This window comes from Branchiostoma belcheri, unplaced genomic scaffold (genome assembly GCF_001625305.1).
Source record: "Branchiostoma belcheri isolate BF01 breed outbred unplaced genomic scaffold, Haploidv18h27 scaffold13, whole genome shotgun sequence".
Lineage (NCBI taxonomy): Eukaryota > Metazoa > Chordata > Leptocardii > Amphioxiformes > Branchiostomatidae > Branchiostoma > Branchiostoma belcheri.
The window spans coordinates 4,031,181-4,103,269 of NW_017802713.1; the positions used below are offsets into that span (position 1 = coordinate 4,031,181).

The following is a 72,089-nucleotide window of genomic DNA, read 5'->3' on the forward strand; positions in this document are numbered from 1 at the left end:
CACCCAGTGAAGCGTGAAGGTACTGCAGCCACCAGCTGTACACAATCACTGACCTTGACATGACCGTACTAAAGGCTTCAACGTGAAAAAGCATTCTGATTGAATTTTTGTACATTAAATATATATAAGTGATAAAGAATACATGTCACTATGATTAAAAGTTTATTGAAAATTCATGCCCGAGGGCAACAACATGATAACAAAACAAACAGTAAAGTGATAATACGTAAATGTTAATGCTACTTTGGATATAGTTATTATTGGATTTGATTTTTTTTCCGTGTGCAGTGGAGTATGAAATGGCCGACATTTTGTGAGATGCATGGGAAGTGTTAAACAGAAATCCAGTTTTTGTAGGCTGGGAAGGTGAGTAAAGCTGGGGAACATTTTGGTGACCATTTCAAATAACTTTTTAATAACTATGATGTTCCACATATGACATGGAAGACCACGGTCTGTCCCTAGACAGACTTGTTCATTACTCACCTTTAGGTGTGCAGGACAGAAGTGACATTATAAAAGTTAGGCCACACTTAATTTTATGGATGACATCCTCTGAAGAAGCCCAAACTAGTGCGCGCGGGTGAATAAAAAAATCCGGCCAAAAATACAAAAATGCTACTAAACCACGGGAATACAAAGCTAGTATTGTGAATTTGTGGCAGTACATACTATTAGCGACCTATACGACAAGCCGGCACATGCTGGATTTTTGCGGAATTTATGAATCGGCACTGTACGTATGTACTGAGTTCTTGAGTCGTGGAGCTTCGGCAGCCTGGGTGCCGTCCTCCAGAGTTACCGCCGGCTCCGTGTTGTCACAAAAATCAATGCGCGCGCGGACGTCATCCATACAATTAAGGAGGTGTGGCCTTAATCATGAAAAAAAAAAACGCTTCAGGGACTATCCAATGACATGCCTTCGTCGGGTTACTGTAATACAACTGCAGGGAATTTCCCAAGGTTTTCGTAACCCCTAGGCCTGCTTCTCCTATATACCGAGTCAGTTAGTCAAACTAGCTTTTATTAAGACTAATTAAAGCTTAATGTTTCTGACTTAGGGAGAAGAGATGCTGCTGCAGTGTGTGTTAGTTCACTAGTACTGCTCAAATGGGGAAGCGGTTCATGGTATTGCACTGAGCGAGCCGCGTTAAAAACAACCTAATCCCAACACCTTGCATATATTGCAATAGACTTTCTTTGTATAAGGTATAAACATCTTGACTCCCGGTTCCCCTTGTATAATTTAATACCCCGAACCTGTGTCAGTTTTACGTGACACAATGTTAAATGGTTTCAACTCATACTAGTATTAAACAGTAGACAGAAAAGACTACGCCCCAGACAGTCATTCAGGCCTAGAAGTAAACGAGTACTGTTTTTAACCAGACGTGTTTTGCACCAGGTAGGCGAACAAACAACACGCCATTGTGTCAGGTTGACCCCAAGGTCACCCCCAGGTGTGTCGTTACGGACTCAGAATAAAGGTCAGGCGCCGCTAACTGCGCAACAGGTGTGTGCGCACACAGGGAGGAACCAACTTCGCCATACGGGAGAAGGGGATTTCATCATTTGTGATACAGGATTTAAATGGTAAGACCAAATCGGTTCCTTTCTTATTGCAGTACCAGTGCTGATGTGACTAGATATAAGTGATTTATAATTCTTTACATGAATATACGGATTATTCTACAGCGTGTTACCAACCTTCGGCCCCCTTCGCGGCAATGAACTTGTCCCCTTCCCACTTCCTCGTCAACAGGTTCGAATTCGCAACGAACCCAACTCTTGTAGGAGAAAGTATGGACAATATAATCAGCGTAGAAACCGAAGGCTAGGAAGACCAGGTAAGACATTCTAAAAGAATTCTTCACTAACTTTTTCATTTGTATGCCGAGAGCGTAACGACAGATAATGCCACATACTGCTAGTATACAGTAGTGGGACTATGTATCGTATAACGAGGTGACGAAAAACATAACAACAGCATTTCTATTGACTGCTCGTGAGCTTTGGCACTCTTTTAAAAAAGACAGGCTCTGAATGACCTAGATATACAGATAGAAATAAATAAAGAAATATACAGAGATATGTTTATATAGATATAAAGTAAGGTATATGTCACACACAAACACACTCTAATTCTCACTTTCTCTCGCTCTCTTTCTCCCTCTCCCCTCTCTCTCCCTATATCGCTCCTCCTCTCTCTCCCTCTCCCTAACGCGCTCTCTCTCTTCTTTCTTTCTCCCTCTCGCTCCCCCTTTGCCCCTCTATGTTAATTTCATTAGCATATACTACATCGTGATATCATGATGTGATTGAACACTATGTCATTGGACAGAACATCCCATCTTTACCGTTCTTGTTTAGAACACCGCAGTCTGGGATGTCTTGTGTCCGCCTCATCGATCCTACCAGAAGTCTGACTTTCCTGCTCTGATGTCACAACTATAAATCACTATGGAAACAGGTGAGCTACATTGCTTACTTTTACTTCAAAGTTATGACTCGAGGCATATAATGGATTGCGGCTGGGCCTGCGCTGGAAGTCCTACTTTCTGGTATTGGAGTTGACAACCGCCGATCTTCAAAATATTATAATATATGGTACCGCACCATGGGTCAGTCTGTAACCTTAGGGTTTTTACAGCATCTGTTGTAGTGTATTGTGCAGAATATTTTATCTTCATTACACAACGAAACGACACAAACAAGAATACAACGTACTGTTCACATCTGTATCTTGTGACCCTTTCCAATACATTTACAAGTAAATGTGACATGTTCGTACGGTTGATAAACATATTTATTTTGAACTTGTTGTTTCCTAGTTCCGCATGTTGTCATCCTGCACGCAGCAGAGGATGAGGAGTTCGTCAGGGGGCTGGTGGAGGGGCTGATGGATCTGCACCTGGGTTATAATCTACTCCAGACAGACATATTCTGTCTGCAGGTCACAGATGCTCCTGGTGCCGTCAGCCGCCCACAGCTCACGTCCACACTGACCCTCGGCAGCGTGAAACTTGTCGTGCCCGTGATCAGCAGACACCTGCTTGCTGACCAGTCCTCGCTCACGGTCGGACTGGAAACTTCCGTCAGGAACAAGAAGCCTCGATACGTCATTTGGCTGGACCAGAACCATGATGACTTCCGTGAGTTCGGTACGTTAGTCAGCCGGCAGTACCCAACCCTGGAGGCGCCGGCCAGGCGGGTCCCGCGGGACAGGGTGGGGGAGACGATACCCGGCGGTGTTATCAGTTGGATTTTTCACGCCTGGGATGTACGTGACGCGCTCTGCAGACAAACAGGTGAGGGTGGACATATCATGGCTGAGACATAACGCGAACAAGGATGGTTCTTTTTTTGGCGCCATCACGTCCAAGTTAAGTCTGTTCAAATGTGTATATACAAAGTAATAAAAACCTTTACCTGGTAGAAACCTCAAACTAAGATCCAAGTACTTCAAGGCAAATACCTACTTTCTGCATTAAGGTACTGTATTTAGTGGCCTTTACATACAACTGTGCAATCAATTTTTTGTGCACATAATAGGAGCACAACCTTGACAAACATTTCACATGGTATACGTAGAAGCACTACACGTAAAAACGTGTTTTCTTCCATACTTGAATATGTTTACAGATTGTACGAATAAGCTTAGCGCAAACTGCGAATTGACCCTCTGGCACAAAAATGATAAATTAGTGCTATCGTGTACGTATCAATTGCAGCATTTTTACAGATACTCAGATATTTAGTGTGCTGTCTCACAAAACGAGTCGACGTCAGGCTAAGTTGTTGTGTGCCGATTGTCTGCTCTTCTTCACAGGTGAACTGAGGCTCCCGTGCTGGGGCGCCTTGCACTACACTCATGATTTCCTGTCTGACAACATGAACCTCCCAGCTGTTCTCACACGGCTGGAACAGGAGAACCAGCTGAGTCCGGCTGACGTCCTGTCTATCCAGGTAAGTTACATGGTGGGACCGGTACTTGTCAGAGTCTTCATAACAACATGACCGTGCCAGATGCGCTTGACATTGATATCATATTTCATATTAGGTGTTGAATAAACCTACCTGTAATCTACATTTAACATAATACGGATGCATGTATATACATAGTAGCAAGCACGTTTATTATACTAAAACTCTGAATACCTTTTTATAGATTTTCACCACTCAACGTTATAAAGCCTCTAGTAGACTCCTTCGGGCTGTACCAAACGGTGCAGAAAATTTACTGCATTTCCCATAAGTCTTCAATATCAGGTCAGAGGTTAGATAGCTAGAGATTAGTTTAACATTTGGTGTTGTCTGTGGAAGTTAAGGCAGGGGGCCGTCAAGATTTCCAACAAAAACGTGGTTTGAAGAGTTATGTTGAGTACGTACAACGTACTCTACTGGGCCATGGGACTTACGAATCTTTGACTCTATCTATAGTCTATCATACCTATTTGTATTTCCTGCTCCTTTTACGTATTTATCACTCGAGCCGAAGGGTTTATTATTAATAGTACTTTACATGTATATTTTCTGTACCGTTCATCTGTGCTGGTGGTTAACATTAAAAAAGGCTGACTAATGGTAGCCTTTTTCATAATCTCTCTTTGATACCTGCCAGGCTATTTGGTCCCCTCCCCGATCTAGCTCTATTCTAGTACAACTTCGGTTGTTAATGTACATGTAAGGCCAACCAACCCCTGCCAATGTTCCCTCCCCCAGACGGAGCCGACACCTGTAAGCAGGGCCGGCCGGTTGTTAGATATGCTGCGGGACAGGAGGTGGCAGGAGCCGTACGACTGGTTAGTGCGGGTCCTGCGGAAGGAAGGACAGGACTTCCTGGCGGAGGAGATGGAGGACCGGGAGCGGGACTGGGAGCGGGTCTACGGCATCGGGAAACAGCAGACGGCACAAGCTGGTCACCATGCTGCACAGCCGGAACATGGGGAACATTCATCAGACAAAAGTCAAGGTAGGCATGATATATAACAACGTCTTATTTAGAATGCCATAACGCCCCTATCTATTACATATATAATTGAAATGTTTATAATGCTTTTCATCATTTGAAACTCAATTCCTTAATGGAAATATTGTTCATTTTTCACTGATACTGATACTGTTTATTCACATTGATTGGCAGCCATATGCATTGTTGGCACAAGTGATTACATATTAAAAAAACTTGAAAGAGATACACATTAAAAGTACGACATTGACGATTAAAATTAAGTAGATTTAAAAGATTTAAGGAGATTTGTAGGTCGGTCCATTAAAACAGAGGCGGACTATTATTTACAAATCTTGGTTACTGAGGCTTATTGCCTGAAACAGAAAAGATTTTCTCAATCTTTCAGTTCTGAACTTCGGTATGGAGATGTGGTTTCCATTTCTCAGGGACCGCAACAATTCAACAGTTTTTCAACAGTTGTTTATAACCATTATTCAATAAAATGTTTGTCAATTAAGAAAATAAATTTTGATATACTGTTTTGTTTTACTTATTAATTCGTAACCCAATTATATCAATTAGTTCTCCACAGGTAATCCCCTAAACAAAATTTGAATATATAGTCCATAACACAGAACAGCTAGCTACGAGCAGTAATATACAGACAACGTGCTGATTTATACTGAAAGTTTCTCGCATTATCAGTTTCCATTTATATCAGTTTGTTACATAAGGCCACACCGACTTAATTTTATGGATGACATCCGCGCCGCGCGCACATTGATTTTCGCCTGTTTTAAAAAAAAAAGATCTCGTCATCCGAGGCTCTGGCCTGGCTCTCGGCCTGGGTAGTCCATGATAGTTAGCGACAATACGTAGCCGGGCACCCAGGGTACCGAAGCTCCACGACTCAAGAACTCAGTACATACGTACAGTGCTGGTTCATAAATTCCGCAAAAAGCCATTATTTGCCGGCTTATAGTATACGTCGCTATGTACTGCCGCAAATTCACAATACCAGCTTTGTATTCCTGTGGTTTAGTAGCATTTTTATTTTAGCCGGATTTTTATTTTATTCGCCCACGCGCACTAGTTTGGGGGTCTTCAGAGGATGTCATCCATAAAATTAAGTCGGTGTGGCCTAATGAGAAAATGAGAACTTTTCACAAGAAGAAGTGGTCTCAATTGGTGTCCTTGTATTGCTCCTAACACAGTAGAACTAGCAACAAAATGAAACCTTAACAGCAGGGTTTATTTTGAAGTGTTTACTGTGTTCTGTAGATTACAGCAGATAAGATATGGTTACGTTTGTGCTATCTGGTAATTACAAGAATGTTTATGAAATATTAATGCATGTCTCCTGTATAGCATTCATACAAACGGAGATGCACCGCTCCGAGGCGAATATGAGCGATACTAAAACACCTTTGGAAGTCAAGTGTGTGTTTCTGGGACAGACGGAGGCAGGGAAGACCAGTCTGATCAACTCTATGATGATGGGTCAAGGTCACGTGGAGTCTGAAACTGACAGAACCATCGGTGTTGACGTCATCAGTTTCCACGACACCGAGAATAACGTCAAGTACGCGATGTACGACTTCGGAGGTCACCAGATCTACCACTACACGCACCGGTTCTTCCTGACACGCCAGGCCCTGCACATCCTCAATGTAGACCTGCCAGCATACGAGTCAGAAGAGTTCCAGGAACGAGTGGGAACGTGGCTAACATCCGTGACTTCCCACGTCTTCAACCCGGCTATCCTTGTTGTAGGAACCAAAGTTGACATGTTTCAGCCAGACAAGGCCGAGGAGATAATAGCAGCAGCTTGTTCCTCCATCCAGAGAGACATCCAGGTCGCTGAGAGTAGAATACAAACCAAGCTGAAAGAAGAGATTCAGCTCTGTCAGAAGGCATTGGATTCAGTGGACAGCGTATCAGACATGCCCGAGCCATTCTATGGTCTTACTATGGACGACATCTTGGCCAAGAAAGAATCACTGGAGAAGTTATTAGACGGACGACCCAAAGGTCTGTTGAACGTACAGGTTATCCCGGTCAGCAGCAAGACGTTCCAGGGTATTGAGGAACTGTGTAACAAGATGGCAGAAATGGTGAAGGACGAGCGATTGTTCCCTGCTGCTCGCAGAGAGCTACCGACTTCGTGGACAAAACTGTCAGACAACATCAAGACTTCGGAACGGACGAGCCTTAAAGTCAAGGATTGTCGGGACATAGGGGCAGCTGCAGGGATGAAGGAGTCAGACGTCCTGAACGCGCTCAGCTATCTGCACGTGACCGGACAGATCCTGTTCTACAATCACATCAGGGGGATGGAAGATCTGGTCTTCCCGGACCCAGCCATCATCCTCACACTCTTCAAGCAGACTTTCAGGCATGACCTACCGGGATATCTGGACAGCATAGCTGAGTCTCTCGCCGAGCATACCAGAGCGCAGTTTGCCAAAGACAGGGCGTCCTTTTTGAAGACGGGCAGAGCCAGCGACAGTTTTATGAAGAACCTACTTGGAGACAATATTGACACCTTTAACAGTCTGTTTCCTCTGATGAAGCACTTCGGCCTGTTTTACTCAGGGTCGGTGATCTTTCCAACAGAGCTTCCTGCCGCCCAGCCTGACGAGGTGGCGCACTGTTGGCCAGAGTTTGTGCCATCAGGCGGAGAGGAGGTCTCTGTTACTATAGAGTACAGCCAAGAGCCTCCTCTGGGTCTACCGGAAACCATGGTCTCCCGTCTCCTTTCCATGGAGCAGACCACACGCCGTCTCCTCACCAAGGACACAGTTGTCGTTCATGTTGGAGAGAACTCAGAAGACATCATGTACCGCCATTTCGCTAAAAGCGAAAAATTCTGGATCCGGGGAGAGCCGGAGAAGGCGTGGCGCCTGACTCAGACGGTAGTGAGGGAGAAAGAGGCCTGTTGGGACGAGTTTCCTGCCTTGTACTCTAGTAACAGTGTTGGAATCGGGGAAGCTGCAAAGTCCCTCACTATAGAGGCTGTGAGGCGTCACGTGCCGGATGACTTGTTAAGACTGTCCAGGGGAATCTGGGAAGGACCACTTCCTGTCACCAGAATACCGACAGACGTCATTGGCAAGTATTTCATTGGTAAGTATTTCATGCATCCACAAAGTAATGAAGGAACCTGATATAGTTTGGTAATTACAAGTCAGTAATGTAGATCCTAGATAGAAGCTAGATACCTAAAGACGAAGAGATAACTTAATCGACTTAATGATTTCTATATTTTAGTCTTAAAACCATTTTTTCCATATGCCTATGTTCCAACGCCTTATTATATTAACACCATATGTGCAGAGAACCGGCTGTACCAGGTCAGCAAGGCTGTTGGTGAGGAGAGGCAGCTATGGACCCGACTGGGACAGGAGCTGGGACTGAACAGGTCCGTGTTGGACAACATTAACGGATCCATGGACATCCAGAAGACGTTCCAGATGCTAAAGGCCTGGCGCACCAAGACCCCCCACGGACCGCTCCACTACCTACCGCAGCTGGAGGAAACACTACAGAACATCGGAAAACCGGACCTGGCTAAAGATGTACAGGGGATTTACAAGGTGAGTCAAGAAACCCTAGTCTCTTCCCAAGTCTACCTGACGAATACTCTGTCATGGAAAATTACAGTTGAGGAGAATTTATGATTACTGGACTACATCTTGAATTTATGACTGTATTGTACGACCGACCAGGTTATAAAGCATTCCCTTATTTTCGTTATTAAGTAATGTTAATGTCAAGGACTGAAAGTTTGACGTCACGGTCAGGAGAGAAAAACGTCAGACATTTTCATTGGTGGCTTTCGAGATAGAGTTTAATCTTGTAAAGAAAAAAAAATTAGCCTAAACTTTGGTTAGTACACTGGTTACTCACATACATGTTCATGTACGATATGCTTTTAAATTACCAATATAATATCCCATGTATCCAGGAATACCGTGATGCCTTGCCGACACAAGAGGTCTGTCCTGAGATGGCCGGGGACACAGAGTGGTAAGAAGGCATTCTAATATGAACTCCATATGATTTTGCAAGTCCAGCAACAACAAAGACGTTAGTAATGATAAGTAATAGAATGCAATACTACACTATACACTAATTTCAAAGGAACTTATTGCAGCGGTAAACGAAATCCACGTGGACGTTTTTAAAGCAGACACATGTGGTCATGGGCTTCTTCATGGATTTTGTTCGATCTTCAAATTACTGTCTAGAAAATCCTAGACTGTCACAACTGTAGTATTGAACACTTGAATACAATACCTGTGTCCATCTCTTCAGGTCCCTCCGCCTGCCAGGTGAAGGGAAGTACCTGTGCAGACGGACCGGCCTGGGCGTGGTGACGCCCTACCCGCTGCACGTGACCTACAGGAGTGCGAACTGGTCCGACAACTGGCAAGAGGATCAGGGATGGATGCCGGTGGGTCCGCTCTTCTCCATCCAGTGTGAGGACGTGGAGGGGCCGGTGGACATCCAACTGCCGCACGTGCTTCACCTGGATCAAAACACAGGTATACCTGCAATTATAGTCTTTGCTTTTGTGAAACATTTTCGTATAATTAGGCAACTCCAAGTAATTTGTATGGATGACGTCCTTAATCTAATGCGAGAGCGCAAAAAAGGCAAAAAAAATATTACTAAATTTCAAATATACTAAAGGACAATAAATGTTAAAGTTCACAAAGTGAATGCGAGAACACAGTGCAACAACTAACACGTATTTTATTCGTAATGAAAACAGCAATAAATCAGTGGAACAGCAGTTATCGTCATGTCCTTTTCTTTCCATACATCACATCTTCCCTTATCAAACTAATTTTGCAGGCCTTACGTTAATTATACGATTTGTGGCACTGCCGTGACTATTTCGAAATAGTTACTGGAAGCGGAATTTCTTGTTTTTTTTGTATTTGTGTGTGGGGGGCGTGGGCGAGGGACAGGTCAAAATCAATGCGCGAGGACGTATATGGATTTCTACTTTAAATAGGTTTTTTTCCGTTTAGTTGATCACAGACAACAGAACACGCTAGTTATCAAAAAAAGTTGTTAACTGAACAGAACGTAATTTCCTCATAAACACTTTTTATTTAGTATTGAATCCAGACGATATCGCGATCGTACACGTTGTGGGAGAGACAGAAGAACTCCTGACGGTGTCTGACATCAGCCCGACCCACCTCACCACCAGATTCCGGAAGGGAAGCAAGTTCGGTCCTGTGGTGAGAAAAGTCCTGGGGATGGACCTGAGCAGGAACGGCCTGTGTGTGGTGTTCGCACCGCCAAACTTTCACTCGGTCTTCCAGCTTCACGTCTACATTATCTCCAATGTGGTGCCGATGGTAGAGGTAAGGTGCCTTTTGGTTCCCGTCAAATTTTATTGAAGAAAAAGTAACGTTTATCACCAGTATTGCCTCCCAAAATTTCCTTTTTTCTACTTTTTTCTAAATGTATCAATAACGTATGGTGAAATGCATACGTAGGGTGGTATTATTATGAGGAAACAATATTGTCATAAAAAGCTCATGAGCAAATATATGACAAAATATCTTTGCTATGCTTTTTCCTCTCTACCTAGTGTGTAGATCAATAGAAAAGAAGTGGATATGCATATATGTCGAAGTAACCAAGGCATAAAACATGTCAGCAGAAACCCTAACCAAACTGCTCATAATTTACTGTAGATGTATTGGAAATAACAGCAATAAAATTATTATATTATTATTCTTTGTTGATTGCATGGGTTAAGCATCTCCAGAAGCTGGAGGGTAAGGTCGGCTACTCCAGCTGGGACCCTGAACAGCGTGTACTAAAGCTGGGGAGGAGTATCGCCTGGAGGTGACGGCCAAAAACGGAGCAGACATTGACGTGGAGACACGGCCGGAGGAGGTTAGGAAAAGATTCCTAATTTTAATATCGCTTTGCAAATAAGCCAGTACTGCTTCGAATTCCAATTTGATTATTTAATTGGCCTTGCATCTCCTCCAAAAGTCCTCTGAGTATCAGTTTTATAGAGTTTCAGCTTATTGAGATACCAAGAAGTCAAGTCTGCTCCTCGTACCTTGTAATGGGATGTAATGTTAATGAATATGAAATCCAGCCTTCTTCACGACTGTTCCTGCCCAGTCCGTAATTTGGAACCTGTAACTTCCAATCTCAGTCATCGAGATGGGTTTCGCTGGTAGCAAGGATCTTTGTTACTGAGAAGGCATTCTAAGACGTCATTATTTCTCATGCTTACAGAAATTATGTGGACTAAATGTTAGCTCTTTTTGTTCTTCATAAGACTAGACAAGACGGGGTTTTGTTTCTAAGAGGTCGTGTTTTCATCAGAAAATGGATGAAACGCCAACACACCGTTGACGTGGGAGGGGCTTTACCCAACACGTATCCAATTGCAATATTGCCGGATTGTCACTCTAAAAGCAACCAGGCCAGTCTTTCTGATCAGGTCTCTAGGTCACGTCCTACCTGATCTGAAGTATCGACCTACAAGAGTGAAGGCCTGTTGGGGCTATCCTGGTCGACGATTGTGGCGATATGTTATATAAATCATGAATCATAAAAAGAACATCTATCACTACGGCAGGGTCTGGAGTTTGACGACACGTTTGAGACAGGGCAGTACTACAAGAAGTTCCGTGTGGAGGTGGACGCCAGGAAGTACAGCAGAGCGCAGAGATCCAAACTTCGGTTCGACCTGCACCTCAAGAACGCTGACCAGACTGTCTGCAGATTCATCCCAACCAAAGGTTAGAAGAAATCATTTGTAGCATTTTCTGGCTCACTAAATATTATCTTTGAAGACCTGCCTTACCCCCTCACCAGCGAACTGTCTTTGATCTAACTTGTAACGGGGTATTCAGCGCTCCTTGTACAATATGATTATGAACAACTGTGTCTAAACTGCAGATGCACAAGATTTTGAAGGCGCTGACGCGTCTTATGACAGCGACAGTGGTGTTTCGGAGGCAGTCGCTGATGCAAAGGCAGTCACAGACTTAGGTAAAGAAGCACTCCATATACACATACTATTAGTTACCCATGCTTTGGTAGGCGCATCCACTGCATTTGATAGCGATGCCCTATCTAATTTTTATTTGTAAGGAGGGAATTACAAAAAGTGTTTTCTTTCTATTACCAGTAAACTCCATTTACTATTCATAATTTGTATCGTTTACTGTATTAGATGTTTATAAATACATCGTACGTACTGTTATCATTTCAATGTCAATTCAACAGTCCATGTGATCTTTTGGAACAACAAATCTAACTCCTCGTCATACAAACAATAGAGATAGCTTGCATATCTCCATTTTGTAAATTTGTTTTAATAGTTTAATTCTCCTTGGTGCTATAGAACCACCAATGGAAGACATTGTCGTAATGTATAATGTTTAAATTAAGCTATCTCATTTCAAAAATCAGAGCGAATGTCTCCTGAGGCCGGATCCAGTGGTACAAGACATCGTGAAGAGATGAAAGGCGAAGGCGAAGGTAATGCTTGAAGATTGTGACGTGTCAAGAGAGTTGTAATTTGTTAACAGCAAAGTTATGTTTTTATATTTTGCTGGCACGGTTATATCGTTACCTAAGTATGAAAACTATGTCGCCCATCTCTTGTACCTAGCTGGACTCGAAACTTGTAATCCTCGAATGCAGGGTAAGCGTAACAAAAATTGTCATTTTCCTAGGTCGAACTAGATCGCGGAAGATGTCTGCTGGGCCAAGCCCAAAAAGACCACGAAGGGGACGATCACGAAGGGGAAAGCAAGGTGGGTATCGAAAATCGCTCTGAAATGGTGTAAACCCTAATTAATATCACCAGGACAAGGCTGTAACATACATGTGTATGCCATACATGTTTCCTGGTTAATAAATATATATTTTTGGTAACCACAATCTATATCAACCAACTTTCATTACAATAATCAAACTTTTTGAGTAAAAAGATAATCACATTTATTGGTCACATTATAATTTCAAACACAGCAAGTTGTACATATTTGACCGTGAAATTTTTTACAATTTTCTTTTTTTTTTTCAGTAGATGTTGAAGAAGCTTCTGCTGATGATCTGTACCTACGGATCTCTCAGAATCTCAAAAACAACGAAGTTAGGGATCTTCGCAACTACTTGGATAGTAAAGGGCTTTTGCCAGCAAGAGATCTCCAAGATATGGACCCACATCAGATGTGTATGAAGCTAGATCAAAGGGGGAAGTTGTGGGAGGGAGATCCTACACTCTTGGAGCGCCTCATGAGAAAGATTGGCAGAGATGACTTTGCAAACGAGGCGACTAGCATTGCTGCAAAGAAGACGGAAGGTGAACACATGTTTTGCTTCAATTGAATAGGTGAAAGAATGCCATAGTTGAATGTCTGACACGAGGAATGTCAAACAGTAGCTTTGGAAATTTTCTTACATGTATTTTTGATTGGTTATATTTAGATATCATTTTGTTAAAATTTAGTTAATTTAGAAAAAATATTTTTGAATATCAATTTTTGTCTATGGAGGTTCATGTTAAGGGGTCTCTGGAAAATTACAAGGAATTTGCTTCCTTACTGATTTTTTCGAGAAACATGTGTTTAGCTCACTGTTGCTTATGTTGATGCCCTCACTAGTCCCTTATCTCAGAAGATTTTTGTTCCAAGAAATGAAAATTGTTCTGATTTGTATTGTTGTCCGACTGCAATGGATGTGCTACCACTTTTTCGTCAAAGCACGTTTTAAAAGAAATTGTCAGATCTATACGTTATTGCATTTTTCAGGTCCTTTGAGTAATCAATTCTTTTTCGTTTTTCTATTTTAGGTTTATCAGACTCGCAGGAATCTTCAGATGACTAGTGCTCCGTGGCCTTGGGCTGCAACTCAAGTAAACAAAGGGCTAAAAGAGACGATTGAGGTTCTACAAAGTTGAACCATTTTGATTGACACAATTGATTTCTTTTGATGTAGGTCGTTTGAAGATGTGTGTCATGTATTGTACCTTCTATCACAAATTTGCCATGTTTTAAAAGAAAAACTAACAGCGTGTGTTTTTACGAGTGCCTGATGTTATGACAAGACGTTATTTGTACTTTTTTAAAATTTTTGTATATCTACTGTTACGAAAGATTTTGACGAGTACTTCATTTAAGCTTTCTTCAATTTGTAAGAAAGACAATAGATATTTTTGTCAAAATTCTGAGACTGAATAACGAGATGATTCAATTTATTGGTATAAGTAAGAACCAACTTGTAGCAACCCGTTTATAGTGAGCTTAAGACAAATATAATCTGTATATATAAACGACTATATTGGAATTTTAAGTTTAACTTGTGTTTAAAGTCGCAGAAATGACCACTAAGCAATGATATTTCATTACTGTACCACCAACACTTGTGTGCTACAAATGTCAAATATTCCCGTTCAAATATCAAATTTGCCATGTTATTCAAATGTCCATGGCTAGCATATAGTGAGTTGCTATTTTTTACGAACATTATCAGTATACATGTACATCTTCCAGAAATTAAAGATTAAAGACCAACTTCAAAGGCATCCATGACAGGGGGCTATATATTTCCAATAAACCACACTACACACACCGTACCATTTACAGTTTGTTTTGTTTCCGCATCCTTCTCCACATGCCGACATTAATGGTCCGTCCCTGTCCTTGAACGCTTTGTACACACCTTACCGTTAGGGAGGTTTCAAGAACACTAGAGGGGCATGACGGAGTCCATCGGCAGAAACAGCTTCAGCTTTTAGTTACAATCTGATGACGTGCTTTAAAGGCTGAAAACTTCAATCCTGATCATTTGATGTACCACGGGAAGTACACCTGTTACCCAGTTTTCTAACTATATATGTCTGTCGTGTTACAATGTAGACTCGCCATGCTCTTTCCGATTGGCTGTCAACACATGCTTTTCTACTATAGTGAAATAGTAGAAAGGTAAACCTTAATGTACCTGAATACAGTGACAAGATCTGTCTTAAACGACTGCATTTAGCAACGATCCCGCCTGCCTAATGAATAATGAATGAATGACAACCTTTATTGCACATTTTTGCCACACTGGGCGAAGCACAGGTCGAAACAAGATATGATAAAAGATATATACAAAATAAAACTAGCTATCATGACATAAATTCAACTTCTCGCTTTTCAGTTATAGTAGAGATAAAGGAACAGATATGTTTTTCGATGCAAGGCTTGTCAAGTCGCATTAGAAATATGAATTTTTCTACAGTGCTCAAGTGTAGGAAGTAAGGAAATAGGTTTTGTACAAGCCTCTACAGATCATTTCTCTCTTTACTATCTAATCTACATTCTATAACAAACTGACATTCATCCTCTATTCTATTCGAATTACAACATGTACATAACCTTTGTTCCAGAAGGGTATATAATGTATAGATAAGCCATTGTGACAGGTTGACCCCGATTGAGGTCACCACCAGGTGTGTCTTCACGGCAGGCTGGTTTGGAACAATGGTTAGAGTGTTGGTGACGTTTACCGGTGACGTAGACAGGAAGAGCCAAATACGCCAGGTGGGTGTATTTTGTGCAACAGCTAAAATGTCACGTTGTTTGCTATACTTTGTTACAACCTACAACCCCTTTACTTCAGTAAGCTTGTCCTTCTGCCACATTTAGTCTCGAATTGACTCACAAAGAAACATAATTTGGGATGATTATAAAGAAATATGACCCTATGAAGACAAGGTAAGTTAGAGTTAAAGTCTTTAAGCCTTTAGTCCATCTTAGTGAAAGTGTATCTATGTGTAATTAAACATAAAAAGCCAAAAAATTGTAATGTTAAAACCAAATTTCTAAAATTTTCCAAATCTGCCGGAAACCCGTTGCCATGGTAACGCAAACATCTATTAACTTATCCCATTATTATGAAATTGTTACCAGAAATATTTTAGGAAAAGTCACGAAATTTGATGGTTCTAGCGCATTGCATTCAGGTGCTATATATCCGATATGAAAGTTGGCGCGGACCTCAAAAGCCCCCCCCCCCGTCTAAATACGGTTATACGGAGACACTCCACAGCTGCCCCACCAGGCTCAAACTGAAAACATACCTTTCTTGACGAAAGCAATGATATTAACTTTTAAATAGCTTACACTTCTCACAAGTATAGAATTCCTTAAATTTGCCATTGAGGAATCCTAGAATTTTCACATTCATTATGCAAATTAGGTAATTATTTCCATAATTGGTATCTGCAGTTTGATGTCTCACCTGCCAGATTACATACATTACATGTATAAAAGTTTTATTATGTAAATACTGTAATTACAGAATTTCTTCCTCGCTTATGCAAATCAAGTCACACACACACACACAAACACACACACAGAGACACACACACACAGACACACAGACACACACACACACACACACACACACAGACAGGCCAAAATAATGCCCCGATTTTTCATGGAGGTAGTGATGTACAGAAACTGCCAGCCTTTACTTCAACTTAACACCTAAACCATGAACTTATGTTGCAGCGCGGGATACGATTGAGTGACATAGAAGAAACTTCAGTTCAAACTTTCGCCTGTTTAACGTAGAACACCTATACCTCGAATATATTACTGGTTGCAATAAAATTTTCTTTGTATAATGTAAACAAGCTAAAGGTACCGGTCGGGTAATCTAGTACTCCGAAGCTACACGTGTCATTTTTACCTGTAAGTCGAGACACATTGTAATGGTTTTAACACAAATTAGAATAGTAGATACTACAACCCAGACAGCCATACAGGTTTACGAATTAAACTCTAACGAGTAGTGTTTTTAACCAGACGTGTTTTGCACCAGGTAGGTGAGCAAACAACACGTCATTGTGTCAGGTTGACCCCGAGGTCACCACCAGGTGTGTCGTCACTGACTCGGAACAAAGGTGGGGCCGCTAACTGCGCAACAGGTTTTTGCGCACACAGGGAGGAACCAACTTCACCATACGGGGGAGGACTAGTGTGAGATACAGAGTTTACACTGTGTTAAAGACCAAATCGGTACCTCCCGAATTGCAGAAAGAGTACTGATGTGACTAGATATAAGTGATTTATAATTCTTTACATGAATATACGGATTATTCTACAGCGTGTTACCAACCCTCGGCCCCCTTCGTGGCAATGAACTTGTCCCCTTCCCACTTCCTCGTCAACAGGTTCGCAACGAATCCAACTCTTGTAGAAGGAAATATGAACAGTCAGCGTAGAAACCGAAGGCTAGGAAGACCAGGTAAGATAGTCTAAAAGAATTCTTCACTAACTTTTTCATTTGTATGCCGAGAGCGTAACGACAGATAATGCTAGTATACAGTAGTGGGACTATGTATTGTATAACGAGGTGACGAAAAACATAACAACAGCATTTCTATTGGCTGCTCGTGAGCTTTGACACTCTTTTAAAAAGGACAGACTCTGAAAGACCTAGATATACGGATAGAAGTAACTAAAGAATTCTACAGAGTTATGTTTATATAGATATAAAGTAAGATATATATCACACACAAACGTTAACACACAAACACTCTAACTCTCACTCTTTCTCTCGCTCTCTTTCTCCCTCCCTCTCCCCTCTCTCTCCCTATATCACTCCCCCTATCTCCCTCTCCCTAACGCGCTCTCTGTCTTCTTTCTTTCTCCCTCTCGCTCCCCCTTTTCCCCTCTACGTTAATTTCATTAGCATATACTACATCGTGATATCATGATGTGACTGAACACATGTCATTGGACAGAACATCCCATCGTTACCGTTCCTGTTTAACTAGTTCCCGCATAGGAACACCGCAGTCTGGGATGTCTTGTGTCCGCACCATCCTACCGGAAGTCTGACTTTCCTGCTCTGATGTCACAACTATAAATCACTATGGAAACAGGTGAGCTACATTGCTTACTTTTACTTCAAAGTTATAACTCGAGGCATATAATGGATTGCGGCTGGGCCTGCGCTGCAAGTCCTACTTTCTTGTACATGGAGTTGGCAACCGCCGATCTTTAAAATAATGGTACCGCACCATGGGTCCGTCTGTACCCTTAGGGTTTTTATGTTGTAGTGTATTGTGTAGAATATTATATCTTCATTACACACCGAAACGACACAAACAGGAATACAATCTACTGTTCACAACTATATCTTGTGACCCGTTCCAATACATTTACAAGTAAATTTGACATGTTGTTACGCTTGATAAAACATTTATTTTGAACTTGTTGTTTCCTATTAGTTCCGCTTGTTGTCATCCTGCACGCAGCAGAGGATGAGGAGTTCGTCGGGAGGCTGGTGGAGGGGCTGATGGGTCTGCCCCCGGGTTACAATCTACTCCAGACAGACATATTCTGTCTGCAGGTCACAGGTGCTCCTGGTGCTGTCAGCCGCCCACAGCTCACGTCCACACTGACCCTCGGCAGCGTGAAACTTGTCGTGCCTGTGATCAGCAGACACCTGCTTGCTGACCAGTCCTCGCTCACGGTCGGACTGGAAACTGCCGTCAGGAACAACAAGCCTCGATACGTCATTTGGCTGGACCAGAACCAGGATGACTTCCATGAGTTCGGGACGTTAGTCAGCCGGCAGTACCCAACCCTGGAGGCGCCGGCCTGGCGGGTACAGCGGGACAGGGTGGGGGAGACGATACCCGGCAGTCGTGTCACTTGGATGTACGGCATCGCCTTTGATGTGCGTGGCTCGCTCTGCAGACAAACAGGTGAGGGTGGACATAGCATGGCTGATACATAACGCGAACAAGGATGGTTCTTTTTTTGGTTCCATAACGTCCAAGTTAAGGGTGTTCAAACGTGTACATACAAAGTAAGAAAAACTTTTACCTGGTAGAAAACTAAAACTCAGATCCAAGTACTTCAAGGCTACTTTCTGCATTAAGGTATTTAGTGGCCTTTACATACAACTGTGCAATCAATTTTTTGTGCACATAATAGGAGCACAACCTTGACAAACATTTCACATGGTATACGTAGAAGCACTGCACTTAAAAAAAGTGTTTTCTTCCATACTTGAGTATATTTTTACTGATTGTACGAATAAGTGCAAACTGCAAAGTGACCCTCTGGCATAATAATAATATAAATCAGTGCTATCGTGTACGTATCAATTGCAGTATTTTGAATTATATAGATACCCATATATTTAGTGTGCTCTCTCACAAACGAGTCGACGTCAGGCTAAGGATTGTTGTGTGCCGTTTGTCTGTTCGTCTTCACAGGTGAACTGAGGCTCCCGTGCTTGCTGGTCTTGGGCAACACTCGTGATTTCCTGTCTGACAACATGAACCTCCCAGCTGTTCTCACACGGCTGGAACAGGAGAACCAGCTGAGTCCGGCTGACGTCAGGTTTATACAGGTACATACTAAGTAACATGGTGGAACCGGCCCTACAGTCAGAGCCTTCATAACAACATGACCGTACGTGCCACATGCGCTAGACATTGATATTACATTCTATATAAGGTTTTGGATAAACCTTCCTGTAATCTACATTTTACATAATACGGATGCATGTATATACATAGTAGCCGAAGCACTTCTAGCATACTGAAACTCTGAATACCCTTTCATAGATTTTCACCACTCAATGTTATAAAGCCTTTAATAGGTTCCTACTTGATGTACCAAACGGTTAAAAAAATTTACTGCAATTCCCAGTTTAAAACTGTATATTTGATGCTGTTTGTGGAAGTTAAGGCAGGGAGCTGTCAAGATATCCAACAAAAATGTGGTTTTACAACGTACTCTACTGGGAGTTACGAATCTTTGACTCTATAGTCTATCATACCTATTTGTATTTCCTGCTCCTTTTACATATTTATCACTCGAGCCGAAGGGTTTATTATTAATAGTACTTTACATCTATATTTTCTGTACCGTTCATCTGTGCTGGTGGTTAACATTAAAAAAAGGCTGACTAGTGGTAGCCTTTTTCATAATCTCTCCTTGATACCTGCCAGGCTATTTGATCCCCTCCCCGATCTAGCTCTATTCTAGTGTAACTTCGGTTGTTAATGTAAGGCCACCCAATTGCAAACCCTCCTGATCCCGATGTTCCCTCCCCCAGGCGGAGTCGACCTCAGGGAGCAGGGCTGGCCTGTTGTTACACATGCTGCGGGACAGGAGGCGGCAGGAGCCGTACGACTGGTTAGTGCGGGTCCTGCGGGAGGAAGGACAGGACTTCCTGGTGGAGGAGATGGAGGACTGGGAGCGGAACTGTGAGGGGTACTTTGGCATCGGGAAACAGCAGACGGCACAACCTGGTCACCATACAGCACAGACGGAACATTTGGAACATTCATCAGACAAAAGTCAAGGTAGGCAGGATATATGGCGTCTTATATAGAATGCCATAACGTCCATATATCCCTAAACAGTACACCTGGGGTCCGCGCGGACCCCAGCGCACTATATATTCTGTAATATCTTTTTTGTTTCTAAAGATTTTTTTCTGAAATTTTAGGTAATTGTCACCCACAAAGTTGCCTCTCAATACAGTGCAAAAAACTCCGTTTCTACCATTTATAAAAAAAAAATATCTGATTTTCTTTTGGGGTCCGCGCGGACCCCAGCCGGCTTTCGATCATAATGGATACACTGGCGTTCTTATACATTACCTTATTTCCGTTTTTATATGTTTTTATGCACTCATCGTATGTCTACCAAGTTTTCAGAGAATGGTGTAGTAATAGAATTAAATTTTAATAACTTTGGTGTAATTATGACGTCTATGACGTCAGAGCTAATAATATAGTCCGCCATATTGGATTTTGACCAATGACGTCATCAAATTAGCATATTCTATGCATATTAAATGATTTAACTTATATTTAATTATGTAGGATGTTATAAATGTTGGAAAAGAAGTGTAATTTAATATAAAACTCAAAAAACTTTTATGTTTAAACCAAAAATACTTCTATTTTCAAAAAAACTGCCTGCTAGAAACCCGTTGCCATGGCAACACAAAAAACATCAACCTACTAGTATTAAACTAATATGAACTTTTTTCCAGAGACATTTTAGGAAAGGTCTCCAAATTTGATACTTCTAGCGCAAGCCGTTTAGCCGCTATCTGAGATCAAAGTTGGGCCTCAAAAGCCCCTTCAGTCTGAAATGGGTTTAAAAATCGGGTATTTCTTTTTGTCTTATTTTCTTCACCAAAAAATAGAAAAAGTTCAAAATGTATGATGTTTGTATGTGATGTGGACACAGAGGTTCCCACATCAGTTTGCAAAACAATTGAGCTGGTAGCATGTTGATAATTTCTAAAAATTAGAAAAACAGGTTCTGGGGTCCGCGCGGACCCCAGGTGTACAGATTAATCAGTCCGGGAAGGTGTACTGTTGAGGGATATACATAATAAAGTGTATATGTAGTCACCACGTTTCAAATACTTTTGTTCGTGTGGAACTCTACTCATCAAAATATTGTTGATTCAACTGTTTAATAAATAAGATGTTTGACAAGAAAGACATGTTTAATAAATTCGTGTGGAACTATACTCATCAAAATATTGTTGATTCAACTGTTTAATAAATAAGATGTTTGACAAGAAAGACATGTTTAATAAATTCTTCTAAGTACTATAATTTACATTTACAGAACCATTTTCACAAATAAGTTCTGCAGTAGTACTATAATATACATATAGTCCATAGCACAGTGCACGCCTAGCTACAAACAGCAATATACAGCGAAAGTCCTGATTAATGCTCTATTAATCATTCTCCATTTACATTGTTTTCTTGGAGGTTTTTTTTCAGGAAGTGACACTGTATTGCCCCATAACACAATAGAACTAAGAACAAAATTAAACCAAAGTAACAGGGTTTATTTTTCATTGTGTTGTGCTGTTTTCTGTAATTCTCTCAACAGCAGATTAAGCCACAATCATATTTGTGCTATCTAAAAATAACAAACATGTATATGTGAAGTATTTGTGTATGTATCCTGTGTAGCACCCATTCAGATACAGCTACACCATCCCGATACCTATAAGGGCGATGCTAAAACACCTTTGGAAGTCAAGAGTGTGATTCTGGGACAGACGGAGGCAGGGAAGACCAGTCTGCTCAACTGTATGATGAAGGGTCAAGGTCACGTGGAGACTGAAACTGACAGAACCATCGGTGTTGACGTCATCAGTTTCCATGACACCAAGAATAACATCAAGTACGCGATGTACGACTTCGGAGGTCACCAGATCTACCACTACACGCACCGGTTCTTCCTGACACGTCAGGCCCTGCACATCCTCAATGTAGACCTGCCAGCATACGAGTCAGAAGAGTTCCAGGAACGAGTGGGAACGTGGCTAACATCCGTGACTTCCCACGTCTTCAACCCGGCTATCATTGTTGTAGGAACCAAAGTTGACATGTTTCCGCCAGACAAAGTCGAGGAGATGATAGCAGAAGCTTGTTCCTCCGTTCAGAGAGACGTCCAGGAAGCTGAGAGTAAAATACAAACCAAGCTGAAAGAAGAGATTCAGCTTTGTCAGAAGGCATTGGATTCAGTGGACCGAGGATCAGAAATGCCGGAGCCATTCTACGGTCTTACAATGGACGACATCTTGGCCAAGAAAGAGTCACTGGAGAAGCTACTGGACGGACGACCCAAATGTTTGTTGAACGTACAGGTCATCCCGGTCAGCAGCAAGACGTTCCAGGGTATCGAAGCTCTGTGCAACAAGATGGCAGAAATGGTGAAGGACGAGCGATTGTTCCCCGCTGCCCGCCAAGAGATGCCGACTTCGTGGACAAAACTGTCAGATAACATCAAGGCGGCAGGACGGACCCACCTGCAAGTCAGGGATTGTCAGGAGGCCGGAGCAGCTGCAGGGATGAAGGAGTCAGACGTCCTGAACGCGCTCAGCTATCTGCACGTGACCGGACAGATCCTGTTCTACAACCACATCAGGGGGATGGAAGATCTGGTCTTCCCGGACCCAACCATCATCCTCACACTCTTCAAGCAGATCTTCAGGCATGACCTACCGGGATATCTGGACAGCATAGCTGAGTCTCTCGCCGAGCATACCAGAGCGCAGTTTGCTGAAGATATGGCGTCCTTCTCGAAGACCGGCAGAGCCAGCGACAGTTTCATGAAGAACCTCCTTGGAGACAACATTGTCACCTTCAACAGTCTCCTTCCCCTGATGAAACACTTCGGCCTGTGTTACTCAGGGTCGGTGATCTTTCCAACTGAGCTTCCTGCCGTCCAGCCTGACGAGGTGGCGCACTGCTGGCCAGAGGTTGTGCCATCAGGCGGAGAGGAGGTCTCTGTTACTATAGAGTACAGCCAAGAGCCTCCTCTGGGTCTACCGGAAACCATGGTCTCCTGTCTCCTGTCCATGAAGCAGACCACACGCCGTCTCCTCACCAAGGACACAGTTGTCGTTCATGTTGGAGAGAACTCAGCAGACATCATGCTCCGCCATTCCGCTACGAGGGAAGAAATCCGGATCCGGGGAGAGGCGGAGAAGGCGTGGCGCCGGGTTCAGACGGTAGTGAGGGAGATAGAGGCCTGTTGGGACGAGTTTCTTTCTTTGCACTCCAGTAACAGTGTTAGAAGCCAGGAAACAGCAAAGTCACTTACTATAGAGGCTGTGAAGCGTCACGTGCCGGGAGACTTGTTAAGACTGTCCAGGGGAACCTGGGAAGGGCCAGTTCCTAATACCAGAACACCGACAGACGTCATCGGCAAGTACTTCATTGGTAAGTACGACATGCGTCTATATATGTACTAGTAATATGTAATGAAGGAACCTCATATAGTTTTTTTTGGTAGTCAGAAGTAAAAATGTAATTTTACTAGATAGAGAGTAGATACTTTAAAGATAAAAATATAACTCAATATGACCTGACCCCTTAGTTTTATTCTTAAAACCACATCCACATGTTGCTGGGCTCAATCATATTTACAACATATGTGCAGACAACCGGCTGTACCAGGTCAGCAAGGCTGTTTGTGAAGAGAGGCAGCTGTGGACCCGACTGGGACAGGAGCTGGGACTGAACAGGTCCGCGTTGGACAACATTAGTGGGGACGGGGACACCCAGGAGACGTTTCAGATGCTGAAGGCCTGGCGTACCAAGACCCCCCACGGACCGCTCCACTACCTGCCGCAGCTGGAGGAAACACTGCAGAACATCGGAAAACCGGACCTGGCTAAAGATATACAGGGTATTTACATGGTGAGTCAAGAAATCCTAGTCTTATCCCAACTCTACTTGACGAATACTCTGTCATGGAAAATTACAGTTGATGAGAATTTCTGATTGCTGGTCAACATCTTGAATTTATGACTGTATTGTACGACCAAGTTATAAAACCTTATTTTCGTTATTAAGTAATGTTAATGTCAGGGAAAAATTTGACGTCACGGTCAGGAGAGAAAAATGTCACAGACATTTTCATTGGTGGCTCTCGAGATAGAGTTTTAAATTGTAAAGAAAAAAAAATAGCCAAACCTTTTGTTTGTACACTGGCTACTAATTACCATACATGTTCATGTACTATATGCTTTACCAATATCCCATGTATCCAGGAATACCGTGATGCCTTGCCAACACAAGAGGTCAGTCCTGAGATGACCGGGGACACAGATTGGTAAGAAGGCATTCTAACATGAACTCCGTATGATTTTGCAAGTCAAGCAACAACAAAGACGGTAGTAATGATAAGTAATGGAATGCAGTACTACACTATACACTAATTTAAAGGAACTTATTGCAGCGGTAATAAAAACGAAATCCACGTGGTTGTTCTGAACGCAGACACATGTGGTCCTGGACTTCTTCATGGCTTGTTTTGTTCAATCTTCAAATTACTGTCGAGAAAATCCTAGACTGTCACAACTGTAGGATTGAACACCTGAATACAATACTTGTGTTTGTCTCCTCAGGTCTCTCCGCCTGCCAGGTGAAGGGAAGTACCTGTGCAGACGGACCGGCCTGGGCGTGGTGACGCCCTACCCGCTGCACGTGACCTACAGGAGTGCGAACTGGTCCGACAACTGGCAAGAGGATCAGGGATGGATGGCGGTGGGTCCGCTCTTCTCCATCCAGTCTGAGGACGTGCAGGGGCCGGTGGACATCCAACTGCCGCACGTGCTACATTTGGATCAAAACACAGGTATACCTACAAGAGAATTCGCTTTTTCGACACTTATTCCTAAAATTATAAAACTTTCTGCTTAAAAATGTTTCTTTCATTTCCGGTTAGTTGATGTCTAACAATAGGACATGCCAGTTGTCAAGGAGGTGTAAACTGCACAGAACAAAAAAATTATCATATACATTTTTTATTCAGCACTGGATCCAGACGACATCGCGATCGTACACGTTGTGGGAGAGACTGAAGAACTCCTGACGGTGTCTGACATCAGCCCCACCCACCTCACCACCAGGTTCCGGAAGGGAAGCAAGTTTGGTCCTGTGGTGAGAAAAGTCCTGGGAATGGACCTGCGCAGGAACGGCCTGTGTGTGGTGTTCGCGCCGCCAAACTTTCCCTCGGTCTTCCAGCTTCACGTCTACATCATCTCCAATGTTGTGCTGATAGTGAAGGTGAAGAGTATTTCTCACGAAACTGACTGCTTGGCTTTCTTTGAGTATCTTTTGTAGGTATTAATTTATATATGTAAAAGATAATACCATCACTAACAGAAAATCTCATGGCACTTTTGACCTCATGTACCTGCGGGTTCATGTTTCCTATTTTAAGCGACGGGTCATCCGAACGTGATGAAGGCTACATCCGCATATCTGGAGATAATCTGGAGATAATCTGGAGATAATTGTTTGCAATTGTTGTATTGTAACGTAATTTAACATTTAAGATTTGTTATCGATCAACATGTATGTTATTTTATGTTAACGTTGTTCTTTATTAATTGTATGGCTAAAGTATCTCAAGGAACTGGAGAGGGACTACGGCTACTCCAGCTGGGACCCTGAACAGTGTGTGCTGAAGCTGGGGGAGGAGTATCACCTGGAGGTGACGGCGAAAAACGGAGCAGACGTCGACGTTGAGACACGGCCGGAGGAGGTACAGAAAAGATTCCTAATTTTAGCATCGCTTTGCAAATAAGCCAGTACTGCTTCCAATTTGATTATTTAATTGACCTTGTATCTCGTCCAAAAGTCCTCTGAATATCAGTTATATAGAGTTTCAGCTTATTGAGATGCCCATTCTAAATCAAGTCTGCTCCTCGTACCTTGTAATAGGATGTAATTTTAATGAATAATAAATCCAGCCTTCTTCACGACTGTTCCTGCCCAGTCCGTAATTTGGAATCTGTAACTTCCAATCTCAGGCATCGAGATGGGTTTCGCTGGTAGCAAGGATCTTTTGTTACTGAGAAGGCATTCTAAGACGTCACTATTTCTCATGCTTACAGGAATTATGTGGGCTAAATCAATGTTAGCTCTTTCTGTTCTTCATATAAGACTAGGCGAGGTCGTGTTACTAAAAGGATCAAAAAATGGATGAAACGCCAACACATCGTTGAGGTGGGAGGGGCTTTACCCAACACGTCTCCGGTGTTGCCGGACTGTCACTCTAGAAGCAATCAGGCCAGTCTTTCTGATCAGGTCTCTAGGTCACGTCCTATCTGATCTGAAGTATCGACATGAGTGCAGGCCTAGTGGGGCTATCCTGGCCGATGATTGTGATCGATTCTATCCTCAATATTTATTAATGCAGGGAACTCCACAGGGCACATGTACAGTCCACCATTTCGAGCTCCCATTAAAGTATATGTTAAACATCTAAGAAATGAAAAGGTGACCTTTGCCCTACAGGCCTAGAAAGGTAGCCATCTTCTTTGGTGATCTCTGACATAGCATGTTTCATATCATGTTTTACAGTCAAATACAATATGATTTGCTAGAGAAGTATTTGAAAACTTTAACCTAGTAGGAGTATGTGAAAATACGGACTTACGTACTATAATGTGGCAACATGTTATATAAACCTGAGAACATCTATCACTATGGCAGGGTCTGGAGTTTGACGACACGTTTGAGACAGGGCAGTACTACAAGAAGTTCCGTGTGGAGGTGGACGCCAGGAAGTACAGCAGAGCGCAGAGATCCAAACTTCGGTTCGACCTGCACCTCAAGAACGCTGACAAGACAGTCTGCAGATTCATCCCAACCAAAGGTTACGGAAAATCATTTGTAGCATTTTCTGGCTCACTAAATATTACCTTTGAAGACCTGCCTTACCACCTCACCAGCCAACTGTCTTTGATCGAACTTGTAACGGGTATTCAGCGATCTTTGTACAATATGATTATGAACAACTGTGTCTATACTGCAGATTCACAAGATTTTGAAGGCGCTGACGCGTCTTATGACAGCGACAGCGGTGTTTCGGAGGCAGTCGCTGATGCAAAGGCAGTCACAGACTTAGGTAAAGAACCACTCCATATACACATACTATTAGGTACCCATGCTTTGGGAGGCGCATCCACTGCATTTGATAGCGATGCCCTACCTAATTTTATTTCTAAGGAGGAAATTCTTTCTATTACCAGTAAACTCCATTTATTATTCATAATTTGCATCGTTTACTGTATTAGATGTTTATGAATACATCGTACTGTTATCATTTCAATGTCAATTCAACAGTCAATGTGATCTTTTGGAACAAACAAATCTAACTCCTCGTCATACAAACAATAGAGATAGCTTGCCTATCTCTATTTTGTAAATTTGTGTTAATAGTTTAATTCTCCTTGGTGCTATAGAACCACCAATGGAAGATAAGGTCGTAATGTGTAATGTTTAAATTAAGCTATCTCATGTCAAAAATCAGAGCGAATGTCTCCTGAGGCCGGATCCAGTGGTACAAGACATCGTAAAGAGATGAAAGGCGAAAGCAAAGGTAATGCTTGAAGATTGTGACGTGTCAAGAGAGTTGTAATTTGTTAACAGCAAAGTTATATTTTTATATTTTACTGGCACGGTTATATCGTTACCTAAGTATGAAAACTATGTCACCCATCTCTTGTACATGTACCTAGCTGGACTTGAAACTTGTAATCCTCGAATGCAGGGTCATCTTTCAAGTGTAACAAATATTGTCATTTTCCTAGGTCGAACTGTATCACGGAAGATGTCTGCTGGGCCAAGCCCAAAAAGACCACGAAGGGGACGATCACGAAGGGGAAAGCAAGGTGGGTATCGAAAATCGCTCTGAAATAGTGCAAACCCTAATTAATATCATCAGGACAAGGCTGTAACAAACATGTTTCCTGGTTAATAAATATATATTTTTGGGAACCACAATCTATATCAACCAACTTTCATTACAATAATCAAACTTTTTGAGTAAAAAGATAATCACATTTTCTGTTGCTTCATGGCTAGTTGTAATTTCAAACACAGCAAGTTGTACATATTTGACCGTGAATTTTTTTACAATTTTCTTTTTTTTTTCTAGTAGATGTTGAAGAAGCTTCTGTTGATGATCTGTACCTACGGATCTCTCAGAATCTCAAAAACAACGAAGTTAGGGATCTTCGCAACTACTTGGATAGTAAAGGGCTTTTGCCAGCAAGAGATCTTCAAGATATGGACCCACATCAGATGTGTATGAAGCTAGATCAAAAGGGGAAGTTGTGGGAGGGAGATCCTACACTCTTTGAGCGCCTCATGAGAAAGATTGGTAGAGATGACTTTGCAAACGAGGCGACTAGCATTGCTGCAAAGAAGACGGAAGGTAAACACATGTTTTGCTTCAATTGAATAGGTGAAAGAATGCCATAGTTTTATGTCTGACACGAGCAATGTCAAAAAGTACTTTTGGAAATTTTCTTACATGTATTTTTGATTGGTTAGATTAAGAAATCATTTTGTTAAAATTCAGTTGATTTAGAAAAAAATATTTTTGAATAGCAATTTTGTCCATGTAGTTTCATGTTAAGGGGTCTCTGGAAGATTACAAGGAATTTGCTTCCTTACTGATTTTTTTTCTAGAGAAGTGTGTAGCTCATGGTTGCTGATGTTGGTGCGCTCAGTAGTTCTTATCTCAGAAGATATTTGTTCCAAGAAATGAATATTTTTCTGATTTATATTGTCCGACTGCAATGGATGTGTTATCACTTTTTCGTCAAAGCACGTCGTAAAAGAAATTGTCAGATCTATACGTTATTGCATTTTTCAGGTCCTTTGAGAAATTAATTCTTTTTCGTTTTTCTATTTTAGCTTTATCAGACTCGCCGGAATCTTCAGATGACTAGTGCTCCGTGTCCTTGGGCTGCAACCCAAGTAAACAAAGGGCTAAAAGAGACGAATGAGATTCAACAAAGTTGAACCCTTTTGATTGACACCATTGATTTCTTTTGATGTAGGTCGTTTAAAGATGTGTGTCATGTATTGTACCTTCTAACACAAATTTGCCATGTTTTAAAAGAAAAACTAACAAAGTGTGTTTTTCACGAGTGCCTGATGTTATGACAAGACGTGATTTGTACTTTTTTTATTTTTGTATATCTACTGTTACGAAAGATTTTGACGAGTACTTCATTTAAGCTTTCTTCATTTTGTAAGAAAGACAATGGATATTTTTGTCAAAATTCTGAGACTGAATAACGAGATGATTCAATTTATTGGTATAAGTAAGAACCAACTTATAGCAACCCGTTTATAGTGAGCTTAAGACAATTATAATCTGTATATATAAACGACTATATTGGAATTTTAAGTTTAACGTGTGTCTAAAGTCGCTGAATAACAACTAGGCAATGATATTTCATTACTGTACCACCAACACTTGTGTGCTACAAATGTCAAATATTCCCTTTCAAATATTAAATTTGCCGTGTTATTCAAATGTCCATATAGTGAGTTGCTAATTTTTTACGAACATTATCAGTATACATGTACATCTTCCAGAAATTAAAGATTAAAGACCAACTTCAAAGGCATCCATGACAGGGGACTATATATTTCCAACAAACCACACCACACACACACCGTACCATTTACAGTTTGTTTTGTTTCCGCATCCTTCTCCACATGCCGACATTAATGGTCCGTCCCTGTCCTTGAACGCTTTGTACACACCTTACCGTTAGGGAGGTTTCAAGAACACTAGAGGGGCATGACGGAGTCCATCGGCATAAACAGCTTCAGCTTTTAGTTACAATCTGATGACGTGCTTTAACCCTCAACAGTACACCTTCCCGGACTGATTAATCTGTACACCTGGGGTCCGCGCGGACCCCAGAACAGTTTTATGCTAATTTTTAGAAATTATCAACATGCTACCAGCTCAATGGTTTTGCAAACTGATGTGGGAACCTCTGTGTCCACATTACATACAAAAATCATACATTTTTAACTTTTTCTATTTTTTGGTGAAGAAAAGAAGACAAGAAGAAATACCCGATTTTTAAACCCATTTCAGACTGAAGGGGCTTTTGAGGCCCAACTTTGATCTCAGATAGCGGCTAAACGGCTTGCGCTAGAAGTATCAAATTTGGAGACCTTTCCTAAAATGTCTCTGGAAAAAAGTTCATATTAGTTTAATACTAGTAAGTTGATGTTTTTTTGTGTTGCCATGGCAACGGGCTATTTTTTTGAAAATAAAAGTAATTTTGGTTTAAACATAAAAATTTTCTGAGTTTTATATTAAATTACACTTCTTTTCCAACATTAATAGCATCTTACATAATTAAGTATAAGTTAAATCATTTAATATGCATAGAATATGCTAATTTGATGACGTCATTGGTCAAAATCCAATATGGCGGACTATATTATTAGCTCTGACGTCATATGACGTCATAATTACACCAAAGTTATTAAAATTTAATTCTATTACTACACTATTCTCTGAAAACTTGGTAGACATACGATGAGTGCATAAAAACATATAAAAACGGAAATAAGGTAATGTATAAGAACGCCAGTGTATCCATTATGATCGAAAGCCGGCTGGGGTCCGCGCGGACCCCAAAAGAAAATGAGATATAATTGTTTTTATAAATGGTAGAAACGGAGTTTTCTGCACTGTATTGAGAGACAACTTTGTGGGTAACAATTACTTAAAATTTCAGAAAAAAATCTTTAGAAACAAAAAAAAATATTACAGAATATATAGTGCTGGGGTCCGCGCGGACCCCAGGTGTACTGTTTAGGGTTAAAGGCTGAAAACTTCAATCCTGATCATTTGATGTACCACGGGAAGTACACCTGTTACCCTGTTTTCTAACTATATATGTCTGTCGTGTTACAATGTAGACTCGCCATGCTCTTTCCGATTGGCTGTCAACACATGCTTTTCTACTATACTGAAATAGTAGAAAGTTAAACCTTAATGTACCAGAATACAATGACAAGGTCTGTCTTAAACGCCTGCATGTGGTTCAACAACGATTCCGCCTGCCTAATGAATAATGAATGAATGAATGACGACCTTTATTGCACATTTTTGCCACACTGGGCGAAGTACAGGTCACAACAAGACATGATGAAAGATATATACAAAACAAAACTAGCTATCATTACAAAAATTCAACTTCTCTCTTTTCAGTAATAGTAGAGATAAAGGAACAGATATGTTTTTCGATGGAAGGTTTGTCAAGTCACATTAGGAATATGAATTTTTCTACAGTGCTCAAGTGTATGAAGTAAGGAAATAGGTTTTGCACAAGCCTTTACAGATGATTTCTCTCTTTACTACATAATCTACACTCTATAACAAAGTGACATTCGTCCTCTATTCTATTCAAATTACAACATGTACACAACCTTTGTTCCAGAGGGGTATATATATAATGTATAGATAAGCCATTGTGACAGGTTGACCCCGATCGAGGTCAGCACCAGGTGTGTCTTCACGGCAGGCTGCTTTGGAACAATGGTTAAAGTGTTGGTGACGTTTACCGGTGACGTAGACAGGAAGAGCCAAATACGCCAGGTGGGTGTATTTTGTGCAACAGCTAAAAATGTCACGTTGTTTGTTATACTTTGTTACAACCTACAACCCCTTTACTTTAGTAAGCTTGTCCTTCTGCCACATCCTCGTCAAACGTTTCGTCTCGAATTGACCCACAAAGAAACATAGTTTGGGATGATTCTGAAGAAATATGACACTATGAAGACAAGGTAAGTTAGAGTTAAAGTCTTCAAGTCTTTTAGTCCATCTTAGTGACAGTGTATCTATGTGTAATTAAACATAAAAAGCAAAAAAAAATGTAATTATGTTAAAACCAAATTTCCAAAATTTTCCAAATCTGCCGGAAACCCGTTGCCATGGCAACGCAAAAATCTATTAACTTATCCCATTATTATGAAATTGTTACCAGAAGTATTTTAGGAAAAGTCACGAAATTTGATGGTTCTAGCGCATTGCATTCAGGTGCTATATATCCGATATGAAAGTTGGCGCGGACCTCAAAAGCCCCCCCCCGTCTAAATACGGTTATACGGAGACACTCCACAGCTGCCCCACCAGGCTCAAACTGAAAACATACCTGTCTTGACGAAAGCAATGATATTAACTTTTAAATAGCTTACACTTCTCACAAGTATAGAATTCCTTAAATTTGCCATTGAGGAATCCTAGAATTTTCACATTCATTATGCAAATTAGGTAATTATTTCCATAATTGGTATCTGCAGTTTGATGTCTCACCTGCCAGATTACATACATTACATGTATAAAAGTTTTATTATGTAAATACTGTAATTACAGAATTTCTTCCTCGCTTATGCAAATCAAGTCACACACACACACACAAACACACACACAGACACACACACACACAGACACACAGACACACACACACACACACACACACACACAGACAGGCCAAAATAATGCCCCGATTTTTCATGGAGGTAGTGATGTACAGAAACTGCCAGCCTTTACTTCAACTTAACACCTAAACCATGAACTTATGTTGCAGCGCGGGATACGATTAAGTGACATAGAAGAAACTTCAGTTCAAACTTTCGCCTGTTTAACGTAGAACACCTATACCTCGAATATATTACTGGTTGCGATAAAATTTTCTTTGTATAATGTAAACAAGCTAAAGGTACCGGTCGGGTAATCTAGTGCTCCGAAGCTACACGTGTCATTTTTACCTGTAAGTCGAGACACATTATAATGGTTTTAACACAAATTAGAATAGTAGATACTACAACCCAGACAGCCATACAGGTTTACAAATTAAACTCTAACGAGTACTGTTTTTAACCAGACGTGTTTTGCACCAGGTAGTTGAACAAACAACACGCCATTGTGTCAGGTTGACCCCGGGGTCACCACCAGGTGTGTCGTTACTGACTCGGAACAAAGGTGGGGCCGCTAACTGCGCAACAGGTTTTTGCGCACACAGGGAGGAACCAAGTTCACCATACGGGGGAGGACTAGTTTAAGATACAGGGTTTACACTGTGTTAAAGACCAAATCATTTCCTTCCGTATTGCAAAAAGAGTACTGATGTGACTAGATATAAGTGATTTATAATTGTTTACATGAATATACGGATTCTTCTACAGCGTGTTACCAACCTTCGGCCCCCTTCGCGGCAATGAACTTGTCGCCTTCCCACTTCCTCGTCAAGAGGTTCACAATGAATCCAACTCCTGTAGGACAAAGTATGGACAATATAATCAGCGTATAAACCAAAGGCTATGAAGACCAGGTAAGATAGTCTAAAAGAATTCTTCACTAACTTTTTCATTTGTATGCCGAGAGCGTAACGACAGATAATGTCACATACTACTAGTATACAGTAGTGTGACTATGTATTGTATAACGAGGTGACGAAAAACGTAACAACAGCATTTCTATTGGCTGCTCGTGAGCTTTGACACTCTTTAAAAAAAGACAGACTCTGAAAGACCTAGATATACAGATAGAAATAAAGAAATATACAGAGATATGTTTAAATAGATATAAAGTAATATATATGTCACACACATGTACAAAAACATAAAACTCTCTCACTCTTTCTCTCGCTCATTCTCCCTCCCCCTCCCCTCTCTATCTCTATATCGCTCCCTCTCTCTACATCTCTTTCGCGCTCTCTCTCTTCTTTCTTTCTCCCTCTCTCTTCCCCCTTTTCCCTCTACGTTAATTTCATTAGCATATACTACATCGTGATATCATGATGTGACTGAACACATGTCATTGGACAGAACATCCCTAATCTCCAAGCAGATCTTTTGGTGGCAAGACAGTATCCATTGGCCAGAGGAGTGTCCATTAGCCACCGAAGATCTGCCTGCAGTCGAAACGTCAAAGGCTATTAACACCTAGTTGTTGCCTGATCAAAATATTCTTGCCAAGTAGTTTATTGCCCTGACCACCAGGCAAGGCTCTTGCCCTCCTAGTGGGCCAGCTGGTTGAGCATTACAGGAAGTCTTTCTATGGGTCCCCTCACCAACTGTTATTTTGGACAGCTTAACTAAAGGAAAAGAATGTTCAACATATGTTTTGTGATATCTGCAGTTTTGAACCACAAGGACCCCAGTTATTGACATTTCTATGTTTCAGCCAGCATACTATGTACCAGCATACAGTATTATCTGGACAGGGTTAGGCGAGAACTCCCACTGAGATGTGCGCGGGTGACTGCATTTGTCCCAGATTCAAGCCATAAACTGCTTGTAAAAATCTTGCACAACAAATTTTTGATAGCTGTTAATAGGGGCACAAGGAGGGGCAGCAACACCATTTTTGAAAAGAAGTGCTCCTCCCTGTTCGAGTACCGGCAGATCTTCGGTGGCTAGTGGACACTCCTCTGGCCAATGGATACTGTCTTGCCACCAAAAGATCTGCTTGGAGATTAAACATCCCATCTTTATCGTTCCTGTTTAACTAGTTCCCGCATAGGAACACCGCAGTCTGGGATGCCTTCTGTCCGCCTCATCCTACCGGAAGTCTGACTTTCCTGCTCTGATGTCACAACTATAAATCACTATGGAAACAGGTGAGCTACATTGGTTACTTTTGCTTCAAAGTTATAACTCGAGGCATATAATGGATTGCGGCTGGGCCTGCGCTGGAAGTCCTACTTTCTGGTATTGGAGTTGGCAACCGCCGATCTTCAAAATGTTATTATAATAATATATGGTACCACACCATGGGTCAGTCTGTAACCTTAGGGTTTTTACAGCATCTGTTGTAGTGTATTGTGTAGAATATCTTCATTACACAACGAAACGACACAAACAAGAATACAACGTACTGTTCACATCTGTATCTTGTGACCCTTTCCAATACATTTACAAGTAAATGTGACATGTTCGTACGGTTGATAAACATATTTATTTTGAACTTGTTGTTTCCTAGTTCCGCATGTTGTCATCCTGCACGCAACAGAGGATGAGGAGTTCGTCAGGAGGCTGGTGGGGGGGCTGATGGGTCTGCCCCCGGGTTACAATGTAATCCAGACAGACATATTGTGTCTGCAGGTCACAGGTGCTCCTGGTTCTGTCAGCCGCGCACAGCTCACGTCCACACTGACCCTCGGCAGCGTGAAACTTGTCGTGCTCGTAATCAGCAGACACCTGCTTGCTGACCAGTCCTCCTCGCTCACGGTCGGACTGGAAACTGCCGTCAGGAACAACAAGCCTCGATACGTCATTTGGCTGGACCAGAACCAGGATGACTTCCGTGAGTTCGGTACGTTAGTCAGGCGACAGTACCCAACCCTGGAGTCAGCCGGCAGTACCCAACCCAGGCGGGTCCAGCGGGACAGGGTGGAGGAGAAGATGCCCGGCAGTCGTGTCAGTTGGATGAGAGGCATCGCCTTTGATGTGCGTGACGCGCTCTGCAGACAAACAGGTGAGGGTGGACATACATGTACCATGGATGATACATAACGCGAACGAGGATGGTTCTTTTTTTGGTGCCATAACGTCCAGGTTAAGGCTGTTCAAATGTGTACATACAAAGTAAGAAACACTTTTACCTGGTATAAAACTAAAACTAAGACCCAAGTACTTCAGGGTAATTATAAATACCTACTTTCTGCATTAAGGTATTCAGTGACCTTCACATACAACTGTGCAATCAAACATGTGCAAATGATAGGAACACAATCTTGACAAACATTTCATATGGTATACGTAGAAACACTGCACTTTCAAAACGTGGTTTCTTCCATACTTGAATATGTTTACGGAATGTATGAATAAGTGCAAACTGCGAAGTGACCCTCTGGCATAAAAATTATGAATTAATGCTATCGTGTACGTATCGATTGCAGTATTTTGAAATATATACATGTAGATACTCAGATCTTAAGTGTGCTGTGTCACAAAACGAGTCGACGTCAGGCTAAGGATTGTTGTGTGCCGTTTGTCTGTTCATCTCCACAGGTGAACTGAGGTTCCCGTGCGCGCACGCCTTGCTCGACACTCTTAATTTCCTGTATGGCAACATGAACCTCCCAGCTGTTCTCACACGGCTGGAACAGGAGAACCAGCTCAGTCCGGCTGACGTCCGGACTATCCAGGTATGTACTAAGTTACTTGGTGGCATCGGCACTTGTCATAGTCAACATGACCGTGCCACATGTGCTGGACATTGATATTATATTTCATATTAGGTTTTGAATAAACCTTCCTGTAATCTACATTTAACATAATATAGATGCATGTATATATATAGTAGCAAGGACTTCTAGCGTACTAAAACTCCGAATACCCTTTTTATAGATTTTCACCACTCAACGTTATAAAGCCTTTAGTAGGTTCCTACTTGATGTACCAAACGGTGCAGAAAATTTACTGCATTTCCCATAAGTCTTCAATATCAGGTCAGAGGTTAGATAGCTAGAGATTAGTTTAAAATTTGGTGTTGTCTGTGGAAGTTAAGGCAGGGGCAGTCAAGATATCCAACAAAAACGTGGTTTGAAGAGTTATGTTGAGTACGTACAACGTACTCTACTGGGAGTTACGAATCTTTGACTCTCTATATATATAGTCTATCATACCTATTTGTATTTCCTGCTCCTTTTACATATTCGTCACTCGAGCCAAGGGGTAATTAATAGTACTTTACATGTATATTTTCTGTACCGTTCATCTGTGCTGGAGGTTAACATTAGAAATGGCTGACTAACGGTAGCCTTTTTCATACCTGCCAGGCTATTTGGTCCCCTCCCCGATCTAGCTCTATTCTAGTACAACTTCGGTTGTTAATGTAAGGCCAACCAACCCCTGCCAATGTTCCCTCCCCCAGGCGGAGCCGACACCAGTAAGCAGAACCGGCCGGTTGTTATACATGCCGCTGGACAGGAGTCGGCAGGAGCTGTACGACTGGTTAGTGCGGGTCCTGCGGGAGGAAGGACAGGACTTCCTGGCGGAGGAGATGGAGGACCGGGAGCGGTTCTGGGAGCGGCTCTACGGTATCGGGAAACAGCAGAAGGCACAACCTGGTCACCATGCTGCACAGTCGGAACATGGGGAACATTCATCAGACAAAAGTCAAGGTAGGCATGATATATAACGTCTTATTTAGATTGCCATAACGCCCCTATCTATTATATATATAGTTACAATGTTTATCATGCTTTTCATCATTTGAAACTCAATTCCTTAATGGAAATATTGTTGATTTTTCACTGATACAGATACTGTTTATTCACATTGATTGGCAGCCATATGCATTGTTGGCTGAATTGCACAAGTGATTACATATTAAAAAACTTGAAAGAGATACACATTAAAAAGTACGACATTGACGATTAAAATTAAGTAGATTTAAAAGATTTAAGGAGATTTGTAGGTCGGTCCATTAAAACAGAGGCGGACTACTATTTACAAATCGTGGTTACTGAGGTTATTGCCTGAAACAGAAAAGATTTTCTCAATCTTTCAGTTCTGAACTTCGGTATGAAGATGTGGTTTCCATTTCTCAGGGACCGCAACAATTCAACAGTTGTTCAACAGTTGTTATAACCATTATTCAATAAAATGTTTGTCAATTAAGAAAATAAATTTTGATATACTGTTTTGTTTTACTTATTAATTCGTAACCCAATTATATCAATTAGTTCTCCACAGGTAATCCCCTAAACAAAATTTGAATATATAGTCCATAACACAGAACAGCTAGCTACGAGCAGTAATATACAGCCAACGTGCTGATTTATACTGAAAGTTTCTCGCATTATCAGTTTCCATTTATATCAGTTTGTTACATAAGGCCACACCGACTTAATTTTATGGATGACATCCGCGCCGCGCGCACATTGATTTTCGCCTGTTTTAAAAAAAAAAAGATCTCGTCATCCGAGGCTCTGGCCTGGCTCTCGGCCTGGGTAGTCCATGATAGTTAGCGACAATACGTAGCCGGGCACCCAGGGTACCGAAGCTCCACGACTCAAGAACTCAATACATACGTACAGTGCTGATTCATAAATTCCGCAAAAAGCCATTATTTGCCGGCTTATAGTATACGTCGCTATGTACTGCCGCAAATTCACAATACCAGCTTTGTATTCCTGTGGTTTAGTAGCATTTTTATTTTAGCCGGATTTTTATTTTATTCGCCCACGCGCACTAGTTTGGGGGTCTTCAGAGGATGTCATCCATAAAATTAAGTCGGTGTGGCCTAATGAGAAAATGAGAACTTTTCACAAGAAGAAGTGGTCTCAATTGGTGTCCTTGTATTGCTCCTAACACAGTAGAACTAGCAACAAAATGAAACCTTAACAGCAGGGTTTATTTTGAAGTGTTTACTGTGTTCTGTAGATTACAGCAGAAAAGACATGGTTACGTTTGTGCTATCTGGTAATTACAAGAATGTTTATGAAATATTAATGCATGTCTCCTGTATAGCATTCATACAAACGGAGCTGCACCGCTCCGAGGCGAATATGAGCGATACTAAAACACCTTTGGAAGTCAAGTGTGTGTTTCTGGGACAGACGGAGGCAGGGAAGACCAGTCTGATCAACTGTATGATGAAGGGTCAAGGTCACGTGGAGACTGAAACTGACAGAACCATCGGTGTTGACCTCATCAGTTTCCACGACACCGAGAATAACGTCAACTACGCGATGTACGACTTCGGAGGTCACCAGATCTACCACTACACGCACCGGTTCTTCCTGACACGTCAGGCCCTGCACATCCTCAACGTAGACCTGCCAGCATACAAGTCAGAAGAGTTCCAGGAACGAGTGGGAACGTGGCTAACATCCGTGACTTCCCACGTCTTCAGCCCGGCTATCCTTGTTGTAGGAACCAAAGTTGACATGTTTCCGCCAGACAAGGCCGAGGAGATGATAGAAGCAGCTTGTTCCTCCATCCAGAGAGACATCCAGGGCGCTGAGAGTAAAATACAAACCAAGCTGAAAGAAGAGATTCAACTCTGTCAGAAGGTATTGTATTCAGTGGACCGCGGATCAGACATGCCCGAGCCATTCTACGGTCTCACTAAGGACGACATCTTGGCCAAGAAAGAGTCACTAGAGAAGTTACTAGACGGACGACCCAAAGGTCTGTTGAACGTACAGGTTATCCCGGTCAGCAGCAAGACGTTCCAGGGTATCGGAGCTCTGTGCGACAAGATGGCAGAAATGGTGAAGGACGAACGATTGTTCCCTGCTGCCCGCCAAGAGCTGCCGACTTCTTGGACGAAACTGTCAGAAAACATCAAGACTACGAAACGGACATGCCTTAAAGTCAAGGATTGTCTGAGCATCGGGGCAGCTGCAGGGATGAAGGAGTCAGACGTCCTGAACGCGCTCAGCTATCTGCACGTGACCGGACAGATCCTGTTCTACAACCACATCAGGGGCATGGAAGATCTGGTTTTCCCGAACCCAACCATCATCCTCACATTCTTCAAGCAGATATTCAGGCATGACCTACCGGGATATCTGGACAGCATAGCTGAGTCTCTGTCTGAGCATACCAGAGCGCAGTTTGCTGAAGACAGGGCGTCCTTCTCGAGGACGGGCAGGGCCAGCGACAGTTTCATGAAGAACCTGCTTGGAGACAACATTGTCACCTTCAACAGTCTCCTTCCCCTGATGAAGCACTTTGGTCTGTGTTACTCAGGGTCGGTGATCTTTCCAACAGAGCTTCCTGCCGCCCAGCCTGACGAGGTGGCGCAATGCTGGCCAGAGGTTGTGCCATCGGGCGGAGAGGAGATCTCTGTTACTTTAGAGTACAGCCAAGAGCCTCCTCTGGGTCTACCGGAAACCATGGTCTCCCGTCTCCTGTCCATGGAGCAGACCAGACGCCGTCTCCTCACCAAGGACACAGTTGTCGTTCATGTTGGAGAGAACTCAGAAGACATCATGCTCCGCCATTCCGCTACGAGGGAAGAAATCCGGATCCGGGGAGAGCCGCCGGAGAAGGTGTGTCGCCTGGCTCAGACGGTAGTGAAGAAGCTAGAGGTCTGTTGGGACGAATTTCCTGCCGTGTACTCCAGTAACAGTGTTAGAATCGGGGAAGCTGCAAAGTCACTCACTATAGAGGCTGTGATTCGTCACGTGCCGGATGACTTGTTAAGACTGTCCAGGGGGGTCTGGGAAGGGCCACTTCCTGTCACCAGAATACTGACAGACGTCATTGGCAAGTATTTCATTGGTAAGTATTTCATACATATACATATAGTTTGGTAATTACGAGTCAGTAATGTAGATCCTAGATAAAGCTAGATACCTAAAGACGAATACATAACTTAATCGACTTAATGATTTTTATTTTTTAGTCTTAAAACCATTTTTTCCATATGCCTATGTTCCAACGCCTTATTATATTGAATGAAGACCTTTATTGTACACACATACCCACTGGGTTAAGTACAGGTCACAAAAAGGATGGAATATAGATAACGTTACATACAATGATACATACATCGTCAAGTAGCACTAGCTATAATCAAGTAAATTCGGTTTCTTCTCGTTTCTTAGTAATGGCAAAAATGTAAGAACAGATATGTTTCAATACAGAGGGTTTGTCTAAGCTCATTAGGAATATAAATTTATCTGTACAGCTTAGATGTATAAAGAAGGGGAACATAGATTGTATCAGATTATAAAGATCTACTCTCTCTTTGTGGTATAGTTCACAATCCGTTACAAAATGTTTCTCATCTTCGATTCTTCCTAGATCACAGTACCGACATATTCGTTGTTCTAGGGGAGTGCGGTTATGTCTACCGGTTTCGATGTGTAATTTGTGGCAACTAATTCGGAGTTTTGTGACGGCAGTTCTGTGCCGTAGATTATCAATATTCAGGTACTGTTCTTCAGCATAGGTGGATTTGAACAGTCTGTAGGACCTCAGCTTGTTTTTGGCGGTTCCGCCTTTGTTATCATTGTGAATTTCTTTTGAAAAAGTTTGAAGGTAGATGTCTTTTAAACGCTGATTAATGGAATTAGTAATTAGAGAAGTATTTGTGTTGGGTGACAGGGGACAATGCCATATATAGCCAAAACCGCACTCCTCCAGGGACCTCCGAACTCCTGATGCCCAACATTTGGCACCAGCTTTGTCTAGCTCTATTTGACAACAAAGAGCATCTGATAGAAAACTGTCTGCTGGTACTTTCTGGCGAATTCTGATAAAGTGTTTGATAGCGTTTAGGGAGGCTTCCACCTGAATGGGAAACCTCCCTAGTTCCGCTCTTGCAGCGAGGCCACTCGCTGATCTGGGTACATGTAGAGTTTGTTTGCAGAACTTTAGGTGGATTGATTCAATAGGACATGATTTAGAACTTTTGATAGACCCCCAGATTTCCGACCCATAAAGAATTATGGACTTAACGCAGGTATCAAAAAGTTTGTTTCTGACAGATAATGGGGCGTCCGCTTTGTCTAGTGACTGATTTATCCCAAATAGAGCTTTTAGGCCTCTGCTGTACAGGTGTTTGTTATTCGCTTTGAAAGTACCCGCAGCATTGACAACAATACCTAAATAACAATATGATGTAACTATTTCAACAGAATTTCTCTTATACACAAAAAATAGATCCTTTGGTATACGACCCCCCTTGGTAAAAACAATAATCTTTGTTTTCTTGAGGTTAACATTTAACTTCCAGGTATTACAATATTCTTCTAATATATTTAAGGATGATTGTAGTCCTTGCTTGGATTCGGAAAAAGGACTAAATCATCTGCATACAACAAACAAGGTATTCGCTTACTAAACATGGTTGGTGGATTACAGCTATCGTTATCGAATACAGATGGAAGATCACTTAAAAATAAATTGAATAAAGTCGGGCTTAAATTGCAGCCCTGTTTGACACCGCAGTTTGTAGCAAAAGGTTCAGTCAGACCGTTACTGCTTTTAACTCGATTAGTGGTTTTTGAGTACATGTCTTTGATTGTTTTCAGGAATTTTCCCTTTATACCTAATTTGTTTAATTTAACTAGCAGTCCATTTCGCCAGATAGAGTCGAACGCCTTACTAAAATCTACGAAGCAGGCAAAGAGACGAGAATTTTTACTAATATATTTGCTAACTAGGGTGCTTAATACGAATAGATTATCTGTAGTTCTAAAATTTTTCCTAAAACCTGCCTGGTGAGGTTTGAAGAGATTATTATTTTCAGCATAGCTAACTAAGCGACAGTTTAATATTGACGAAAATAATTTTCCTAGGCAGCTAATTATAGATATACCCCGGTAGTTGTCTGGAAGAGAAGGATCACCAGACTTGTGGATTGGAACAATGTGGCTGATGGACCATTCCTCAGGAAAGTACCCGTTTTGCAGACATGTATTAAATAATTGAAGGAGTGGAGTTTGAAGCACTAATTTGCCTGACTTTAACATTTCATTCAGAATCATGTCGTCACCACTTGATTTATTGTTCTTGAGTTTAGAGATTGCAGTATTCAGTTCTTCTGGAGTTATTGGTGAGTCTAAAACAGAAGGATTTTCAGGGACTGACGATAAATTAAGATTGTTACAATCTGTGATGTGGTCGTTTGTAGTGTTACTGGAAAGTTTGTCTAAGTTGTTGAAGTGTTTAAGCCAGTCTTCTTCTGAGATTTGATTGACTTCTTGAGCTTTTGATGGTTTTAATTTGTTTACCAAATTCCAAAATGCAGCCGGATTTCTGTCTTTAAGTGAAGACAATTGGGACATTATGTGTTTGTGGAAGTCCCTTTTCTTCTTTTTTACTAGTTTTCTATACTCCTTCTTTCTTTTAAAATATCTTCCTCTTATGTCTGAGTTTGACGGTTGCTTTACAAGTAAGTATGCCAAGTTCTTTACTTCTCGTTTTAGTTCGACGCAACTCTTGTCAAACCATTGTTTCTTTTGTTTTAGTGGAGGGCGTTTCTTGTTATTTGTTCTCCTAATTGACAAGGACTTGGAACCGGCGTCTCTCAAAATTGAACTGAACTCCGAGACAAATGTCTCTATTTCTACCGTCGAAGTAGTGTTTTTGGATGAAAGGGAGTTCAGTCTTTTAGAAAAAAGAGATTGGGAGAGTGTACGGACGAACTTTTGGGAAGATTTTTCATTCCAGTGAAAACGTTTTGGGAGGGGTTTTGTTTTTGACCTTGCATCGTGTTTATGTTTGTTTGGTTGATGTACTGAGTTAGAGTGAAGGAAAACTGATAACACACAGTGGTCAGAAAAGGGAGTTAAGGGATGGACCTGAAACAATAAAACATTTTGGAGGAAAGATTGGCTGCAAATAATATAATCGACGGTGCTGCTACCGTTAGGTTGGTGACAAGTAAATTTACCTTGCAAGTCACCAGGGACCCTGCCGTTCAGTATTCTGAGGTCGGCCTGAATACACAGATCGGTTAGCAGACGGCCGAACTTGTTGGGGGGCGCTTTGTCAACAAATTGTCTGTTGCTAACATAGTTTGAGGGAATGTCGGTAAAGCCGTCCTTGTTAATTTCATCATCTACATAATCACGAAGATTACCAGTGCGCGAATTCAGATCTCCCCCTAGAAGTATGAATCCCTCTGAACTGTATTTACAAATTTCCTCTTCTAGAATTTCTAATACATGATTCTCAGCATTTTTATGGGTAGTAGAAGCGCTGGGACTTAGATAAACTGAACAAATAAATAAATCTTTTGGAAGTCCTAACAGGGTACGATCTACTTGCACCCAGAGGATGTCTGTCGATTTGGAAGGTACTTTCTTGATGTGATTTTTGAATTCGTTTTTATAGAAAAATATTATTCCCCCCGAAGAGCGTTTTGCTCGCTTACTTTTTGTTCTGTGCAGATGGAAGTAGCTATAATTAGCGATGTTGATCTTTGTGTTTTCATTGCTCCATGTTTCAATTAACGAAAAGAAGTCGAATTTACATATTTCATCTAAAAACTCTACATCTTCTAATTTCGAGCCTAAACCGTGTACGTTCCAAACGGCGAAGCTCTTACTTCTACCCTTCAATGTTTTCATCAAAGATGATTCCTCAAGTTGTGTCTTTACCTTAGATCCTAAACATATCTTACCCATGAAAAAAAAAACAAAAAAAAAAAAACATTCAAAACATCATAACTAAAATGTTGGCTTAATGTAGGAGCTTTTTGAGAAAAAGGCTCCTTGGTTTGACCATGTAAATAGAAACAAATCTTTACTAAATTCCTAGATTGGCATTCTAACCTATGCATGTTTTAGAAGTGCTAAGGAATAGTTTGACGTAGTAATGATATGTCATAATATTCCTTATTTTATGGACAGAATATGATGTTAGAGTGTTCCTACCACAAGTTACTAGTAACTAGTAACCATTGGTGAAAACATCATGGCAGGATGCCAGGGCCAAGGAGAGTTCATTCGCGTATGTATTATATTAACACCATATGTGTAGAGAACCGGCTGTACCAGGTCAGCAGGGCTGTTGGTGAGGAGTGGCAGCTGTGGGGTCGGCTGGGACAGGAGCTGGGACTGAACAGGTCCGCGTTGGACAACATTAACGGATCCAGTGACACCCAGAGGACGTTCCAGATGCTGAAGGCCTGGCGTACCAAGACCCCCCACGGACCGCTCCACTACCTGCCGCAGCTGGAGGAAACACTGCAGAACATCGGCGAACCGGACCTGGCTAAAGACGTACAGGGGGTTTACAAGGTGAATAAAAAACCCATGTTTTATTTAAACTCTACTTGACGAATACTCTGTCATGGAAGATTACAGTTGAGGAGAATTTCTGATTACTAGACTACATCTTGCATTGCATATTGATGACTGTGATAAATATAGAGGCTGTGAAGCGATATTATAAAATTACATTATAAAACATTCACTTATTTTCGTAATTAAGGCATGTTAATGTCAGAGAAAAGTTTAAACAATGATGACGTCACGGTCAGGAGAGAAAAATGTCACAGTCATTTTCATTGCTGGCTCTCGAGATAGAGTATAATCTTGAAAAGAATAGAATTTGTCCAACCTTTGTTTAATACATTGGCTACCCACATACATGTTCATGTTCGATATGCTTTATCCCATACCAATATCCCATACCAATATCCCATGTATCCAGAAATACCGTGATGCCTTGCCGTTACAAGAGGTCAGTCCTGAGATGACCGGGGGACACAGATTGGTAAGAAGGCATTCTAACATGAAATCCGTATGATTTTGCAAGTCAAGCAATGACAAAGACGGTAGCAGTGATAAGTAATAGAATGCAATACTACGCTATACACTAATTTCAAACTAAGGAACTTATTGCAGCGATAGACGAAATCCACGTGGTTGTTTTTAACGCAGACACATGTGGTCATGGGCTTCTTCGTGGATTTTGTTCAATCTTCAAATCACTGTCGAGAAAATCCTAGACAGTCCCACCTGTAAGATTGAACACCTGACTACGATACCTGTGTTTATCTCCTCAGGTCCCTCCGCCTGCCAGGTGAAGGGAAGTACCAGTGCAGACGGACCGGCCTGGGCGTGGTGACGCCCTACCCGCTGCACGTGACCTACAGGAGTGCGAACTGGTCCGACAACTGGCAGGAGGATCAGGGATGGATGGCGGTGGGTCCGCTCTTCTCCATCCAGTGTGAGGACGTGGAGGGGTCGGTGGACATTCAACTGCCGCACGTGCTACATTTGGATCAAAACACAGGTATACCTACAACAGTATTCACTTTTTCGACACTTATTCCTAAAATTATAAAACTTTCTGCTTAAAAGCATCCAATGCGACTTCAGGACAGCAAAGCTGGAAATATTCTAAATAAGAAAATCTTCTTGATATTGACACATATTAATTAATTTACATTAGCACATTTAAATCAGCATTTCATACTTGGCATTTGAAACTGTAGAAACAAGCCCGAAGATGAGTCCTTTATATTATTTTCTGGATGGCATCCTAAAATTAGCCCAGGGCCCTTCCAGTAGCCAACCATTTTCCGTCAGAATTTTGGTAAATTTTTGCTCCATGAGGATGTACATTGGGTTCGTGTAGTTTCAACTCAGTATGTCGATAAATGACTAGAATATTGGCATTGAAAAATCTGGTTTCGAAGCCATAAAAACTGCACTGGATGCCTTTAAAAGAATGTTTCTATTCATTTCCGTTTAGGTGATGACAAACAATAGGACATGCCAGTTCTCAAGAAGGTGTAAACTGCACAAAACGTAAAATTATCATGTACATTTTTTATTCAGCATTGGATCCAGTAGACATCGCGATCGTACACGTTGTGGGAGAGACAGAAGAACTCCTGACGGTGTCTGACATCAGCCCGACCCACCTCACCACAAGGTTCCGGAAGGGAAGCAAGTTTGGTCCTGTGGTGAGAAAAGTCCTGGGGATGGACCTGAGCAGGAACGGCCTGTGTGTGGTGTTCGCGCCGCCAAACTTCCCCTCCGTCTTCCAGCTTCACGTCTACATCATCTCCAATGTTGTGCTGATGGTAGAGGTAAGGTGCCTTTTGGTTCTCGTAAGATTTTATTGAAGAGGAAGTAAAGTTCATCACCATTATTGCCTCCCAAAATATCCTTTTTTTTCTTAAAAATGTATCAATAACGTATGGTGAAATTCATACGTAGGGTGATATTATTATGAGGCAACAACATTGTCATGAACAGCTCATGAGCATGGTACACAAATATATGACAAAAATATCTTTGCTATATATATGCTTTTACCTCTCGACCTAGTCTGTAGATCAATAGAAAAGAAGCGGATATGCATATATGTCGAAGTAACCAAGACATAAAACATGTCAGCAGCCTGAACCCTATAGCCAACCAAACTGCTCATAACTTATATGTATTGGAAATGACAGCAAAAAACAATTATTATATTATTGTTCTTTGTTGATTTCATGGGTAAAGCATCTCCAGAACTTGGAGGGTAAGGTCGGCTACTCCAGCTGGGACCCTGAACAGTGTGTACTGAAGCTGGGGGAGGAGTATCGCCTGGAGGTGACGGCCAAAAACGGAGCAGACATCGACGTGGAGACACGGCCGGAGGAGGTATAGAGCAGGTTTCTCTTTACATCTTTGCTTTGCGATAATACTGCTTTATGTTTTATTGGAAATCCATTATTTTAGACCTCCAAACATCATGAACTCATAAAAGCAGTGTACATATAGGTATATATATATATATATATATATATATCATGACAAAACAGACACATACATAACACTAAATCTAAACTCGCATAACTACAAAGCTGCTTCTAAACTTACCTTGGAATCGGTCATGCCTCTCCTCCAGACGTAGTGTTTGTACAACTTGAAAAGATTCGTTGCCTCTTCAAGTTCCACCACGCTTTGCAATCAGATACAATCAATTTAATATAGAAGAATAATAGACAAATCGAAAAAAGTTTAGTCTATAGTGGAGAACAATGTAAAAGAAAAAACAAAAGCACAGACTTACGTAACGTGCACACAGCAATGTGGTACTAAATCTGTGAACATCTATCACTATGGCAGGGTCTGGAGTTTGACGACACGTTTGAGACTGGACAGTACTACAAGAAGTTCCGTGTGGAGGTGGACGCCAGGAAGTACAGCAGAGCGCAGAGATCCAAACTTCGGTTCGACCTGCACCTCAAGAACGCTGACCAGACGGTCTGCAGATTCATCCCAACCAAAGGTCACAGAAAACCATCCGTAACATTTTCTGGTGCTCATTCAGTACATTAAGCAACAAAATTATTTTTGACACTAGAGAAGTAACATTTGCAAAGCAAATGCATAATGTGGTCTGCTCTATTAATTCTTACTCAATCACATTCACATGTACTACTAGTATTTGGTGACAGGAGCAGAGCAGACCATGAAATTGCAACAGTATGTAACCCAACACCAGACGTCAACAAATCATATCATTGGTCAGGTCAGAGGTCACTGTAGAAGAAGAAGAGGAAGAAACTGAGGAAAAACAAAATGTTTTCCTTCGGTAAACATAATTACTAACCCTTACAAGGCTTCAGGGACCGGCTGGAAAGAGCCAGTCTCTTGCCGAAGACTGGTGGTGCGGTGGGTAGAGGCTAGTATGAGATTACATCAAACACAGTAAAAGTGCTCCAAACCGAACGACTACTAACATGGCTAATAACGGATCTATTCCAAGGATTTGCTTGCAGATTACAATTTGCTTGATAGTCCATGGATTGTGTAGACATATTTGCGAATTACCTTTCAGGGTAGTTTGTGTCACCAGTGTCTGACTCACCACTTCTCTATCGCAATGTTCATCTTTGATGTAATTCGTAGCGGTCTACTGCATTCATACCGCAGGCACCCAAGCCGTGGAAGGTGCAGCCGCGGCAGATGACAGTGACAGCGGCGTTTCAGAGTCAGACGGCGCTGATGCAGACACACAGAAGTCAGCTGTGGACTCAGGTAAAAAAGCAGAAGCATTTCTCATACACATTACATTACATCTGGGCTGCCATGACCTCCAAATGTACCAAACGTACCATGTGATTGTATGCATGAATGAATGAATGAATAAACCAGTCATCAATCAATCAATCAATCAACATTCAGTACAGTACTAAACTCTAATGTTATATCCAATGGGAAGATATGCTCTGTTGGCTTCAGAACGACCCCAGGAATGCAGGTAAAGTAAGGGTCATTGCTAAATGTTAGCAAACTACTCCTTTTGATACAGGCAAGCGTGCACCAGGTGCGGTCCAAAGAGCTGCAGGACATCGCTTACCAGTCACTATAAACCCACTGGGACCAACATCAGGTAAGCTAGAGAAACTGATTTCACTTGTCTTTTGAAATTTGAATCACGTAAATCGAAATAAGTCAATCACGTATATCGAAAAGAAGAAAACCAGACAAAGAGGGATTTGTGATTTTGGGCAAATTTTCATAGCCAGGGTGGCATCCAAGCTAAATTGTCATGGAATTTGGAGAAATAAAATCATTTCATTCTAATCAGTTAGAAGGAGTCTGACTCAATGGAAATACAATTAATGAACTTTTAAAGTTGGTGTTTATCTATAAAAATGCCTTGTGTCAAACAGAAAGTGTCAGCATCGATAATGGTCAGAGTTGTCATAGATTTTGACAGCATCTCACATATTTGGTTTCTCAACCTGTGATCGTTTTATACTGTCTCGTACATAGTTGGTAATTTTTGGCTTTCCAACTCTGTTCCCTATAGAAATGATGTTTGTTGGTAGAGCATGCGAAAATATTCGTGTCCAACGTCAATGATATTCTATTCCAGCCACAGTTGTAGTTCTTTTGGTTAGTGACGAATACTGCACGTCGAAGGGCGGAATCTCCACCATCAACCTAGACATCGCGCGTAAGCTCACCGCCGCCGGCGCCCTGGTCTACGTCACCGTGTTGACGGCAAGTCAAGAAGATGAGAAGGATGCAGAACGAGACAGAGTGATACTCCTTAAACCTGTTCTTGATCCCAGCAGCAGCATGAAGCCGTCCTTAGAGTGGCTGACCGTGTACCACAAACACCACTTTCCTCATCTTCCGGCAACTATCAGCTGCATCGTGGGCCATGTCCCCATCACAAGCACGGCAGCGAGAAGGATCAAAGAAGAGCGATTCCAACAAGCCAAACTCGCCATGTTCGGTCACGTCATGCCAGAGGAGACGGAGCCCTACAAGAGTGACGAGAAGGCCCTGGGTGTGGGGAAGAAGGAAGCCAGCATCCAGAACGACATTGGTAAGGCTGATGTCGTCTTCTCGGTAGGAGCGCGCATTTACCGCCACTACGCCAGGTTCCTCCGTCAGCGTCACGTGGATCACCACATTTTCCTACCCGAGCCTTCAAAGGTGTTCAGTGATGCAAATGTGATCTTTGGTGAAGAAGATAACGTCCAAAAGCCAGAGAGAGTGATTCTGTCCATCGGCAGGGTGCGGAATGTGGAGAGGCTGAAAGGTCACGACCTGACCGCAGGATCCGTAGACAAGGTGGCACAGCGGCTTGACAGTCAGTTCACATTGAGGCTGAGAGTCCGCGGCATCGACGAGAACGACTTCAAGGAGAGCAAGAGAATCCTGGATGAGAAGCTGAGATCCGGACGGGTCAAGTCCACACTTCTCCCGTACGGCACTCAGGAGGAGATCCGCCGAGACATGGAGAACTGTCACCTGGTCCTGATGCCGTCCCGGGCCGAGCCGTTCGGACTGGTCGGCCTGGAGGCCATCGCGGCAGGAGTTCCCGTCCTCATCTCAGAGCAGTCGGGGCTCGCAGAGATGATAAAGGAGCTATCAGACAGGCTGGAGCAACCCACGTTCCGCCACTGTATCGTCAAGATGAAGGGAGACACCGCAACTGACGCTGATGCAGAGAAGTGGGCAGACTGCATCGAGGATTTCATCACAAATGCCAAGTCAGAGTTTGCGGAAGCTCGCGCTTTCAAGCAGAAACTGCTGGCCTCCAAGTACTGGGAAGAGTCTCATCAGAAGTTCCTGCACGCTTGTGGCATCTCTGGTAAGAAACTCTAACACTTCAAAAGATATAACTCTTCTCTGATAGATAAAAATTGGGGATGCATATATGAACTTTCAATGTAGCAGAACAACATGCCATGATTCAATGCTTTCCTTTGTAATTTTTCTCATCATTTGAACATCTACTTCACAGACGACTCCAGTACCCAAGCACAAGGAGGAGGTGCTGAGGCTGATGACTCGGACTGAAGATCTGGTGTCAACAGAGACCACAGACGTACTGTAATTCCAAATTAACGATTTGCCAGATTTAAGTTTAGTGCATGCCCGAATCCAGGATTTTAGCGGGGAGATGGGGGTTCTTCCTACTGTGGACTAGCGAGCGCCAAGAGGGCTCCCCCGGAAAATTGTGAAAATTGACCCCCTAAAATGGCATTTCTTACGATTTTGAAAGGATTTCAAAGGAAAATTCAAGAGCTTCAGGTAGAAATAGGATTCCAGTCCCGCTGGTGATACAGATCAGTCTACATGTTAAAGAAAAATCTTGGTCCTTTAGATAAAAAGTGAGCGTGTGTGTGTGGTAGCGTGTGTGGCATCCTCCAATCCCACGAGGTAGACGATGTTCAAGTTCTAAGTATACAGCTGCAGTTTTTAGAACAGTGGAGGTAAATAATCACCACAAATTACAGATATACATGTACTGACTTTTAACCTCGTTGATTCACTTGGAACAATGAAGAATGCAGATATGATGGACATTAAGAAGTAATATTTTGTTGTGACCATTTTTAATCTACACGGTAATCATATGTGCATGCTTTTACAATAACATTTGCAGATATGAAAGAAAGACTTCGTCAGGGAACTAACATTTTGCGATTCACACCTTTTTAAAGTTTCATTCGCTGATTCTAAAAGTGCCTTCACAACTTACTAGCTTATACAACAAGAAATAAGTAGAAATCATTTTTGTAGATCATGTAGGAAAGTATACCATTATCATCATTATTATTATCACATAAAACCACTAGTTAGTCATCACTTCCTCGTATTCATCCTTCACAGACAATAGATAATTACATGTCCTGAAACGGATCGAAATTGAACCTATTCTTAATATTTGTAATCCATGTTTTTAAAATACGTTATATTTGACACATCGATAACACGTCAAATGTTTACGCCGCTGTCAATATATCAGATTCAATCTTCGCCTGATGCTGTTTCTTTTGTTTTATGTATTCATTCACATCGTGGAACTATTCTAAGTAATAATTGTCATAGGGGCGAAATGCCAAATACTAAGTGATAATTTCCAGAAGGGACCAAATGCTAAATGCAATCAATAACAGACTATGAATGCTCCTGTACAGAAGGAGAATAGACCTACCATGAAAATACTCCATACAATCCAAAACATTATCAGCTTGCTGCTTGAACAAATGTGCTAATGTTATGTACATGTACATCGAATTAAACATCAAACTTAACCTGATCGTTGTTTGTTCTGTTTGTATTCACTGGCTCTATTTAGTCACGGCCGATAGATAGTCTGTGGTGTTATATACTGAGAGGTATTTTGGGAGGGGAAGAAAACATGATTCACTTGTTTGTAAGACTGGTAAGAGAAATGACTATGGCTATTACATAATATTTCATATGTGAACGTCCTATCCTGTGTCAAGTTTTCATTCAAGAACAAATACAAATCAGGCAAATAAACATCTAATTTGCACTGACAGCGTCAAATCAAGACCTCCAATACTGAAGGCATCTCTCAGTAGTGTGGAAGTTTTGCAGCCTGCTTGTGCACCCTACTATAACCTTTGAAGCATCTCACCTTCTCACTTTATAGAAATCTCTATAGCGCAAAAACTTGATTTTGCTACCTTATCTTCCCCTCTTATGTAATTTTTACCTTGAAAATGCTTCGTAACCAACAAAATGGTGTGTTTCTGATATTTTAGCAAGATGGTTACAAAGTGATCCTGATTTGACACCACAAGCTGCCCCTCCCCACCTATAGCAACATGCTTGGGTTTATGTATATACGCGGCAGTGCGGATGTGTTCTCCCTCAGCTGTAAACATCTCCAACCGGTTGTTCAAAGTATCAGCCACGACCACACGCCCCAAACTGTCCACACAGATTCCTGAGGGATTATAAAGTTTCCCTGCTCCACTACCTTTACTGGCAAAACTGGACACGTAGACTCCATTCTTGTCATACTTAAGAACACGAGAGCCTCTCGTATCTACGATGAAGATGTCCCCTTTCTTGTCCACGGCGACAAACCAAAACTGTCCTCTTGTCGATCCAAACCTGGTTGTGTTACATGTTGGGGTCGCCTGTGTGTAAGTAGGACTAAACCACATTGACCCTGAGCGCATTGATGCTGTCAGAAAGAGTACTATGATTTTGTCAGAAAGCGGGTGCCAGGCAATCCCACGGATTCTAAGTCCTCTGTTGCAACTGAACTTGGCAAGGGAATGGCCATCTTTGCTGTACTGATGAATAGCATTTTTGTAAAGGGAATTTTTCTGACCTCCATACAAGGCGACCCACAGGGTATCGTTGCGGCCTGTGGATATGGCCTGTGGTACCATGTTTCTTATGGGGAAACTGCGAAGGAAAACTCCCTTCATGCTGAAGATCTTGATTCTTCTGTTGTTTTGGTCAGCTACAAATATCTCGTTAGTGGAGGACACGGCCAGTCCCGCAACATTCTGAAACTGATAGGAACCCTTTCCTTGCCCACCAAAGCTGATGCTCTCTTTCTTTTCTGTTGGTAAAGCAGAGTAAAAAAAACTTAGTTGTAGAATTGGCACCACTTTTTAGACTTGGAATGGGGAAACACCGTAAGAAATTAACGACAACATTTTTATTGCAAATCGATGCCCCAGGGCTAATTACATGTCCATTGGAAATTATAGTAAACTATAAAATTAGCATAAAGTCAATTGAGAATACTCAACTAAATAAATGCTACTTCTAATATACAAGTAGTTTATATGGGTTGATTTCTTTGCTGTGTAGTGGAATATAAGTAATACGATTTGAGATGTATGCATTTGAAGGTATTAGATAGAAATGATTTTTTTGTAGTCTGAAAATACATAAAGCTGGGAGACATTCTGATGTCTAGTTCAAATAATTTATCTCTTTCGGTGCTGTACTAAAGGTAAAGGCAAATAAAGTGTATTTCATCTTCTACTGCTTTTCCTGTACAGCATTCACATATTATTTTGTTATTAACAACACACATGCTAATCAGAGTCTCTACGCTGAAATATCAAATGATTATCAAAATTGACCATGGAAATCTTGTATGTAGTGTCGTTTCGATATGAAGGTTTGTAAGTCCTCAGAAAAGATAAGAAGTAACACTGATATAACTGATACTGATAATTAGCCAAACACTGCACGAGAAATCGTTTAATGTTTACTTTTGTAAAAATTACAGGATTTAACACTGTAAAAACTAATTTTACAAAAGTAACTTGTTCTCCAACCATTGCAAAGTGAACATGTTGCTGTTCCTGAGCTGTCTCTCTGTAGCATTAGTAAATCCAACTTCTTATATGCATTGGTACAGGTCCTGTACCTTTACGACTGTACCTGTACCTAAAATGCTTAAGACTCACAAGGCTACATTTTTACCTAAAAGAAACAGATACTTTCTCCCACCTTCACAGTGGTACGTTGCCTCCAGGTACTTCTTTTTGCGCGGACAGGGGTCACCAAAGTTATGTCGTACTACTCGCAGGTCACACCGTTGTAACCCCTGACATCTTTTTCTGACAGTAGAATGTGGCCTGTTACAAAATACAAGCATTGCGCTAAAAGTTGGTATTACAATTGGTAATAGATACCAATAAAGTCGGATTATAGTTACTTTGTAAACAGTATCAAACAGTATCAGACATTATAATGGTATTGAATAAAATTCAAGTCAAAGCGATTTCGGACTTAGCAATGACTTGAATTTTGTTTACTACCATTGCAACGTCTCGTACAGTTTAAAAGTGAACGTTACCAAACATTACTTTCATTTATTTTCGGTAAATCCGACATGCCGTACAATGTAGACCATAAAAATCGTTGGAGGCACAAACTGTAGACAGTTGTAACAAAAGAATATAAGTTGATACTTGGATTGTAGTTGCTATGAACCATGTAGAGTGTCTACCTTTAACTGCATGGGGTAGGATCAGATGACACTAGAGCTGTGTACCGGTACGCAGTACCGATACTGTACCGGAAAAATTGATTAGGTACAGGTCCAAAATACCTAATCCCTCAGTACCGGTACTGTACCTAAACAATTTCACACTAATTTTATGCCTATTTGTGACCTCAAATGTGTAAATAGCTGGTCCACAATGGGTCCCTGTGTAAGGACAGTGTGTTCATGAAAACAAAAACAACTTAGTTTTGCCTATATTTTATCTGAGCATTCGCCATAAACAAAGAATAAACCTTAACTATCAAGTTTATTTATGTTTTTTTGTTATTGAAGGAGTTCAGAAGAGCATATAAATTGGTCGAATTGTTCAGGTACAGGTTCAGGTCCGGACCTGTACCTAAACCTGTGTACCTGTACCTGTACCTGTACCTAAAATTTGTTTAGGTACACAGCTCTAGATGACACTGCACGAAAAGTTGGATATGGTTGTAAATGCCATTTCGGGCCCCAAGTCGGGTGATATTTACTTTGTTTACAGCCTTAAAAAGTGTTGCCAATCCTACAACTATTTTTTACTCTGTTTTACCAAAATTAGTTTACTGCAGGCATTTACTACCATTGGTAAACTTTTTGCGTAGTGTCACATATGGTGCTCCTACCTGTAGCCTTTTTGACACTTGTTACAAGACCTGAAAATACATCCACAGCTAGGACGTTTTCCTCTCCGGCCGTAGAAGGCGTCTTGGATTACGATCAACTGGTCCACTGCACATGACAGCCTGATATTTTTCTTCTCGCACTGCCTGACCGTTTCTGTATTGGGGATAGCATCTTATCTTTAGGCCACATCAAATAATTGTTGGTGCTACGATTTTTTTTTTTCGAAAAAAATGTGAAGCAACAGGGCAAAAAGGGAAAACAAAATTCCATGGCAGACAATCAACCTCATCCTTGTCCTGCTGGCAATTCTGTGCATGATATGCTCCCTGTGCTGGGGAGTTCAGACCTTCTTGGAATAGGGGTTACTGACTTAATTTTACTAGGTCTGCAGTGTTACTAAGACGTCCTGAAAACATCAGCATCACATACATGAGAAGAAAGTCGACCCTTCCAAGCATATGTTGGGCACAACATCAGGGACACGAATATGCCTAATATATGTTTGGAGCAGCAGGACAAGGGTTAGTACTATCATTTTACCGGTTAGTTGAAAATTAGTAAAAAGGACGATATAAAACTTCCTTTCTTCGTGATATTGATATATGAACTGATATATGTGTATGGCGAATGGTTTGATTGATACAACATTACTGCAATGATAAAATGTACACAATGGGAAGAAGGACGTATGGGAAACTAGAGTTTTTTTTTTCACCAGTAAAAGGTCTTCCAATGGAGATTAGTGAAAAGGAGATTGCAAATTTACTGAATAGGAGCTGTGGTCTTTTTTTCCATTTTTTGGGGGGGGGGGGTAGAAGAGAGTAATTGCAAAATCCTTGATTGTGTCACCTTTGTTTAGACCTTACCACATCCAACAACAATGTTGCGCTCCTCCAGCTAGTTTTCTATCCTGTGCATCTACTTCCATATCTTCCAGTGATTACGCCATTGATTGTACAGGAACAGTTCAATAAACTCTATGAGTGTAAGGTTATCGTAAAGTAAACAGTATTATTTAAATCCCAGTTGATGCACCCACAAAACTTTTCATCCTTATATAGTACAAATCAACCTGCAATTTCATACTTAGGCCCCAAGGATTTAATTTTATGGATGACATCCTCTGAAGACCCCCAAACTACTGCGCGCGGTCGAATAAAAAAAATTCCGGCCAAAAATAAAAATGCTACTAATTAAACCATAGGAATACGAAGCTGGTATTGTGAATTTGTGGCACTACATAGCGACGTACACGACAAGCTGGCGCATGCTGGCTTTTTGCTGAATTTATGAGTCGGCACAGTACTTGTGTACTGAGTTCTTGAGTCGTGGAGCTTCGGTAGCCTGGGTGCCATCCTCCAGAGTTACCACCGGCTCCGTATTGTTGCTAACTACGATGGACTATAGTATACCCGGGCCTGGAGCCAGGCGAAAGCCTCGGAGGACGTGATCTTTTTTTTTTCAGAACAGGTGAAAATCAATGCGCGCGCGGATGTCATCCATAAAATTAAATCGGTGTGGCCTTGGTGTTTTCTTGGTAGAGTTGTTGCAATTGGTTCACTTAGAATCTAAAGGTTCTGAGTCCCTGTCTTACTGTAGATGGGCTTGTTGATACCATTGACACCCCCAAGGCTGGGTGGGGTGGTACTATTGATACCCCCAAGGCTGGGTGTGTTGGTAACATCAGTGCTGCTGGTGGTAGCTATAGTCGTGCTTATCGGTTCTGCTGAATTCAATGAACTCAGGTTGTTGCTGTCTTGGATAGCCTGGAATAAAAAAAGAAGAAATGTTTTACTGGTAGGGTCAGGATTCCGGACACTAAGCGCGACTCTGAAGTGTGTCGTCACCAATAGGTCAAAGGTATCTGGTAAACCATGCCGGCCCCCGTCGCGGTTGAGTGAGGGGTGATGTGCTTTTTTGTTCATTTGCTGTCCAGTATTGTTACAATGTCCAGGAGACTCGGTGTAGATGTGTTGTGAAACTTCTGAACTGACTGAACACGGCCGTGAGTGAACTCTACCTTTCCCCAATGTAGGATACCCTTGACCCAGTGTTGACGTCATATCTAGAGAAACCACGTGACTAGTCTAACTGGGTAAGTCTTTTGAAAATGATGAAAGACCTTTATTGTACGTTTGTGCTCTAACAAGCTAAGTACAGGTCATGGGTAAACAGGGAAAAGAATACAGCAATGACACTTACATACTATATATACTAATATGATCTACTATTCACGAGTTGCACATTCCCAGGATCCTTTGCGCACAGGGTAGGGAAAGGTCGCGGTAAACCACGTGACTCATCCTCGGCTCTGGTCGGAAGAAGTCGGAAGTGTTCGCGAGCGCTCGGAAATTTAAAAAATGGCTGACACCACTGTCGGCGGCGGGAGGCACGTAGTTTTTCACGGCGTTCGTACGGCAAAGCGGCATCGAATTTTTGCTCCATGACTATCGGTATGGGATAGGATAGTGTTGATTCAACATACTACGTGAAAATGTGACAAAAAGACAGACTTTTGAAATTGAATGCTCCCAGCCTATTATCGGCCAGATAGCTTAGGGCACCTTCTTCCGACCAGAGCCGAGGATGAGTCACGTGGTTTACCGCGACCTTTCCCTACCCTGTGCGCAAAGGATCCTGGGAATGTGCAACTCGTGAATTTAAAGAAGACCAGAGTGACTGGTCGAAAGCATCTAGTAGGTGAGAAAAAGGAGGTCCACTAAAACCTCCATGTTGAGATCAATCCCTTTTGTTGGAACAAAAGTTTTAACTTAACAATATGCAACTTTAACCCTCAACAGTACACCTTCCCGGACTGATTAATCTGTACACCTGGGGTCCGCGCGGACCCCAGAACAGTTTTATGCTAATTTTTAGAAATTATCAACATGCTACCAGCTCAATTGTTTTGCAAACTGATGTGGGAACCTCTGTGTCCACATTACATACAAAAATCATACATTTTTAACTTTTTCTATTTTTTGGTGAAGAAAAGAAGACAAGAAGAAATACCCGATTTTTAAACCCATTTCAGACTGAAGGGGCTTTTGAGGCCCAACTTTGATCTCAGATAGCGGCTAAACGGCTTGCGCTAGAAGTATCAAATTTGGAGACCTTTCCTAAAATGTCTCTGGAAAAAAGTTCATATTAGTTTAATACTAGTAAGTTGATGTTTTTTTTGTGTTGCCATGGCAACGGGCTATTTTTTTGAAAATAGAAGTAATTTTGGTTTAAACATAAAAATTTTCTGAGTTTTATATTAAATTACACTTCTTTTCCAACATTAATAACATCTTACATAATTAAATATAAGTTTAATATGCATAGAATATGCTAATTTGATGACGTCATTGGTCAAAATCCAATATGGCGGACTATATTATTAGCTCTGACGTCATATGACGTCATAATTACACCAAAGTTATTAAAATTTAATTCTATTACTACACTATTCTCTGAAAACTTGGTAGACATACGATGAGTGCATAAAAACATATAAAAACGGAAATAAGGTAATGTATAAGAACGCCAGTGTATCCATTATGATCGAAAGCCGGCTGGGGTCCGCGCGGACCCCAAAAGAAAATCAGATATAATTTTTTTATAAATGGTAGAAACGGAGTTTTCTGCACTGTATTGAGAGACAACTTTGTGGGTAACAATTACTTAAAATTTCAGAAAAAAATCTTTAGAAACAAAAAAAAATATTACAGAATATATAGTGCTGGGGTCCGCGCGGACCCCAGGTGTACTGTTTAGGGTTAAGCATTGACGAAGATGTTGACCTCACCTTTTGCATGCCTTGGTTGTTGTGATAGACCCCTGTGATGACTCCATAGGTGATCCCTCCAGTAAAGAACAGAACAAGCACCAAAACAGCCAGGTAGAAAGTAGGGAGGCAGCAACTTCGATTCACTGAAAAACAGCCTTTCATTTTTTTTACTTTTCGTACAAAAACAGATATGTATTGTACAGGCTCAATAATCAAATAATTAACCAGAAAATAAAGGACCAGAAAACAGTAATACATTATTTCAAAAACATAATTATTAAATAATAGACAATTAATAAACATGATCAATTGACTTCATAGTAAATATTAGCTGTTGTTAATCAAAACAATCAATAAAGTAACATGTTGCATAATAATCCACAATCCTGATAAAAACACAATACAAATTCACAAGATAGTTTTGAACAACCAATTAGAACTGGAAGGTTCTGTGTATCAGGTCTTTCAGCTGCCAATGAAACTGGGCAGTCGTTATGCAAAAAGTGGTTATATCAGCTATAAAGATACAAACACTAATATTAATTGAAACAGTATTTCTGAATCAAGAACAAAAGTGCAAGTAACTTTTAAAACCTGACCCAAGAATAGTAATAGAACAGTGGACTAAACAACATGACTGAAAAAGCTAAAAGCACCCACCTATAATCTGCAATTTCCAGACTAAAATACATCAGAAACGCGCAAGCTTGTTAGCTTAATAATGTATATGTAGGCTCAGCAATATGAAGGAAAGAGAAAAAAGTGTACTATAATAATTCATTATATAACACCCAGTATTAGTGCAAATAAATGTTACCCATATACATGTACTGTGGGATTTAGACAGAATGGTTATTACAGATTATTATACAGGTTTTACCAAAATCATTATTATAATAGAGAATGGGGAGAATCAAAACAAGTTGACACGTGTTACCGTGAAGTTGTTTGACGTGTTGAGGATCGCGAGGTTTGTGTGCATCAGAGTCAGACCTGCTGTCATCAGAGGCCTGTTGCACGTCTGCTCTGTACATTGGGTTTTCAAATTCCGTTTCGTTTGGAGGATTGTGAAGATTGTGTGCAGGTACAGTGGTGCCATCTGTTTGTTGGCCAACGTGTTTTGTTTTGTTGAGATAGTTTTCGTGATCGCTCATGTTTCCAACAGCGTACGGTTCGATATCACCATCGTCAGTCACTGTACTGCCTGCTTGCCTGACTTGAGTTTCCTCGTCATTGTTTCCATTAGCGTTGCCACTTTCTTCATTTTCGCCCGAGGCTGTGTACACGGCGGAGTTTTCAGCATGGATCGTGTCAGATACAAAATAAACATCAGTGGCTGCTGGGTCGGGAATATCGCAATTATCTGCCGTATCATAATGTCTGTCTGTGATACCAGGCTGACTTGTACGCGTCGGTTCAGTGCCAGCTACGTACGTGACCTCCATTGTGTCTTGACCTTGACTACTGGGTGAGTCGTGACCACATGTTGACATTCTTGTTGGCTCTGCAGCGTTTTCTGTGTACAGTAGATTTTGATCAGAGCGTAGGTTATTTTCATTTTGCCCGGAACTTGTCGGCTCCTCTGGATGGTTTGTAAGATCAACATCTATAGGATTGTTCTCTCCTCCGATGGACTGGTTCATTGTGACTCTGTAGAGAAAGACAAGATGAGGACATATGTTCTTTGGTGCAATAATTATTAAGTAAGGCCACAGCAAGTAAATCTTATCGATGACATCAGCGCGATTTCGAAAAAAAAGCAAACAAACAAGTAATCTTAGTTGTTATCAACATATATCAACATGCCGAAAGAAAATGGGTATTATATACTAAATATGTGGTAAATGTCTTTCGCCTCAAAGACCATGAGGGACCCATCAAACTTGAGGTACAGTTACTTTTTTTAAGTTCATTATGGGTTCACCACACCACGAAGTGGTGTGGTGAAACCATATTGCTTTTTCTGATGTTTCTTCTTCTTCTTCTCCTGCCATTTTTTAAATGGATTCAGCTTCTTCATTTTAGGGCCTAAGGTCCTGAAATTTGGTATGGAGGTACAGTGGGCAAATACCCCTAGGCGTTTTTTAAATTATTGTGATACAGGCTTTTAGAATGGTTTTATTTGAGTTTGTTGGCTGTGTTATAGCAAATGTATTACTGTGTTAGTTTGCCTTGTTTACCACGTTTGGGCATGAGTCATCACGATGGAATGCAGGGCATCAACCAATAGGCATGCAGCTTTCCTCTATACTTCTTGCTGATTGGCTGTTGGGATTTAACTTGATTAACACCTGCACAGAAGCATTTCCATACTGACAGTATGTCTGTATTCAAGTGTTTTGGTAGGTATTTCAAGCTTTCCTGCTCCAGCATTGGAATGCCGGGCATGGACGTTTTTTTTTTATTTTGAAAATCAACAGTTTGCATTATGCAATTAAAAATCCTAACCAATAAAGTAGGGAATAGCTATCCAACTGTTGTTTTAGTTGTATTTTACTTCATATTATAGTTATATCAATGTAAATCATTGTTTTCCCTTGTGTTTCTCATTCTTTCCCTGCCATGTGGTAAAATGTGGTGAACCCATCGCTGTATTTGCTCCAAAGCAAATATTGGCCTTTCTAGTTTTATTATTCATTTCATAAGAAAAACAAAAACATGGCACAACAAAATTCATGACGCACATGTATGACAACAAAACTAATACATAGAACCAGTAGACAATAAGGACAATAGAAATAATGAGAAATTATTGAGAACCCCCCAAGAGGTACAGTTACTCACATTTGATGGCAAGTGTTGGAAACCTAAACTCTATGGTGTTACATCCTCGTCACCTTATATAACACCATATTTTTACCGCATTTAACTTATGCCTGTACTGTCTGGGATGGTGCCATTTCGGTACAATTTGATAAGAATGCAGAACCGAGTAGGAAAATTGATCTTGAAAGCCCCGTACAGAACACCATCACGGGAAGTCCTCTCTCGTCTGAGATGGAAGTCCGTGAGAACTCTACATCGTCAACATAAAGCCATGCTAGTGTATAGGGCCTTGGACAATTCTTTACCACCACATATGCGAGGGGTGTTCATCCTGTATAGAGATGAAACCTCCAGATCCACCAGACAGAGCACACTGGACAACCTCATCATACCGAGGCCCCAACTGGAAGTGTACAGGCGGTCACTGAGGTACTCGGGGGCGACTGTGTGGAACTCCTTGCCACCACATGTACGAGCAGCCAAGTCATTGGGAACATTTAGAAGTATTGGACTGATAACGGACTGATGATTTACTATTTATTTTTGTATTATATTTTGATTTGCATTTTGTTTTGATTTTGTATTACATTTTGGTTTGATTTGTAATCCGTGACCCCGCCCTCACCCTCGACCTTGTTGAAAAGCGGTCATATATGTATGTGCCGAACAAGCTTTCGAGTTTAAATAAATAAATTTAAAAGCTTACTACTACTACTACTACTACTCCCATATATGAATACCCAGTGTAGTAACTGCCCATTATGGTACGGAAAGCTCTTTTCTACAATTCTTCTCGTAAATCAAAATGTACAACACTGCTGACCTCTGACCTCCTGACCCTGGCTTAACGACATTGATTTATGGTTAATGATTTCGTTTTGACGCTTGGTTGTTTTGTAACTATATGTATTGTTTAATTTGTTGGTTTTATTGTTTTCATGTATAACCTGTTGTCACAGGGCATTCCTGAAAAGCAGTGGTTTTAAGTAGCACTGAGGTCTCTACCTTGTTTAAATAAAACAGAAATAAATAAATATATATGTCGGGCATACGATGTTACACATAGTTTCTTTTATATAACTACATGTATGTAATTGTATTTCTAATGTATTGCAATGTTTTATGTACCCCAATCTCTCCTGGAAGAGTAGCTGTCACCCTCGGGTGGGCAGCCAAAGGAGATATTTCCTCAATAAACCTCAATGTTGGTTGTTATATCATGTTTTGTCGCCACAATTTTTCTTGAACAATTTTTCCTTAACAAGGTTTATGATCTCAAAAGACCTGAAAACAGTTCTGATCCAGCTCTGTATGGGGCAGACTAATTATAGGATTGAGAAGTGTTGGTGTTATGCAATGTTTACATCTGCATTATGTAATAATGGCGTCGTGTGGTGTAGTGGTACATCACTGGACTATGAAACGGGGAGACCCGGGTTCGATTCCGGGTCGTACCCGAACAAGTCCGAACATACGCCCCGACGGGATTGTACCCTTGGGAAAGGTACTTTACACGACTTTCCTCACTTCACTCAGGTGTAATTGAGTACCTAGCTTCGGCTAGCTAGGGAAGTCCCTCGGATAGGACGTTAAATGGAGGTCCCGTGTTTGGGAGAGCCACACCCCACGCACGGTAAAGAACCCACCACACTTATCGAAAAGAGTAGGGGACCTTCCCGGTGTGAGTGGTTCAAACCTTACAGTCTGGTCTCGGGGTTGACATCTTTGAAGAGGTGATAGTCACCTGTTATGTCAATCCTTCCACAAATGTGGTAAATCGTCATAAAAAAAATAACGTCAGAAAAGTACATTTTCTGGACATTTCTTAACAAATAAGTTGAATCAACCCTACTCCATTGCAAATAAGTGTCATTCAGGAAGTGAAGGTGATAAAAATTGAGTGCGGCTAAAAGTTTGAAATGCTACAGTCAGCCATGTTTGTTTATAATAAATTATATTCTGCTAGTTTGTGTTGGTAGCACAAAGAGGCGTGTCGTGTGGACTGTTTTAGTACCAACCATTAATGTCAGAAATGTGAGATGATTGCACTAATGTGTTTAAGAAAGTAGAAATCAATAATAATCACAAGAATTTTTGAAAGGTATCCAATGCGATTTCAGGGCAGCTAAACTGGAAATATTCTGAATAAGGCAATCTTTTATGATATTGCCACATGCTTCACATTAGCGCATTTAAATTAGCATTTCATACTTTGAGCATTTAAAATTGCAGAAACAAGCCACAAGATTAGTCATCTATTTTCTGGGCGGTACCCTGAAAATCAGCCCAGGCCGCTACCAGTAACCATTTTCCGTCAGAATTTTGTGAATTTTCGCTCCATGAGGGTCAATATACTTATAGTGTGGTTTCAGAATATTGGCTTAAATTTGGCTTAAATCAGGTTTCCAGGGCTTAAAACCTGTACATGCCTTTAAAATATTTCACTTCTGGGTGCAAAATGTTTGGTTCCAGGTCTAAAAATGGCAACGACATTGCTGGTGTAAGTTTCTTGGGTTTTACTTCATGTTTTGGAAGCGGTACGGTGGAAGACAAAGGGCCCCACCTTTTCTGTAATACTGCATGTACGTTTGTTCTGTGGTTTTAGGTGGAGTGTCTAAGTGTAAGCTTTCTTTTCATTTTGGAAACGTGGAGAAACGCAAATAGGGTGGCACTTATTTCCGTATTTATAGCACTTGGGTCACACATTTGTACTACACAGGGAGGCTTGTCCACTGGCAGAGGTGTTTGTTCAACTCCCGTACTATTAGTACCTCCCAAATGCTAAGCGGGGAAACAGTATGTACCATCTTTAAAGACTTTGGTAATGGTACCCTTACCCACAGCGCATGTGGTAGTGATTCAAACAGCCGTACTCAAATCTCCAAATTTGGCCAAAATACAATGATCGTCAATCATTATAAGAAAGAGTCTATATGGGAATGTAATTCATGACTCAACACTTACCGTTATTTTAAGTGAAGCCTTGAAAACTGATAGTAGTAATACTGAGCTGGATCCAGCTGGAATGGACACTATTCCTGGCATAATTTCAGGGCATGCAGGAGAAATCTGCTCTGGGTGAATTTGAGGTGTGGTGCTCTCAACTCACTGCTAGACTAATAAGTAGACTTTAAAAGAACTCCTTGTAGCGTGATGAAACAATACGCACTTATTGAAATTTTCTTTCATTTCTTTTCATCTTGACGACATATGAGTTGTATGCTTGGATGTCATTTTTTTTCTTTTCACCGAAAGCCCACACCAATTTATTTTCTTGCTTTTTGGGCAGTTCTTAACAAAAATGATCAAGAGAACAAGACGGAGACAGAGAGATGCTAGGAAAACTTGAGTCTGAGACTCTGACTACGGTCTTAAAAATGTGTATACTTATGATGGAGGTGAAGACTTTTCCTATGAATCTGTTATGTTTATATTCCTCTTCAGTTGAATCCAAGAAGCAAGGAATTAAACTGGTGTGGCCTAATCAAATTTTGTTATGTTCCCTGATCCAGCCGCTATATGGGGGTGGGATGTGACAGCCAATAGGAATTAGTGTTTTGAAATCATACATGTACATGGCCGTACATGTATTAGCCTGCTGCCAACCACTGCACACTGTGACAAGTGATTTTAGCTTAGCGAAAAGCAAACCCTTACTATGGATGATCTGAAGTCAGCAAAGACTATTTACTGAAGACAACTAACAATGCTGCCAAAAAAGTAACATATTGCTATCACTGGGAAAGTACCAAATACGTCTTTTTTGTTAAAATAGTGGCCCTCTGCCGCCGCGCCGCATGCCTTCGAAGCTTGCGCCGAAGGGTGGTTATACCGGCCGTGCAAATATAAATACAGAAACTGGTGTGTTACACCTAAGGGTGGTTATACCGGCTATACACAATGTACACACACAGAGGTTGGTGTGTTACGCCGAAGGGCGTTTATACGGCTATTGACTTGACTCACTTAACCGTATGCCGAGTCCTGGTGTCCCTGGCCTCGAGTCAAAATGACAGCCAACTGTCTCTAGCTATACCGGCTATACAGATACAGAAGCCGATGTCTATTCTAATAAATATTCAGTGTTGAATTGACTGACATTAGCCAAACTTGCTGCTTTATTTATTACCTTCGCCAAGAAGGTTATGTTTTCGTTGGCGTTCGTGTGTCTGTGTGTGTGTGTGTGTGTGTGAGCACGATAACTCAAGAAGGCTAAGATGGATTGTCTTGATACTTGGTAGGTGGGTAGGTCTTCATGAGACGTGGAACTGATTAGATTTTGGGCCCCCTAACGGCTTGTTATGGTACTGCAGCTGAACTTCCGGTTTTGATATCTCGTGATCTAGACATACTAGGGTGACGAAATTTGGATGGTAGGTAGCTCTTGTGCTGGGAAACAAGTGACGTGAGTTTGGATCCCCTAGCGGCTTGCTCTGGAATTGCAGGGGCATTAGTTGAAAAATGTTTAAAGGCGGATAACTCAAGAACCGATTGATGGATCGTCGTGATTTTTGGCATGTAGGTAGCTGAAGTGATGCTTGACTAATGTTATTACAATTATGCAAATATTAATGTAATTTGCATAATTAATGAGGAAATTCTATTTATCAGCTGCATTCCATGATAGGACTATTCAAGCTTGTGGTATATGTAATGCAGAACGGCAGAAATACAGGCAGATATCGATTATGCAAATGAAGACTTAATTTGCATAATTAACGAGAAAATGTTATAATTACATAGTGGTAATGTCTGGAATTTCATACTTGGGATATTTGAAAGTTATGTGAAGGTGAACATTATTAAACATAATTTATTCAAATAAGGACCTCATTTGCATGATTTATGAGGACATGCTATAATGGCATGCATTGATAAGATAAGACTGTCTTCTGGTGTAGAATATGATCAACAGATATAATTGATGCAATATAGGATCCTATTCGCACAATCAGGGGGATTTATCTATAATGTCTTAGTCATAAAGGCTAACATCATTTGGCGAAGGTATGAGATCGTGGAACTCTAGTTTCAAATGCAACAGTACATTACACTGACTTACAGGCAGCTGGGCTGATATTCGTAAGTCAACAATTATACATGTGGACACTTGCTAACACAGACACTGCCAACGTTTAACAACAATTTCACAATGGGCGAGTAGTGGTGCGAGTTAGACAGGCTAGTAAAAGTATCGAAGCTTATTATACTAACGGGTTCCTTTGTTATCTGTCAATGGTGCTGAAGGTACCTTCCACACCAGTCTCCACAGTGCAGAAGCTCTGCCCGTGTCAGTACTTGACGTCCGCCTGTATCTGTATAGCCGGTATAACTGCGGTAAAAAATAGTGTTATATGTATTCTCAACTGCCCTTGAAAAGGTCTTTCATGTTCAGATTGATAAAGTTGATCACTCAAAAAAGTATGACAGGGTGTCTTCCATTGAGCTGTTGGTATCATTGACTGACATTCAGTTCAGGCATTACTCCACATCAGTGCCGTCTTACAAAAATGTCAACTATAACATTTGAGGCCGGGAACTTTTCCGGCAAATAACACGAACAGCCGTCCGACGTGTTACACAGCACGTACGCCTAGCACAGTGCACAGTTATAAAACTTTACAAACCGGTACCGCATCAAAATGCATTTCAGTGGTACAAGGATTTTGTTTGACTAATCGGCAAATGTTGAATGTATGATAAAATATTATAAATAATGCAATTGTTTTTGACCATTTTTGTCTATCTGGGTTAGTTGTAGACACTACTTTGCTTTTATCAGACAACTTTGCGTTTGATGCGGTGCAGGGGTTACCGCAGGTGAGGGCTATTCAAGATGGCGGCCAGAAGGTAGGTTTGGTTTTGTTTATGTCCAGTTTTTCCGTAAATTCGTCCATGTTTCTTCCACTGAAGCAACAGGATTAAGCAGGTATGAAGTGCAAGGCAAGGGCGATATTTATAAATCGATTTGGGCAGTCTACAGCCCTGTTATCGCTAGAAAACTTGATATAAAGGGCTTCAGTTGGAAGGGGAGGCTAGGGGTCCTAGCGGGAGTCCTTCAGCTGCAAAGATATACATGTATATTAGGGCTGCGTACCTAAACGTAACATCAGGTACAGGTACAGGTACTGGTACAGAGGTTTAGGTACAGGTCCGGACCTGTACCTGTACCTGAACAATTTGACAAATTAACACGTGTTCTTCACTTTTTCAATCATGACACAGAAACAATAATAAATTGTTGGAGGGAAGGGAAAATGACTGACCTCTGACCTGATTTGAGTTTGTTGACCAATCACAACCCTGGATCAGCCACACTCTCGCGATGTCTCGTGAGACTGAGGATCTCAAATCAATCGACGGTGTTTACGTCTTTTCCAGTGCTAATTTTTCGTCTTTGTGGTAGGATTTACCTATCTTTAGTCATATACATGGTGTAAACTAGCTATTTCGGTATATACTCGTTACTTCATGATCCGGTATTTTGGACCTGTACCGAAATGATTTTTACGGTATTGGACCGGTACAGTGTACCGGTCCGCAGCCCTAATGTATATAACTGGTTAGGTTACAAAAGACTAAGCCATGTAAAAATAAACAAGAAGGTGGTACGGAATTAGTACGGAATGCACCAGTTAGGCTCCTTTCCTAAAATCTCACCGACTTTCATTTTGCAGCATTTTCAGTAATCTCCAAGCAGATCCCTTTCGGTGGCGAAAAGACAACTCAAATTGGCCAGGCAGTATCCATTACGTATATAGCCAGAGTAGGTCGCCGGCCACCGAAAAAAAAGCTGACGATCATTCCCCCACAACCTCTGCTTGGAAAATACATTTTCAGTAGCTTTAGCGTACGATGTGCGCCGTTAGGGTAGTGTTAATTTGTATAGAAGTATATACTGTGTGTGAGTGTATTATACAAGATTTGTATTATCTGTTGTTGTGACTACCATAAGTAAATGGCCAAGAGGATGAAAAACAACAAGTTGCAGTTGCTTCAGCTGTCTGCTGAACACTAGTAGTGTTATCATAATATTTATTTTGTTCCTAAATATAGATGTATACAATTATCACAGATGATGAGACAAAGGATAGCTAGCTTGTGTTGTAGCAAGCTGATTATCTACCATTTTTTACTGTAAATTCAGGGATTTAATATCGCAGTAGCACTAGGAGTGAACAGGAGATTTTTGTCTACTACGTGAAACATTGCCGCAGCAAAAAACAACAACACATGATCGCAACTTGTCATGATTCTCAGTAAAGAGGAACTGTGAAAATCAACCACCCGTAATATTTCAAGGTTTACAGTATTTAAGAAAAATAACTTAGTTAAATTATTTTGTATTCCTTCTGTATTTCAGACTGTTCTCCCTCTGTCACCAGGCTGGTACACAAAGCAGATTTGTACTTGTCAGACATGTGAGCAGCGCCACCTTGCCATCCATTCAGGAAGTGCGGTCAAAGCTTAAGGACCTTGTCGGAGCTCAGAAGTTTTGGAGGTGAGGAATTGAGGACTGTAGATTTCAAGAAACATTTGTATGAGTTCAATAAGTTGTCAATCATAAATTACTATATTATACATACAAGTAATTTTTGTATGTAAAATGCATGATAATATTATATTATGATGCAGTGTTGTCCTGCCCTGAGGTGTTTATGGTGACCTATAACAGCTGACCAGTGACCTATAACCACTGAATAAACCACCGAGTGAGCGAAGCGGATGTCACCATAAATGCCGAGGGAAAAGCAGGTCATTAACCACACTATAATTATATAGCCAAAAACTGATACTAACATTGTTAAAAGTTTGAAATGTCATTATTCCTATGTGCATTGTTATATTTAATCGTTAATGCATTACTAAATCTTCTCCATTCTTATATAACCTTACATATACTATAGCTAGTTGATGTTGACCAATGAGATGGTTCCATTTTGCCATAGCCTCTGGTCGTTATTACTTCATATTTGACCACTTTTTGCATTTGTTTCCCCATTGGATACATTTTTTTGTAATGTTACCATAGGCTTTCATAGAATAATTTTATCACAATTCCATATAGGATACTAGTAACTCAAAAGTGCTTCACTCAAATGTGCTTTCATGGCTTATTTCTAGGTTATAGGAACCGACTGTGCCTTTTTGACATCATATACACCTCACTGCTGGTCATTAACCCAATATTAACCCCTGCTTAAGATGTTCTGGCTATATCTCCAATGCAAATGTGACAATATGCTTTTTTGGGATATTGAAACTATAAGTAAATAATTATATCGACTTTTCAGTGTTGAAGCGGAGGATCGGTCAAAGCTGGCCTCCCAGCTGCCGGTCAGTCAGGACGAGCTGACCCCCCGCCGGTCAGCAGACTCCCGGCAGCAGGCGGTCATCCCGCTGTCCACCAACGAGCGTCTCCGTGAGAAGTACATCAACTTCTTCAAGGGCATCAGGTGATCATGAGGAATGAGGATTCAATGATTTATTTTTGGCAATGCCTTAGGGGCGGAGCCTTTGGAATAGTATTAGATTCAGTTCGAAAGTACCAGTACTCCAAATAGTACAGGAATAAGATACATGTTATTGTAAGTCGAGAAGTTTTTTTGTTTCGCATATCTGGTAAACCGCCTTTGGGCGTAAGACTGGATTGTAAGGTTTGAACCACTCACTTCTGTGTTGAAGTTGTTTTTTTCTCCCTACATGTTTTAGGTTTGGCCGTATCCTTGAAGATCTGGACACCTTTGCTGTGTGGGTCAGTTATCAACACAACAAGGACCCGAACAAGGCGGAGGGGCAGAAATCAGCCCTGTCTATTGTCACTGCACTGGTCGACAGGATAGGTCAGATTTTTTTTGTTTGCTTGTTTCTTTTCTCATTGCATTTAGTGTATAAACCTTGCCTTTTTTATTATTTAAAGACAATTGAGCTATCTTATGATAACAGTTATTACTGTTTTTCTTCAACTATACATGTACATGTACATTTGTAGTTACAAAAGGAATGTTTAGTAGTTCTGGGACAGAAGTATTGTTTTGGTAGCACTGGTTTAAGGGGAGTTTGTATGTATCTTGTCTTAAGTAGGGAGGATTGGAAGTGAGTTGGCAAAGGCTGGGTTTGTAGTTGATAATGATGCAGTCATCATAGACACTGAGATCAGCCTTTATGGCTGGCTTAAAGAGGGCAAGTTACATGCTCATATGTAATATATAAAATACATATTATCATTTATTATCATATAGCCAGATAGCGTTGACCAATCAGAGGTCCCCATTTGCTATTGGTCCTGACGAAATTTCAAAGCATAACTACGCCACTGTTTCAATATAACTGTCACAGTGGTAATGGTATATTTACACACTGCATTTTGTAAATACATATAAAATGGCGACACACACTTTCTGTATGATAAATGTTTTATTTCCGGAATAATAGTTCTCTGAATCAAAAAGCACTTCCCAGCAGTCTGAAATTGTCTCTGACTTGTACTAGCTGGTGTGTTATGCCGAAGGGTGGTTATAGTATACTGGCTATACCAATCCAGATTTAGATATCTTGTTTTAAGGGGAGTCTTACATTTGATGATTCTGTAGGAATGCATGAGCAGTTTATCTACCCAGACTGTGACATCAGGATGACAGGGAACGTCACCTGGACAGGGAAAACCTCCATGGAGGTCACCATGCAGCTGGAACAGGTGGGAAATATCTCTGGTGTCCATCATGTTTTTGGCAACACCACAGAGGCAAGACCAACAGTACATGTATATTACATTCCCGTAGCCAGGATTTTGAATGCGAGGGTTCTTCCCACTGCTTGAGGGGACCAGTGAGCGCCGTAGGAAATTTTGAAAAATGAACCTTCTGAAA

The 72,089-nt window shown here is 41.3% G+C and overlaps 4 protein-coding genes and 1 pseudogene across 4 annotated transcripts in view; 4 read left to right on the forward strand and 1 right to left on the reverse strand.

The window, feature by feature from the left end:
* Window positions 1-2,617: 2,617 nt before the first annotated feature.
* Window positions 2,618-45,097, forward strand: LOC109463737. Its single transcript, XM_019760586.1, is given in 32 exon segments — window positions 2,618-2,621; window positions 2,832-3,308; window positions 3,830-3,966; window positions 4,723-4,972; window positions 6,320-8,077; window positions 8,288-8,547; window positions 8,919-8,980; window positions 9,269-9,498; window positions 10,079-10,332; window positions 10,743-10,797; window positions 10,800-10,873; window positions 11,574-11,736; window positions 11,897-11,989; window positions 12,413-12,481; window positions 12,679-12,759; window positions 13,032-13,310; window positions 18,231-18,710; window positions 19,227-19,363; window positions 20,075-20,324; window positions 21,969-23,726; window positions 23,947-24,206; window positions 24,560-24,621; window positions 24,917-25,146; window positions 25,324-25,577; window positions 25,918-26,058; window positions 27,012-27,174; window positions 27,334-27,426; window positions 35,329-35,823; window positions 36,360-36,496; window positions 37,225-37,474; window positions 38,826-40,586; window positions 44,799-45,097. Coding segments are annotated over 32 exon segments (11,016 nt in total).
* Window positions 45,098-45,585: 488 nt separating this feature from the next.
* Window positions 45,586-48,148, forward strand: LOC109463738 (annotated as a pseudogene).
* Window positions 48,149-49,422: 1,274 nt separating this feature from the next.
* LOC109463739 lies at window positions 49,423-51,085 on the forward strand. The gene is made up of 4 exons (XM_019760587.1): window positions 49,423-49,429; window positions 49,647-50,321; window positions 50,733-50,876; window positions 51,030-51,085. Exons 1-4 carry the CDS (start codon window positions 49,423-49,425, stop codon window positions 51,083-51,085), a joined length of 882 nt encoding a protein of 293 aa, XP_019616146.1.
* Window positions 51,086-52,506: 1,421 nt separating this feature from the next.
* Window positions 52,507-61,097, reverse strand: LOC109463740. The gene is made up of 5 exons (XM_019760588.1): window positions 60,392-61,097; window positions 55,682-55,835; window positions 54,524-54,651; window positions 52,755-53,618; window positions 52,507-52,511 (listed from the first exon to the last, which is right to left on the reverse strand). Exons 1-5 carry the CDS (start codon window positions 61,095-61,097, stop codon window positions 52,507-52,509), a joined length of 1,857 nt encoding a protein of 618 aa, XP_019616147.1.
* Window positions 61,098-68,036: 6,939 nt separating this feature from the next.
* LOC109463796 (acyl-coenzyme A thioesterase 9, mitochondrial-like) overlaps window positions 68,037-72,089 on the forward strand; it is a 24,409-nt gene continuing 20,356 nt past the window's right edge. Inside the window, exons 1-5 of the mRNA XM_019760662.1 lie at window positions 68,037-68,070; window positions 69,584-69,721; window positions 70,515-70,676; window positions 70,933-71,063; window positions 71,814-71,917. Of these exons, the coding sequence (XP_019616221.1) occupies window positions 68,057-68,070; window positions 69,584-69,721; window positions 70,515-70,676; window positions 70,933-71,063; window positions 71,814-71,917 (549 nt within the window). The 5' untranslated portion in view covers window positions 68,037-68,056. The remainder of the gene's footprint in view (window positions 68,071-69,583; window positions 69,722-70,514; window positions 70,677-70,932; window positions 71,064-71,813; window positions 71,918-72,089) is intronic.

Coding starts and splice junctions, on each gene's coding strand:
- LOC109463740 (XM_019760588.1), bottom strand. CDS start 61,097: ATGAACCAGTCCATCGGAGGAGAGAACAATCCTATAGATGTTGATCTT. Junction 54,652..55,681: donor AAGTGTCAAAAAGGCTACAG/GTAGGAGCACCA, acceptor ATTTTGTAACAG/GCCACATTCTACTGTCAGAA. Junction 53,619..54,523: donor GGCAACGTACCACTGTGAAG/GTGGGAGAAAGT, acceptor CTTTACCAACAG/AAAAGAAAGAGAGCATCAGC.
- LOC109463739 (XM_019760587.1), top strand. Junction 50,322..50,732: donor GAATGTGGAGAGGCTGAAAG/GTCACGACCTGA, acceptor ACGCTGATGCAG/AGAAGTGGGCAGACTGCATC. Junction 50,877..51,029: donor GCACGCTTGTGGCATCTCTG/GTAAGAAACTCT, acceptor TCTACTTCACAG/ACGACTCCAGTACCCAAGCA.